Source organism: Nelumbo nucifera, chromosome 7 (assembly GCF_055504915.1).
Source record: "Nelumbo nucifera cultivar China Antique chromosome 7, China Antique-T2T, whole genome shotgun sequence".
Lineage (NCBI taxonomy): Eukaryota > Viridiplantae > Streptophyta > Magnoliopsida > Proteales > Nelumbonaceae > Nelumbo > Nelumbo nucifera.
In genome coordinates, this window is record NC_142655.1 from 13,802,303 (window position 1) to 13,860,246 (window position 57,944).

The following is a 57,944-nucleotide window of genomic DNA, read 5'->3' on the forward strand; positions in this document are numbered from 1 at the left end:
AGATCTTTGTAAGAGCAAATATATATGAAAGGGAAAGCCATATCTTTCCAACAATAAATGAGAAAACATTTCTCTCTGCTATAAATTAGAGAAATAAAACGAGCTAAAAGAGGTGAAGGAAAAAGAAGATAGATTAAAATAAATTATTGAATGAATAAGTTAAAAAAGCATTAGGCATGCTCATGCAAACATGCCTCCAATTTGACACGGCTTGCATGCGTGTAAAAAGCTCCTTAAACCCAACCCAAACTCGTTTTCCAGTTTTGGGTCCAGCTTTATTACATACAATCATGATGGTTCTTCTGTTTGAGACTTTAGATTGTTCAAATTTGTATGCAAAACTGAGTTTCTTTTGCAGAGTGGAGTTTCATGGGCCTGTATGTATGCGGAATTCTAAAGAGTAAGGATTTCTTCTGAAAGGCACGAGGGTTTGCTTTTTGGCATTTTTTGTTTCTCACTTTGCTCCCAGAGATGGAATGAATCATGAGAGAGAGAGAGAGAAATATGGTTTATTCCTCTGCCTTTCCCTTAAGTCTTGATACTTCTCTTTTTTAGGGGTAATTTGAGTTCAGTCCATCTTGATGTTTATAGGCCTGAGAATAAATATATTTAGAGAACTAATTTATAAATCCTTTAATTTGTTAGATTAAAGGGATATTATCTTTTACTCCAAAGTTTAAAATTTTAAAACTCCCATGTATTAGTGTATATGAATGTATTATATGTCGATATTTTAATGCTTAGTAATGGAAAACTGAGACTAAATTGGACAGTTGATTCGATTGCAATACCCCAAATCCAATGGCCTATTCAGGACTCGGTTAAACGGCTTTTTGTGGCTTGAATGGAAGTTTCAAAATCGATGATGCAGTGAGAAATCTGGTCGATTGGTTATAAGTTTTTGTACCTTTCCGGCATCATAGACGAACATTCAAAATATTTAGCTATTGGGCAATATGTATGGCTTTGCTTCTTCAAACCAAAAGCAACTGCCATTTCGCAGTTCAATAGAATAAAGAGATGAATATGTGAGGAAAAAATAGAAGAAAGTAATTAGTATTAATTGCTTCTCAATTTCAAGCTTTTGATAATATAATAAAAATTCTATTAAAATGTTAGAATAATAACAAAATTCAGCACTTAAGGGCCGTTTGATAACACTTTGCACGATAACTCTTCTTCACAATTAGAACAGGACCCACTCATGATTTTTAACTTTAGAACACCCATACGGCCATACCCACACTGTGTCTTTTCAGTGGAACCCATCTATCACCGTTCAAGCTGACACTCTAAGCAGATCAGACGGTCAAGATCACTCCAAATAAATGACTTCATTTCTGCAAGTGTTCCTTATTTTGCAACATTTCTTACAATAAAAAGGAGGGTTTTATTAAAAAAGAAAAAAAAAAAACAGTGTTGGGCACATCCCAATTTTGATAAAGGTAGCCGAGCCTTAATCATTAGTCAAAAGTACATTCGGCTGCAGGGTGAGGGAGGAAAGTGAACTTTAAAAGACCTCATCAATGATGAGTGATGAGTTGATCCCATGAAAGGAAAGCCTAAGCCTATCGTTGTTTTCCATCTTTGCCCTTGAATAACAGCTGAAATGGCTCAGCTTAGTGACTTATTACCTGGTATTTTAGTGGATAAAATAGTCATATAGTAAACCATATCATATCAACATACTATTCAGTCTTCAAGTACTGACTCATATATATTCACTAGAAGAGAAAGTAACAAAGCATGCAGTGACTTTTCTGTTCTCTTTAATAATGGCTGAAGTGGCTGAATTTTATGACTTATTTGCTTTTTGTCTTTAGTGTGTATAGTAATCAAATAAGTTAGTAAATATTTGAAGGTATCAATTAATCCAACTTAACCACTAAGGAACTTACTACCACCTTAACAGCATATTAAAAGACAAAACAAGTTAAGTCATTGAGTTCAGCTATTTCAGCTGTTACCATTACCAAATAGCCTCTTAGCCTTCTTGATGAGAAGATGCTTAATGTGGTGGTGCGAGGATAGAAAAGTTTCTCTGAAGCCCAGCCCATATCATTGAAAAAAGATTTGTTATGGCTCAGTTTGGAGAGTGCAAATATAAAAATGTACAGTATAAAGTCTTTATATTTGTAGTTCAAAATCGGTATTTGCATTGTACATATTTGTATTTGTACTATTTCCCAAACTGAGCTAATGCAAATGCAAGTGCAGTAAACTTAAGCTCAAAAGTATGAATCTGTTTAATAAGAAATGCCCTAGATTCATATAGGAACTAGAGATGATTCATTATACCCTTTTACATAGTCTTTGGCCAAAGCAACTTGGGTAGGACTTGGCGATAGGGGGAGCTGGAGGAGGTAAGGGCTCTGGATTAATTCTATGGGGAGTGTTTGACCACATTGTTGGTTTTGTTTTTGTATGTACTGTGATGAGAGATTTGGAAGGTTGTAAATAATCTATTTCTCAAAAAGAAAGAACCCACTCCATTTGAAATCCTAAGGCTCTGTTTGTTTGCCGTGTAAATCTGAATTGGATAAAAATTTTGTATTCAGCCTTAATTTCACATCAGTTTGTAACTATAATTTTCACTCTTACCCGATACGAAATTTGTAATTTTTGTTTTATTTGCATTTACTGATAGTGAAAATTTTGCATCCCAAGAACTGATGCAAAATTTGTACCACCTTATTCTACCTTAATTTTCTCTCAAAAATGCAAAATTTTGCATCTCAAGAACTGGCGTGAAGTGGGACCACATTAACAATGCATCAAAGTCCATAATTTCACACTTTTAAGCCAAAGTGGGGGATCATGTTATTTTTACTTCCTACCATACTCTCAAACAAAATAACCCTCCCATTTCCGTTATTTTATATATAAAGTGGGGACCACTTCATTTTGCATTCTATTTCACTTGTCAAATAAAGAAGAAAAAAAAAAAAAAAAAAAAACAAGATCAATCTAAAGCAGACAGTAACACTCAGAAACTCACACCAAAAACGAACTGAGCCTAAGGAAAGCTTATGGAAAAATGATGTATTTCATAAAAGTTTGGAGGAAGCTTCAAATCCTCCTCCCATATTCTGGGCTAAATGTGCACAAGTGCATTGTCTCATGTGTTGAGGGCGAGCCCAACATAAATGGCAGATCTAGAATCCATGTAGAATAGGGATGTGATGGCAATTTTCCTACCCAACCTCTCCGATTCAATGGAGTGGGGATTAATAGGGATCCTTACCATTATATTAACTAAATTTAGTTATCAAAAATACTGTTAATTAAGAAATTTCAATAATTTGGGTCCCCGCAGGGGATTTTTCTCTATCAGGGATTGGGAGTGGAAGACAATTTTTATCGCCAATAGGGATTGAGGTTGGGGATAGGGAATATGAATCCTACTCTGAATTCACCCTGTTGCCATTCCTAATGAAGAAGGAACCAAGGTTTTGAATCCATTGAGGTGAAAAACCATTTCCAGGCCTTCTGTTGACTGACATCTAATTCCATAACGTCAAAATACTGGTTTTTAAAACAAAACAAATTTTATAATATAAATATTATATGATTTATAGAACTGATATTAAATAAATAATCATGAAAATATATTTTTAAACCTTAAATTAAGAACATATTTTTTGTTTTAATTTTGGAAAAAAAAAACTGATCAATCAATTCCTATGATGGTGCAGCAAAAGATTTTTTTTGTTGCCACATGTTGGTTGGTCTATATGGTACGTTTTGCCTTTATCATATAACCAAGTATATGTTTGGCATTGATGTTGCAGATACAACACAGAAAACGGTGCTGCTAGTGTGTGGGGTTAGAAGCAAATGGTGTCTTTTTTTTCCTATTTGGAAACGTTGCTGTCAGGTAGGATGTTTCTTGGAGCAACAACAACACTTTCTGTATGGTACCAGTGCTCCATGTCTGTTTTTAGCACAGGTACCCATTATAGGAAGTCTATGTCACTACAACATCACATCCTTGTTGGCATCAACGAGCTATAACCTGAGAAAATGCCAAATTCGACATTGCTCCAAACCACGCCTTCTCGATTTCTAAGGTGTGGCTTGGAACACCGTTTTTTATGAAAAAACGGTTCTAAACAAACAGTCATTTCCTAGAACACCATTCTTTCCGACATGGCGCTGATGTGTCACTGTTTTCTGGAGTAACGACAACAATGCCAAATAGACGCCAAGGTGGTGTTCAACACCGTGTCCATCTTGTGCATGGGATGAACACCTGTTCAGCTAGTTGTGGACAGGATCAGTCCATGCTATATCGTGGACCATTCCTGTCCACACTCCAATTTAGCGTCAACGAGAAAAACTCGTGGATAGGGCCCATCCATAGTCTATTTTTGATCCCTTGCTTCACATTCTCCGTTGCTTACCCACTGAAGCTCTCCACTGTTGCAACTCTCCACCACCGGTCCACCTGTCGATATTAATTATTTTGTCAATAAAATATTAATTATTTTACTTGCTTTTTTAATTTTTATAAATTTTAAATGTTTTTATCAATAAAATAATATTTTTAAATATTTAATTTATTTTAACTTTTAATTGTTTTACTATTGTTTTTATAAAAAATTAATATTTATTGGTTAATATTAATTCATTGATGCATTTTTCAATATATTTATCATATAAAATGCAAAAATTAGATATTTATGATTAACTATGTAGATCATTCATGAAATGTATATCAGATAAATGGAATAAAAAAGTGTGGTATTAATAGGTCCATACCATGCCTACAGAACGCCACTGTGGGTGTAGACTAGTATAGTCCACATAGTTTGTTCAACAGTTATGGACTGTGGTGTGGTGTGGATTGGTCCCTGACACAGGGTGTGGTGTGAATCTGTTCACACCCACCAATTTCTCATCCACAATAAAGAATACCCCCAAGTTTTAGTGAAGAAAGACAAAGGCAAAATCTATGGTCAATTAGTGATAAATGAGATGTTATGTCATAAGTGACAATTTTTAATGTTGTTAAAGAGTTTAATGTGATTGAAAATTTTACCTCGAAAAACATGAACCAATAAAAAGTAATAAACCTCTTGACCTCTTTAATGTGATTAATTAGTTTTTCTTTTCATTTATTGTGGAACAAACTGAAGGAGTATACCAACATTTATTGGGTGCAAGTAGTAATATAGGAACGGGAAAATCTTGTATTTATTTATTTTTGGTAACTGAAAGGAGAATTGCAGATGTTAATTGGCTGGGGTAGCCCTGACCCAAGAGTCATTGCAATTGAAAGAAAATTAGTCTGAAATAGCTGAAATCTCAGTTGTGGCTCTCAATTCTCAAAAGGCCCATAATTTGGTAGCTTCTTCGAAGTGGCTCAATCAATGCAGTTCAATTGACGCTAGTCCTCCCATTCAAATCTAGCTTCATTTGTGATATTCTGGCCATTTTTCTATGACTGTCAAAAATGAAATCCACTGCTACCTTGAAATAAACTTCATTGTTCATTCTCAATAAATTTAGATTTTTACACGTAGGCATATGTTAAAAAATTATGGTTGCAAGGTTTCAAAGTATTAATAAATCCCTCTCCTCTTTTTCTTTCTCTGATACTTACAAGGAAACAAACAAATATTGTACGAAGGATAGGCATTGCCAATCCCCTCAAACCCTTCATAGTTGCCTTGGTCTTAGGGCATCTTTAGGCACATGTTCGAACTGAAACTAGGTAGGCTTTCCCCATTGTGCCAATGGGTCCTGTATGCACCTAATAATTATCATGAACTGCCAATAACCCATTAATTAGACCTAATTCACAGTACTTTGCCCTCGGATCTACCCACAATTATCGACAGGACACACTACAGCCGTACACTGGGTACATCTACCATACTTGTATGTTATCATTCATGCATGAGGAGATGTTTTTAATGTACAGCTGTGTTGTCTTGTGGGTAGGAGATCCAGACTGACCCTTACCCGGGCCAAAGTTTCATGAAAAAACCAACATAAAATTAAGATACACATGGATACAATAGAGAGATTTATACAAATTCCACAAATGTATTACAATAACATCAAATCCGAAGCTCAAATACCATAATGATAAGGTGCCAACTTGTTGGTTGGTAAGATCTCCCACTTGTTGTAGTGGAGACTTGGGATTAAAACCTGCATGCACTACGATGGGGGGAAGGTGTTATGGGTTTGGGGATGGACTACCCCTTCTTGTGTAGGTAGCCCTATGGAGACGGAAAAAAAAGGTCTAAATGGAGTGCATACTATCATATATAGTACAAGGGAAACCTCTTAAAATGGTAGAAGAATTAAGAAATGCACAAATACATATAGAAAACTAATATGAATCTCATTAAGTAAAATATTTTGATCTTTGGAAATGGTGGAAGGACATAGAAACTAGGTCATTCACCTATTCACCTAACAATGGGATTCCCTGCAAGCAAAAACTTTGTATACATTGTGAAATCATAGAATATCTCTCCATAAATTTAACATATATATATATATATATATATATTTGGAAATATTGCCAATGTGTGGTTGGATGCAATGTTTGCAAGAGATCTGAGCTCCTGCAAAACCCTCATCAGTTTCTTCCCTCCATCGATCCCCTCCCTTTAGGGGTGTAAGTTGGTCATGTAAACACTTAAAACTGATGCAAAGCCCATTCCTAGCATGTTGAAAACACAAAATAATTATAAGAGGGAGATGGAGATTTACCTTCCATCACTACCAATTCCCCTATTCTATAAATTGAAATTGAAGAGGGGTCTTCAACTTCTCTCCACTGCTCTCTTGTACTAAGTGATGGGCCCTCTTACTGGTGCAAAACTTGTATGTGGGAGAGTTGGAACCCTTAGCTAGAAGAGCGTTCACATCAAGGACTCCTCTACTCACTAGAACCGGACTCCGGGTTTTTCGCTTTAAGTGGGAGAAGCACTTGAAAATTTTTGAATGGGCCAGGCCCTAGGGCCCAAGCCTAATGTTGTGTAAATTCTTCAAGTTGGATAACCCGAGTTGCACCCCTACTTTTCTAACCCTAATAGATTGTCACCAGGACTGAAATGCCATGGAAAATCACCTGTAAGTTGCAGTTTATTATAAGACCCGTCAGGTTCTATTCTATAAAATACCAGTTTATTACCAGCCATACTATTCTCCACTCTCCAGTGGGATGCAGTTGATTTTCTTCCCTGAAATGAAAGAGAACACACAGAGAGAATCTTTACTCTGGTGTTGTCTTGTACCCATATCTTACACAATGAGTCCCCTCCCCCCTCTTTGGGTTAGGGAAATTGGGGGGGTTCAGGATAAGGATAGCTTGGTCCCCTTCTTTTACGTGACGTTCAGGTGCCACTTAATGACGTGGCGAATAGTGATTGGCTCTGTACCCTAGCTAATTTTCAATTTAATGAACATTAGTACTGGTGAGCCTAGTCCATTTCTCTTTGGTCCCCTTCCATCACGTGAAGGTCAGGTCCAAGTCCTAATAAAAAGCTCAAACAGAAGTAAAATAACAAATAAATAAGATAGTTAAATGAAGAAACGATAATCTCTGCAAGACTGCAATGTTGAATAATAGATCCCTAAATTATCAAACAAATTAATAATTTTTTTTACTAGAGTTGCAGAAAACACTGCATGTGCGACCATGGTTGTACTGGAAACACCATGCCCTACTAGAGAAACTATCTTCAGGCTTGTGAGTTGACAAGACTTGGTGAGAAGATGAACCCAGATGAAACATGACCCATAGAACAATCTTAATTGCCCTTCTGCGTACAACTGTAGCAGATGCCCTAGCTACAGAACTATCTTTGGCCTTCTTGTAATCAAATTGCAAAGAGCAATGATCTTCTGTTCTCACACCTGGTTCTTCAGTTCTTCTCTTAATCATACTGGGTCGAGTCTGCTTTAAGTTGGATCAGGAGGTGATGCCATTTTCAGAAAATTATAGAGCTCTAGTTTCACAATTTGGTTATTGCATTATCTATCTTCCTTCTCACTCTCTCATTTTTCTTTCTTTTTCTAACAAAAGCAAATCAGTAATAAATCACCCCTCCTTAATGGGAATTACATAGCATAAACAACAAAGAACAAAGCCTGACTATCATATAGAATCGTAAACAAGGCTCAGTTCCAGCTTAATTTTGACCAGAAAAGAAGCCCAGAAAGATCACAAGTTCAGAGTTTTCAACAAAAGAAAAAAAAAAAAACAAGACCCGGAAGAAGAAGAAGAAGAAGAAGAAGAAAGTAAGGCGAAACTCGGTCAAAGAGATTGGAACAAGAAGAAACAACAAGCAGAAAGAGTGGAATTAACTACCAAGATCTTCGACTAGGTCGAACGATCAATGGATGATGGCTTCTTCTCTGAAGGCGAAACAGACTGCTGGCTAAGGCAATCTTGTCCGGCGCGAGGGGGATGACTTGTCTTATCAGTGGCACCAACACTAGAACCAGCGGCAACATTAGCAGCGACGACATGACTAGTTGTACCAGCTGCTGCATTGGCTACTAGACCGACGTCCGATTCCCTTGGTGGCTCCTCCAGGGCATCGAACGCCGAGAGGATTGCCTGAGATGCTTGACGCCGGTGACGAGACATGATCTGTGTGTGTGTTGCGAGGTGAAAAGGATTGAAGAGGTAATAAATAAGGTGGTTATCAGGAGATTATGTGTCAAGAGTGAGGGGCCTGAACTATATAGAGTACTGCTCAGAGAGTTATTGTGATTGAGAGAACAAAGACAAAGATTCTAGGAGGCGTGTAAAGCTACGTGCCTCTCATTAAAGGGGAATGCTAGCCCTACCAGAGGGTTTGTGACCGTAGAGTTTACTACCATTTCAAATCATGACACGTGGCAAGAAAGCTGTGGGTTATCTGTTGGGCAGGTTAAATTATAAAGACGCGCGTTGTGAATTGAGTTTTAGATTCCAATTGCTAAACGGGTAACCCGAGTTGCCTGATTCTAGGGTTTAGTTTGGTGGGTCTTAGTGAAATTAAGAGGAGTGTTAAGAGGGAATAGTGTAAGGAGGCGCCACGTGTCTAGGGTTTGCCCATGCTTTAATTGGAGCATTGCTTTCAATTATGTTTGTTACTTGTCAGTGAAGCAGGGGACTGTCTAGTCAAGACCCCTTTTAACTATTTGTTTGACTCATCTCATATTCATTTTCTTTGTGGACAAAAATCTGTACACGTGGTGGAATTTTAGATGATCAAGCAGGTTCCACTCTTTGTTGTTTGGAGAGGGAAATACAACAACGACAAAGGAAACCTTCACCCTGAAGGAGATTGATTTGTGCACGTCGGTCACTTGGAGAAATCAGATACTCCCATTAGAGTAGTGTTGGGCTAAAACGGTTAAATCATGGCCTTTGATGCATTGTTATAGCTCCATCTTTCGTTTTACATAAATACATTCAGAGCTGTGAGAATCGTGATTCATGGTCTTAGGCTACACCAACGGGAGTAACTGATTTTTTATCATCGGTGGCATTTTTTAGTCTAAAAAATTATGAGATATTAATTTTTAATTAATTATATTAAAGATATTTCATGAAGAATTCAATTTAATGTATATAAAAAAATTATGATATATTAAGCTTCGATTAATTATAATGGTATTTGAAAGTGTGGGCATTTTTTGGAACCCATATTCAAGAAAAAATGCTCATACTTTCAAGACCCATTTTTCACAAAAAGACACTTCTGCCATGTGTGCTGTTTGGTAAAATGATTTTCATCACGATTTTTCATGTATGTGCTAACAGGTAAGCACCACATAGGATATACATCAGTCAACTGTTGGGGAAAACATTTCATCGATGCATAAAATGCCAAATTTGATGTTTCATGCATCAACCGGTGGGGTCTTGATTTTTGATACATGCCCGATTTTTTAATAATTGGCTGAACCAAACAATGAGATACATGAACGTTTGTTGAAATGCCTATATGAATCCAACGTGAAAAACGGCCACGTTCCAAACATCCCCTATATTAAAGATATTGCATGATCTATTTACTTTTTATTGACATATATTTCAAATTGTGCTTTTATACTTCACAAGGTATATTTATTTTCAAATATTTTAAGTAGGTTAAAAGATGTCAATTTATCACTGATTTATTCATGTTTAACCATCAAAACAGGAATTAACAGCTAAAATGGTTTATAGTTGTCCGCTTTTCACAATTGTTTGACTTCATGACTTGTTAAAATACCCATCTTAAAAAATATAGTTCAAAAGCTATACATGGGTTTCTTTAATTTGTTCTCTCCTGTGGTTGTTAAGCATAACAAGTTCTTTTCATATCAATAAGATCCACAAGGACCTAAACAACCTAGAAAACACAGTATTAATTCAATTTTAGAAAGAAAATTAAAGCTTGATAAAAAAGGCTTTACAAACAGTCCACCACACTTACAACCCTCTCCTTAAGGTTGGTGATATTAGGATTCGACTGTCTATATTGGAACTAACCAGCTAACATATATACCAACTTAGCCACCCCTCCATTGGTAGATATAAGGTCTTTTGGGGTGGGGCAAGATTGAAAAATACATGGGTTGAAATAAGACAAAATGATCAAAAGACTTATAATTTCACAATCGATATAACACATACTGAACAGAGTGGAATACAGAACAAGATTTACATATTAGGGCCTCCTCCCAAAAAGAAAAACGAATATATCAGTGATTAAATGAAAAATGTCAGTTGGGGTTTTGAAATTAAAACAAAGGCTCATGTACTAATTAGGCATAGTTTATTTGCCATGCAATTTCATTTTCGAAATATATATTTTTCATTGAACACTGATAGTACCAGAAAAAAAAAAAAAAGATATGACACCAGGAACCACCTCCATTTTATTAAATGTTATCCACAACTATATTGATCTTTGACGTTTATTTTCAAGCTTGGCCCTACAAATTAATAGCTCTGCTCTCTCTCTCTCTCATGGGACAGACGAGTATGGTCCTGAAAATGTTTGGAGGCATACCCACAAGACGAGCTTTGTGGGTATTTGGCTGGACTAGGAGGGTAAACCATTCACTCTCAAAATGGTCAACCCTCTTTTTTTACTTTGATTAACAAGGGATGTTATCCGAAGAGAAAAAGAAGAAAAGGAAAGAAACGAAGTTAGAATTGCTATCTTTAACCTTTGGTTCTTGGAATACAACCCCAAGTGTTTGATTCTCTGATTTAAAGAGAGGCTCAAGATAGAGACATTTTGACTCCTCTTCACCACATAACCTAATTTTAGTCCTAGCTATCCAGGATATAGGGAGGATCGATTGAATTAATATAAACTAACTTATGTCTTTTTTTTTAATTCCTTTATTTTTCTTTATTTTTTATTTTTGCATAAAATGTTTGCTTTCAGATTCCAACTAGCATTTTTCATGCTTGTCAGTCCAAAACTATACCCGATACAGGGGCATATCATATCGGTAAGCAAGGGTATGTGGCAAAGGTGGAATGATCAAACATTGATGTCATTCACCCTTATGGTTTGTATTAGAGATGACAATTTTTCCCATCCCCATTAGATATCTAAGCCTCCCTGACCTGATCAGGTTGGGGATGGGGAGTGAAGTCCCTGCCATATTTGGACCTGATGATTTGAATTGTAAATTTTAATTGATGATTTTTTTCTTTTAAGAAAATCTTTTTCCTCAAAGTAAAATTAAACTTTAAATTAAAAAAAAAAAAGGGTATTTGAGTTCCCCATGGAGAAACCATCTCGATCAGGGTCAGGGATGGAGGTTGAGTCTTTTCCCCCAATGAAGGTTGGGGTTTGAGATAAGAAGTCAGTAAAAAATTGGAGCTGGGAAGGGGAATATGGTCCCAGCCCTGAACTTGCCCCATTGCCATTCCTAAATTGTATCAACTCATATTGATTGATATAGATTATAAAATTTGAATTTTAAGTTTAATGCCTCGTAATAATTGTAGTTTCCACCATTCATGCCCTTTTAAGTGAGGCTTTCCAAATTCTGCCATTAATTTCTTTCCTCATTAATCATGTTTTTTGAAATTAATTCAAATTGTAGTTGTTTCACTATTGCTCTTATCACTTCTATTAATTGCCTTTAAAATTCAAACAAAGTAGAATTTAGAAGCCAAGAATCTTTAGGTAAGCTTGCTCCTAAGGATGACAATTTTTACCCTATCTAGTTGGTAACTGCCCCAAGAGGATGGTTTATTTTTTATTGAAAAACAGATTTTGGAGTCAGAATGAGTTTCAGGATTTTACAACCCCTAAAGCTATGTTTGGTTTGAAGGAAAAAGTAGGGAAAGGAAGGGAAAGGCAAAGAAACATTTACAAACTTTGTATAGGTTTTCATACCTTTCCCTTCATTTCCCTACATTTTCCTTCAAACCAAACATAGCCTAAGAGTATGGTATTAGGATAAATTCAACCCTCCCTGACCTGTATATTTATGTATTAGGTGTTGAATTTAATAATATTTTGAATTTTATGTAAATGATAGTTGATAGTTTATATGATTTTTACCCGTTTTAATAAAATAATTGAAAATCTTGATGTTCATGTTATTTTACTTGTTTATTGCTTATATATAACAAATAATTATAGAATGACCATGTACTAGGTTATTATTTTTATTTTTATGTCTAGATTTATTATTTAATTTAAGAGATTAAATCAATTTTTATTTCTAAACAATAACCCACTTTATATATTTTACATCATTTGAAATGAATTTTTGTTTTTTTTTTTATTTTTTTTAGTGGAGGTAAGTACCATTTGAGTAGGTAAACACATGTATAAGGAAGGATATTTTTGTTGGAGAGTGGGAATAACCACTTTTGAGATGTTCTTTTATGAGAAAATAAGATGCCACTCTATAAAAGAAGCTCCCTACCCTAGTTAAGAGAGCTTGATAGGTTGGATTCAAAACCCAACCCACCAACCCGACCCAACCTGCCCCACCCTCAAATATGGGGAGGGTACAATCGAGGAGATTTGCATTTACCATCACTGCTTGGTCATGTAAAGGAAAGGTAGGAAATTAAAAAAAAAAAAAAAAAAACTTACAAACTACCTTTAATCTTTGATTCATATAATACAACCCCAAATGTTTGATTCTTAACCTAAGGAGTATGGATTGATTTGAACTGAGTTAAGTCAAATATTTAGTTATTCGAGCTCGACTCAATGGAAAAGCATGAAGCATGAGCTGAAGGTCAATTTGAGCTAGAGACTGAGCTCAAATTGATCAACCCCACTCAAAAGCTCATATGTTTGAGCTCAGTTTGGCTTGAACTCGACAATGAGCCAAGCTTCATATAAAAAATAAAGAATTGTACATGTAAAAAATTATATATATATATATATATATATGTTATTTAATTACTATTAAACATATACAAATTAAAAATATTATATATATAATATAAGTCAGATTAGACTCGCAAGCTTCATGAGATGAGCTTAACTCGATTAACAAACAAGCCTATATATTCATCTCATACTTGGTTTATCCCGATTCAAAAGTAGAGCTTTTAATGAGCTAAGCTCAAATATCTCGTGAAAAAGCTTGATTTGTGTCCATCCCTACTTAAAGTTCAATTGTTTAACTACTCACCATTAAGCCACTCTAAAGTCATGCTAATGGTTGAAGGAAAATAGCATTTGTTAACTTGATGGCCAACTTTAACTGAAGTAAATAATGTTATATATGAACAGTGTTCCACTAGAAAATTAAAAATAAAGTAGAAATAATCATTAAATAACTTTTTTTTCTAAATATTAATGAAATAAATGATCTATCAAATCCACTATTCTACATTCATATCGGGTAAAAATAATAAAACAGGAATAACTATTTTAGCAATTAAAATTTATGAATTGTATACGATATGTATCTTTGAAATTTTAATGGATTTGATACACTTACTAAATTCAGATTACAATTTTTTTCAAATTATTGATTAATGACATAACTTATAATAGAGAACATAATTTTATTATTTATATGAATAAATGTATTATTTACAAAATTTATTTAATTTACATTAGTAATATTAACAAGTTATATGGCCATTTGTTAGAATAATAAGGACTTAAGATTAAGTTGACTTTTTTTGTTACTTAATATAAAACAATAAAACTAATAAAATATAGAACATTTTTAGAAATTAAAATCTTAAAGTTGCTTATGATTTTTATCTTGGACTCTTGGATTATGGATCTTGAACATTCTCATCAGTCTAATATATATTTTTAGGTTGTTTATATATTAATGTAATTATTAATATCATTAATTAATTAATTAATAATTTAACTTAAATAAATAATAACATATTAATGGCCTTATATGTGATTTATAAAAAGTTATATAGTACATATCTTATATATTTATACCTTAGTGGTAGTTATTTCAACCTTAGGTTTACTGTTATTAATGTAATTGTGAAATTTGCATAATGCCTATCTAAATCGTATATTGATGTGTATACATTTGTAAGTGTAAATTGATATATATTTGAGCCTTGGCAATAGTCTCTTAACACACACTGAAGCATAAAGAACCTAATTTTTGGGAATTCAAGTCACAAAATTCCAACATTAAATGATTCTTAACAATTTGATTCTTGCATTAGTTTTGGAGCTTTGAAAGAGCTCCTAATAATTCTTCTCACCATCCAAATGTATGTATTAATAATAAAGTGGCACGGTATATGGCTGTGTTGCTAATTTTGAGCCCAATCAATCTATGGTAAGTTCCATAATGTATGGGACATGTCAAAAATCAAGGAACCTCAAGGCCAAGCTTTTGCATTAACTTTAGGCTATGTATGGTTTGAAGGAAAAGGTAGAGAAAGGAAAGAAAAGGAAGGAAAATATGTATAAACCTTGTGTAGGTTTTCCTGCCTTTTCCTTCCTTTTTCTACCTTTTCCTTCAAATAAAATACAGCCTTAGGGTTTTTTGGTTTGACCAAAATATTTTTTTTTTTTTGTGGTTTGTAAGATAGCCCCATTTGGGCTATTTCACATACCCATTTGGTTTTTTATAATCCCACTTTTATTTTTCCTTTCTCTGATTCTCTCCTTCCCCTCCTCTTTTCTTCTTCTTTTCCTTTCTGTAATTTCTGTAACCATAATTTTTCCCTTTCCAACGAATCTGTGATATCAAAGCGGTTAATCAAATAACATTGGTTGAGTCAATCAAATTTTTCATCAACGCTGTGTTTGGTTTGAAAGAAGGTAGGATGTATAAGTTTCCCTCCCTACCTTTTCTTTCAAACTAAAATCTCAGTTGTGATGCCAATGGTTCAAACAAAAGAGTTCAAATCAGCCTCCCACAACGTCTCACAGCATATATCCGTCGTGTATTGGGAACATCTTCCAATGATGACATCATCATTTTTGGTATTATCATCAGGAAATGTTTTCAATACACGGATAGGATATGCTATGGAACGTTGTGGGGGGCTGATTTGATCTTCAAACAAAAAAGGCAAGAGAAGAATGATATTGCTTGTTTAATCGTGCTTTGCTTTAATGGAGTTCACCGTCTGGGAAGAAGATGGAGAGACAAAAAAGAAAGAAGAAAAGAGAAAAAAAAAAAAAAAAGATGGGGAGGAGGTGGACTTTTACTAATTAATCTTTAGTGTCAATGCGTTACTGTTAGGGACTATAACAAAATAAGCTATAATGACTAACCTTAGATTGCTACCTAATATTTTAGGGTCCGTTTGGTTTGAAGCCAGAATCGGAATCAGAACCAAAATCCTTCAGAATATGAATTGGAATTGACAGAATGGTCTATTCTTATAGTTTGTTTGGATTAGACAGTAATAAGAATCAGCTAGAATGGGATTTCATTCCAATGCAGGGGGAGGGAATAGCCATTCCCTCAAATGGGAGAATGCCATTCTACCAGGAATAGAAATGAGATTTTCCAATTCTGTCCAAGTAAACAATTCAAATCGGAATGAATCATTCTGATCTCCAATTCCAGTTTCCAGACCCCTTTTGTCTTGAGCCAAACAGGCCCTTAGCCTTTTACTGGTGCTGTTACTGGGGGCTGGTGTGCAGCTATTCAAGCAAACAATGGAGAAGAACCAATCACGAGATCGATGGTCACACCATATGATTTCGGTGGGGGAGAAGTAAGCCCATCTAGGCCATTACAACCAGAATTAGTATATGAAAAGGACACAAAGTAATTACTACTTGCAATTTTTGTGTAATTATGACTATTATGTAGAGGTATAAATCAGGCCATGCCATATCGGTCGGCGGGCTGAGCTAGGCTATACTCGCTACGTATAGGATACTTCAGAGGTCAGGCCTGGCATGGCCCATGGAATGACCCCAGGCAAGCCCAGGCCGGACTGGGCCACAGGTCAGGCCAGACCATGAGAGACATATTTTTATAAAAAGCTTGGAAAAAATTATAAATATGTATATAATTATATATATAGGCCGTATTGGGCCATGCTATAGGCCCATGCCAGCACAGCCCGCCTTGTCTTGCCGTGCCGTGCGAATCCAAGCCTGGCATGGCCTGCGTAGTACAGTGATGGGCCATGCCAGGCCCGGCCCACCTGATTTGCAGCTCTACTACTCTGTCTCAAAGATCACTAATCTCAAATGCCCAAAGAATTCTAGCGCAGATTTGCTCTCCAATCTCAATTATCCCTCCGCTGCCATCTCTGGATTGAACGAAAAGAGAGCAAGAAAGTGAACAAAAGCACGTTTTGAAAATTCAATGAATAGTTAAAGTCAGTTTTGTCCTTTTATTATTTTTTTTTTCTATCAACTTTAGCGTTAAAATACTTTAAGAAAGCATATATTTAAATAGTTTTGGAAATCTCAGGGTATATTCGAATAGTTTATTGAAATCATGGGATAAATTTAAGTAATTAGCCCAACTTTAAAGCCCAAAGAGTCAAAGAGGTTTTCTTTGATAACTCTTTTCTCTTTTCCTTTCTTGTAAAAACCAAAAAAAAAAAAAAATCTCACGATATGAATGTATCAATATTTTGAGCCCATCAGCCCATTATTCAACTGGCTACAAATATGATGATCCAACCTAATCAGTGGATCATGGGTTGCATTGAATCCCTTTTTTAAATTGTAGAAATTTTGTTTATTTTTTAGGAAAATTCATCTGATCACTGAAAACCTGATATCCGATGTTTTAAACCTTACATTTATCTAAGTCCTCTGTTCCTTTTCTCCATATTTTTTTTCCTGTAATTCTTATTTTTCACTCTTTTTACAAATGTGGTGTGAGCCTCATGCGGAATACTGGTGTGTTTGCTCATTATTCTCAAATGAATCCTAAACATTCCGCCCTATTAGAACAAAGAGTTCGACTATAATACCGGAAAAAAACATGTTATCCGAAAAAATTTATAACCAATCATCTATTATCATAAATGTGTTAACCAATCAAGTGAAATTTATCAAAATTCAACGATGAATTTAGATTGGTCAAAATTCTCTCAGTATCATAGATTTTCCTAACAACAAATGCTGTAATCTGTATGGTGGATAAGGTTTTGTTTGTTTTAGGTAACCTACTGTTGAACTGTCCACAGTGATATGGGGTAGTGGTGAAGACTGAAAAGCCAAGGCGATCTTAGGGCATAAGGTACATTGAAGATAATAGACCTCATGTTCACTACATATTTTCTCTTATTGTTTTTGTGAAGAAGATTCTTTTATGGGACCAACTAATCACTAATGAGCTTTTCCCTACCCCATCTGCAATATTTATGTCATGGTTGAGTGGTGATTTGGCCAAATTAGAGCCGCCTACCAAATAGGATTCGACTATGATACCGAAATGGTATCATACCTAAAAAAAGCGATAACTAATCAACCGGTATCATCAATTTGTAACCGATCAATTGATATTCCATTCACGTGGGTCTCTGATTGGTTCAAATTTTTAGGCATTCAGACCTTTCCGGTATCATAGAATTAGGGAAAATCAATGATATGGAAAAGATATGGTATGGAAGGAGTTTTGACCAATCAAAACCCATCCATGAATTTTGATAAATCACACCATATTCTTAACCACGTTTAAGATTTTGTGTTATTCGTCAGTTGTTTTTCAGTTATCATATCTTTTCCATATCATCATAGTCGAACCCGAGAGAGTAATATTATATTTTTGTTCTAAAATGGGTTTATGGGCCTGACATGTGTTTTGAGATCGAATTGATCCATAAATTCAAGACAGCCAGAAGAATTGGACGGGCCATGTTGGGCCCAAACCAAATCTGACCAAGAAGATCCTTTTGTAGTTTTGCTTAAGCCTTCTTTTCTGAACAACCCGACTTTAAGGCCCGAAATGAATTTATTGGCCTATTGGGTAGGTATGTCAGCAGTTTGGGGTTGGTACCGGATCAATCAAAACCCGACCCGTCACGTCAACCCGATCCAACCAATTAGTTGAAATAGGGTTGCCGAAACCAACCCATCCTGTTCCATGAACCGCTCTGTTCTTAAGCCTATACTTAGACATTTTCTTCAATATCATTATGTCAGTGGAGAAAGTTTGGTACGGGTCAACCGCATTTCAATCTCGATCATAACCCGTTTATGGCCGGCCGAACCCGACCCGAATGGTTCGGGTTAAAGATGGAATGTCGCTTAACCCGATCCAGTGACATCCCTATTTATTGGTGTGGCGTGTCACGTGTGCAAAACTATTTGCCCATCAAGTAAACGTAAGCAAACTACTTTATAAATGTCTCGAAATTCGTCAAATTTCTGATCACCAAACATTGCCAAACCCAAGCTTTCAACCATCACCAATGCATTCCTGCAACTGCAATAATCTCCATTTTCTGGTTTGTCAGTTCAACCTCCATCTTCCGTCCTGAATTTCCTCTTTGCTCGATCCCCACTTCAAAGCATCCTCCAGACACCATTTCCTCCCCCCAGATTTTCCTCCTGCAGAGATCAGGCCTCAACAATGGCATCCTGCTTCCAGAAAACAGGCCTCGATGATGACCAGGAGATACTCTACTCAACAACATCCAACTCACCACAAGAATCAACCAGCCCTTCCTCTTCATTCTACAATTCATCATCTTCATCTCATCGATCCTACCCACATTACAAACTGACTGTGAAAAATCTATCCTACACCAAAAGCTTTGCACCCAGTTCATTCTGTTTTCTGACTCGGAGGATTGAGCATATCAACATACTCAGGTCTGTCTCTTTCACAGCTAGGAGCTCAGAAATCCTTGCGGTTGTTGGTCCCAGTGGTGCTGGGAAGTCCACACTTCTGCAGATCATTTCTGGTCGGATTCGACATACAGAATTTGATCCAAAGAGTCTGTCACTTAATGATCAACCCATAACTAGTCCATCTCAGTTAAGGAGAATGTGTGGGTTCGTGGCGCAGGAGGACAATCTGCTTCCTCTCCTCACTGTCAAGGAAACACTGATGTTCAGTGCTAAATTCAGACTTAGAGGGATGAATTCAAAGGAGAAGAAAGAGAGGGTGGAGTGTCTGATGCACGAGCTGGGTCTTCTGCATGTTGCAGATAGCTTTATTGGAGATGAAGAGACAAGAGGAATATCAGGTGGAGAAAGGAAAAGGGTGTCTATAGGCGTTGACATGATCCATGACCCACCAATTTTGCTGCTCGACGAACCAACTTCAGGGCTAGACAGCACATCAGCTCTTCAGGTAATCGAACTGATTTCCTCCATGTCAAAAGAAAAGCAGAGAATGGTAATTCTAACCATCCACCAACCCAGTTACAGAATTTTACAGGCCATCCCTAAATTCTTACTGCTCTCTCGTGGCTCAGTCATTCACAATGGTAGCCTTGAGTTGCTTGAGGTTATCATAACCCATATGGGATATAAAATCCCAGTACAGCTAAATGCTCTAGAGTATGCCATGGAGATTGTCAGGCCATTGGAGGATTCAATTTCAAAAGGATATATATCAGCCAAAGAAGAAAAACAACCATCTTCTTTCTCAATCTGGCCAGGAGAAATTAAAGTCCAACAAACTGTTTACAAGAGACAGACTTGCTGCTGTTATTTCTGGAGACTTTTTGAGATACTGTCTCTTTGTTTGAGATTTTGGAAAGTAATTTACAGGACAAAGCAGTTGTTCTTGGCAAGAACAATGCAAGCAATTGTGGGGGGTTTGGGGTTGGGCAGTGTTTATTTGAGGGTCAAGAAGGATGATAGTGGGGTAGCTGAGAGGTTGGGTCTTTTTGCTTTCAGTCTTAGTTTTCTCCTGTCTTCTACTGTGGAAGCTCTTCCAATTTTCCTGCAAGAACGGCGTGTTCTAATGAAGGAAGCTTCAAGGGGGGCTTACAAGGTTTCCTCCTATATGATTGCCAATACCATTATCTTTGTGCCTTTCTTGTTTGTCGTCGCCATTCTTTTTGCAATCCCTGTTTACTGGCTTGTAGGACTCAATCCTTCGTTCAATGCTTTTGCATTCTTTGTCTTCATAGTTTGGTTGATTGTCTTAATGGCCAGTTCACTGGTCCTCTTTCTAAGTGCAGTCTCTCCTGATTTCATCTCTGGGAATTCTCTGATAAGCACAATCTTGGGGGCCTTCTTTCTCTTCTCTGGTTATTTCATTCCAAAGGAAAACATCCCAAAGTATTGGCTTTTCATGTACTATGTTTCTCTCTACAAGTATCCCCTGGATTCCCTTCTTATCAATGAATACTGGAGTATGAGAGATACCTGTTTCTCATGGAAAATTCCAGATGGTTCAATATGTACAGTCACGGGGAGAGATGTTCTGAAGAGCAGAGGATTAGACCAGGACACAAGGTGGATGAATGTGGGGATCATGATTGGGTTCTTCTTGTTTTATCGTCTGCTCTGTTGGATCATCCTGGCTCGGAGGGCTTCAAAAACGATGCTGTGAAATAGCTTCTTCACTCTTATCAATCACCGTGGACCCATCCATGTTCATCTAGCAGGTTTTGGCAATAAACGTCCAATGGTGCTTAAGATGTAGTTTGACCTGAATCTACAGTTGGGTGCCCTATTCTCTGTGATAGGAACTACTTATTTCCTGTAAATAACGATGATGAACTTAGGGATTGATTTTATTTAGTTTCTTTTTGTGAGATTTAATCTCCCTCTCACCAAATTTCAAGAACTAGCTAATGAGTATCTTGTTTCCTCTTCTTTTGAATTTAATATTATTGCTTTGTATTTTGCGTATCCCTGGGATTAAATCCAAAGCAAAAATCTCTCCTGTTGTCCTTGAATTTATGGACTCAGCGTTAGATGTGTTTTGGCTTTGCTTCTGCAAACAAGCTTATAATATAGCCGAATTTATTTTCGTCACCTCCAACATCCTGAAGTTAAACTCAACTGGCCATGATCAGATCTGAATTCTAGTTCTAGGAGGTAGATTTCGTAGAAAAAAAATTATCAATCAATCACTACTGCATGGAGCATTTACATAATCTAGATGACCATTGATAGGCCATAAACTTGTAAAGGGCTTCTGGAGCTTTTTGAATGGAAGATTAACTCGAGGAACTGTAACTTCCAGTATCTCATCTCCCAGAGAAAAAGAGATTTATGCTCAAGGAACCATAACTCAGGAGTCTTGCTCTGAGAATAACATCATGGCCCAACATTCTGTATATTGATTCTAGGTGATGATACAACTATACAAAGCACAACAGCCAAATAAATTACTTTTAAAAAACAAATTGAAAGGAAATAGGGAAATCTTTGTTCCTTCAATTTCATCACTCATGCTTAACCAGAACCCTTTCATGATCAAGGAGTGGTTTAAAGTTCATACTTGTTCTGATCATTGAGATGTGCCAAACTACAAGCAATCCAGCCAGTTTTGAGATGCAAATACACTATAGTTCAAAGGAAGCAGGCAAGGAATAAAGTTTGGAATTTCGTAACTTGGTTCAGCACCTACTGTTTTAGTCTCAAAGTAAATGCCTGCAATGATAAAAGAACCTGCTTTAACTTCTCTTTTGCCTCAGGGTCTATTAAATTGCCATCGCTATCAAACTTCTTTGGAGGTTCAAATGCCCTTAACATAAATTCTGGCTTGTTTATGAAGTGAAGATCAACATAAACCCCAATTTGGCGAAGATGGTACTGTGCTCGTCCTCCACCCAAACCTCCTCCTGTGCTTATGATAGCGGCTGGCTTATCAGCCCAAACATTTGGAGGTCTAGAAGCCCAATCAATAGCATTCTTCAGAGGGGCTAGAATCAGGGAAGTAAAAGAGTTAGCGAGGAGAAATAGCTTAATATCAGCAATTTATACACCCAGAGAACATTCCAACATGTCAAATTACTACAAATCTTGACCTACATGTGAAATTCAGATAAGTATGATGGCCTAAAGCCCAGTAAAGAGAAAAATAACCGTATAATGGAAATGATATCAATGTTTTAAAACGCGGAGGCGTGACGCGAGGCGTTCCACTACCTAGAGGCGTGAGGCGTAATTCAAAATGTAAGAGGCATTAACCTCCCGAACACAAGGAGGAAGAAGAGGAAGGAGGATCTCATTTTTCTTTATTTTTAACAAAAATCTTTTATATTAAAAAGAATGAAGATGTGAAGCCCCCCAGCCAAGGGGTCCGGGGCAGAGTCCCCAACCCACCTTTTTTTTCTTTTCCTTTCCTCTCCTTTCCTTTTTTCCTTTTTTCTTTTTTTTTTTTTTGTCTTTTTATATGAGGTGTGCATGAGGCGTACGCCTCTAGCACACCTCATGAAAAAAGCGTATGAGCCGTACACCTCTTGCACCTGCAGCGTACATCTCAGTGGTGTCAGCGCTGGCCTATGCCTCAGCGCGTTTTGGGGCACCTCGCCTGTCCAGGCATACACCTCCCACACCTTTTAAAACACTGAATGATATTAACTATAAAGAGACCAAAGAAGTTCTTAAATATGGCAGTCCAAAAAACAACTCCTAGTGACAGTTTTGTTGGATGTGGTCATGTAGTTTAATTTCAAAGTGATCTTGTAATGTGATTTAAAACCTGGGTTGAAGATGTTCTTTCTTTTTTGGTAGGCAAATGAACTACACAACAGGGGCAGACCTAGCCCAGAACACAGTGAAGGTGGGATTCAATCACAGATCTTCACTACTACCACCCAGTGACATTACCAGAAAGATAGCTTCCACCTAAAACGGTTCCTGAATTTCTTTACCCTTGATAAGAAACAGGGTTCCTGCATTTCTAAAATCCATGATCCTAACCAAGCTGAGAGAACTGTAACAATAGTTCCTTTCTCATCCACCACTTCTGCTGAAATAATCCAACCATGATGCCACTAACATTGAGAAACAATGGTTCAATTTAAAATGGAGATTTTAAAACTTTGGATATCTCAATTTCACATATTCATTACCCCTACTTTCTAGTTTCCACAAAATGGAGCAACACCAAAAGCTTAGGCTGTTTTGATGTATAAACCAATGATAATGCCTCTAAAATTTATCCCAAAGAGTTTATGGGTATGTTATTTCTCTCATTTTTGAAGGTTGCATCACATGACAAAACCCACAAAATTCCTTAAGAACTTTCTTTCAACTTTCTGTTTCTCTCTTATTTTCTATCAAACCAAAAATAGCCTTAGAGTTTTTGAAGGATACTTATCAATCTCTTGTGTTATTATTATTTCATTTTACATGTATCTGAGGTGGAGTCAAGGTTAGAGTGAAGTGTGTCAAATATATGATGAACAAAATCAAATCCTTTTCATGGACAATCTATGATAAATATAATTCTCTATACCATTTCCTTTATTTTTTTGTACTAAATAAGAAGCCAATAATAGAAAAGACCAAGTATATTTCAATAGATTTTCTCTACCATGTACACTCTGAAGCCTCTTATATGAATTAGAATTTCGATTCTTCTTTTTTAATTTTTTTATTTTCTTTCGATTTGGATGAAGTACTCATTTTTCAGTTCTAATTCTTTTTCCTTATATTAGGAAAAGATATAAAATCTACAAAACCCAGTTACCAGAATTTGCTTATCAAACAAAGAAAGCAGTGATCAAATTTTAGCAACTCTATATTCAGAAGCTAGAGCTGAAACGAAGAGAAGGGGCAAAAGAAGTTACGAGTGACAGAGTAATTGTATTCGGGAGAAGCAAAGAGAATGCTATCGGCTTCGAGAATCTTTTGACGGAAGGCTTCTACCACCGGAGGATAAGTCCCGTTCACCTCCAGATCAGTGTTGATGAAAGGGAGGGGTTCGATGTCCACATATTCAATCTGCATTCCATTGATGGACTCGCGACATATCTCGATTGCTACACAGAAAATTAAACAAAATCAAGAATCCGACAGAATATGAGAGAGAGAGAGAGAGAGAGAGAGAGAGAGAGAGAGAGGGGTACCGGAGCGGAGTAAGCCACGATTGAAGGAAGCTTTGCGGAGAGAACCACAAAGAGCTGCCACCTTGATAACCGGTTTTGCTGCAACTACGCTCCGTTCCATCTCGCACCCGCTCTCTTCTTCACAACTGTACGGCTGTTTCTGATCGAAATCAAAAGAATGGTTTCGACTTTCAACCTTCTAGCGCTTGTGATGTGGTTGGAATATGAGAATCTACATCTTTAACCGTCTAACCATGATCAGACGAACACCAAAAAGTATCACCGAATGAGTTCCACTGTCCAACTTGCACCAACCACCAAATCCAAATTTGTCTTTTCATGGGCCGGGCTCGGGCTTGGTTTTTTTCAAAATTTTAATGGACCGGCCCGAAGCCCGAACCGGAGATAGTGTAAAATTAGGCCCGAATCCCGGCCCATGAACAGGATTACTTTCAATAGACCTGTTAATGGATTGGGTTTATCGATAGTAGAACTGAACCGACCCAATCGATTTTGTTGTTTATGTTCATGGGCCGGGCTTTGCCTATATGTCAACATAACATACTCAGGCCCGAGCCTGAACCCGGTCCAACCATCGGGCTTAGATCTTAAGCTTGAGACCAGCCAGAAAAAAATTGGGTTTGATGCTTTGGGCCTGAACATGAGTTAATGTGCTTAACTTCATGTCTAAGCTCGATTAAGAATGGATCGGGCTGGATTGGCCCATTCCCAAGAAGAACTCTTGGTATAGATAGGGGTGGATTCAAGTCAAGTTGAGGCGGATATCTGATTATTCAAACTTGATTTAGTAGAAAAATGAGGCTTGAGTTTGGGCTCATGCTCAATGATGCAAACGGATCGAATTGGATTCGAATAAGGGTATATTTGAATGCGATTCGACATTGTTCATGTCGGATCCAATCGGATCTAATAGGACTCGATCTGAATTTGAATCCTATCGGATCTTTGGATTTGATTTGATTATACTGGTTTTCTTTAAAAATTATTAAATTATTAAAAGAAAAAATAAAATATACCAATTTAAATAAAGAAAAACAAAAAATACAAGTATTTTTTTAATTATTTTCATCATATATATATACATGTTTTTTTATAAAAAATAAATAATATAACAAATTTATAGAAATGCAATATAAATAATATGTTTATAAGTAAATAAATAACATATATAAGGTTTTGCGCCCTACATGTTTGTATTTGTAAGGGCTCAATTTGGAAAGAGTATAAAAACAAATATATAGAGTGTATATTCAAGGTTTGGATATGAACTGTCTAAGTGTCCACATCCTAGTTGGACCCTAATTGCACTCTTCCCAAATTGAAGAATGTAACTAGGGCTTTGGCTAATTGTATTTGCACTCTTCCTAAATTGAACCTTAGTTGCTAGGGGTGCAAGTCGGGCAGGTGATGCCAGGTTTATGGTTAGCACGGGCCTAACCCTAAAATTTGGGTTTAATGCACGAGCCTGGACCAAGCCTGAGGTGAAGCCCAATTTTCCCAATCCGAACCTGGCCCGTACTGTAATTTGATACATTTGGGTTGGACCTGGGGTCGAGTTGGTTAATGAACCCACTCTAAAGTTATAGATATATGTATTTATGCAAATATGTTTGTAAATAAGTAAATATGAATATAAATGTATATATATATATAAATATATATGTATGTATGCAAAATGAACATATATATACATATGTGTATAGTTGGACTGAGTTTGGACTACCTAAGGGCTAAAACCAAACCCAACCCAAAAAATAAAAAAGCCCGATTTCTTGGGCGCTAACCCAACTCAAAATTTTATACGGTTCGATTTAGGTTGAACCCGCCCAAGTTGCACCCCCTACTAGGGGCTTTTTTCAATTGCAGCTTAGCTAATAGGTGGCGACTTGATAATTAGAAGAGTAACAGTTGAAGGCAGAATGCTGAGAAGATTCCGAAGTTCATAAGAGCATCATTCCACACTGGAGCAACTCAAAAATCATGATGAAGTGCAGGCCATTGGGATCATTATTTTGAACTTAAATATTTAACCATAATCAACAAACACTACTGAGTTCGAGTCATTTCTAATTTTTGTTTTCACCCAATCCGTTTGACAGTTGAGGAAGATGCCCTAAGCGGAGACCACTGATGATACAGTTATCTTTAGGGAGGAATCTGATTTACTTTGTTTTCGTACGAATCGGATTCACTAAAACTTATCACCTTACGTACGGCGGCCCGTCTAGCTCAGTCGGTAGAGCGCAAGGCTCTTAACCTTGTGGTCGTGGGTTCGAACCCCACGGTGGGCGGTTTTTATTTATTATTATTATTATTATCAAAAATTAAAAGGAACTCCTCTTTTCACATATATATATATATATATATATATATATATATATATATATTTCTTTAATCAATCACTAAGGTGAATCCGGATCTCCTGTCCACGAGATTTCTGTCCACTTCTATCCATATAATATCTCAGCCACATATGAAGAACATCTCATCCTCCTATATATAATATTATATAGGGAGATGTTTTTGTGAGCAGATGCATCCATTATTGAACATTTTGGGCACCAACACCATAGGAAGAGTTTCTATGCATCAGATTTCAGATACTTCTATCAAAAGAAATGAATTTTCGGAACCATCAACCTGGATAATGGTTTTTGACCATTATTTTATTTTATTTTTTTTTTTACTTTTTAAGTCAGAACGGTCCATCCATTTGAACTGGAGGTTGGACCATTTGTCCCGATAACCAGTCTCCAGAATGGTTCTATGTCCAGTTCCGTTTTAAAAACCTTGGGTGTTGCAGATTACCTCAATTTTTTTTTTGCCATGAGGTCATTATTCTCCTGTGGCAAGAATTTTGTAAACAAACAATCTTATGTCATTCGTTCTTGCCCATTCTTGCCTAGAAAGAGTTGAATTGAAGGAATGAGGATCATAACAGCAAACTAAACATGGTTTTTGGGTCAGTTTTTATTTTTATTATTTTTATTATTCAAAATGTCATGGACTCATCCGTTTAGACCGAACACTCAAATTGCTGACCCAGAAACCGATGGCCAAAGAGGTTCATTTTCAGGTTGGTTTTTAAAACCTTGCTTTATTAGTGTTGGACCAGCCTGTACAATCAACCAGTGACAGTGATCTATTGAGCTTCAGATTGCTTTACAGGCAAGCTATATGGTTGAACTGCTCAACCCCAGTCCCGCACAGACTTGCAATTCAAATTTCCAGTTTATTTTTTAAAACATTATACCTGAAGCTCGGGGTTCATTTACTCCAATTACATGAGAAAGATAGGTCTAGATGTGCATGCGCATGGAGAAATTAGAAATACAGAGCTTGAATTCAATCAGAAGTGAAACAGAAAGACTTTACTAAATAAAGTAGAACGTTAAATCAGTTCTACCTTGGATAAAAGATGACAAAGCGATGAAGAGATAGGTAAACCAACAACAACTTTCACAACATTGGCAAGGTCTGAGTAATACAAATTCATCTAATACATGTTACGATTAAGTCTCAATGTGAGTGTCTGCAATGATAAAAGTACTTCCTTCAACTTCTCTTTGGCCTCTGGGTCAATTAAGTTCCCATCACTATCAAACTTTCTAGGAGGGTCAAATGTATTCAAAGCAAATTCTGGTTTATTTATGAAGTGAAGATCATAAATCCCAATTTGGCGTAGATGAAGCTGTGCCGACCTGCCTCCCAAAGCTCCTGTGCTTATAATAGCAACTGATTTATCTGCCAAAACGCTCGGAGGTCTAGTTGCCCAGTCAATGGCATTCTTTAAAAGAGCTAGAATCAAGATGAAAGAGGATGAGTTAGAAACAAATAGAAACTGGAGAAGTATAGTATGCTAGCAATAGTATATGCATCTACTAAGCATTCCAATTTGATAAATGACCTGGAATCTTAACTCATGTATTGTAGCTACATGTGAGATCCTTTCAATAAGATGATTCAAAAGTTCATTAAGATTGTAATCTCTTTTCTCAAAAAAAAAAAAAAAAAGTTTATTAAGATTGTTTCTTCATTGTAAAATAGGTGGGATTCTTTTTCTTTATGTAGAATCTCAGTTGCATCTGTATGTTTTGCAGTCAATACTTTGTTTCTGCCTCTTAGATTGAAACATAAGCAGCCTACAGAGAAATGCTGAACATTTAACAAACTAACGTTATCAATAAAGAGATACGACATTTTAAAATATTGCACTTCAGAAAACAACTTGCAGTGATAGTTTTTGTGAACATAAGGGGGTGTTTTGAGAACATGGTTTTGTTTTTGAAAACAAAAGCAACTGCCACATCAGCAAAATTATATTGTTTTTGCCGACATGGTAGTTTTTTGTTTTCAAAAACAAAACCAACCTTGTTGTCAAACACCCCCTAAATTACTACTTTAAGACAAATCAAATGGCAAGTTTATTTTAACCACAGCAAAACAATAAACACACCACACTCAGATGTAACCAAAATCCTTTATAATCCAATTCACTTCCTCCTATTCTTCACTGCAGCAACAGGAAAACTTATTACATCTATATTACCCAGATACGGAAAGGACAGACTGGATGCACTGTTGTAAACTTGCACTAAAAATTGAAGTTTCCAATGCAACAAGACATCCTTGTAAAGGTATCAGGGTATCAGAGGAGTAAATTGCTTTAGCAACCTTCCTCCATCTCTTCCTCTAGTTGACATGTTCCATCCCTAGTTTGACAACCCTCACTATTGCTTTTATTTTGTTGCAGCCTGCATTCACAATTCAAGACAAACTCTTTTCTCTACCCTGTATTGCCCTTTCAAACTCCCTTCCCTTCTCTCGAAGTCTTCTGGTTCAATCTGTGCAAATTGGCATCCCCTCCCATAAAGATTCTTTTACATCATTTTCTGATTTCTGCACCAATCTGTACCTAACAATAGCTTCTCTTGACTCCAGGGCCTTTCCTCCCAAGGTGATAGCCCAGACTAGCTAAACAGCAATCTGCTGATCCAACCCTACAACACCCTCCTCACCAGACAGAAGTTACACTGTCAAAGAACCAGGGACTCTCCTCCCAAGGTGATATCCTATCCCCGTTTGGCCATCAATCTACTGATTCAACCCCACAACCCCCTCGTCACCAGACAGAAGTCACATTGTCAAAGAAACAATACCACTAGCTCCTTTGGTTTATCCATGATAAGTCCCTTCCTTCCCAAGTAGCCAATTCACCCAAGACTCCCACATCCAACCTCCTTATTCTCAGCCATGCACCTTCCCTGACTCCATCAGTTTCATTGGAGAAGTTGTTGGCATTTTCAATCATTAACAGAAGTATGCTTACAGCTTTAGCCAGATTAGCTAACTGAACTGAGGAAGAGCCAATGGACCATCAGTGTCCAAGCATCCTTTCACAAGCTCTCTGACACCAGGTTGGTTGCCATCTAGAATCATGCAACAATAACCAAGCAATGACACCTCCAAAAACTTGTACTATTAAAAAGGGCCAGATCATTCCCAATACAGTTTGTTGTGGGGATTGGCAAAAAATAAACAAAAGAATCTTTGATGGAAAGAAGCGGAACAGAAAGTGGCCATATGCTAGTGTCATAAACCCTATCTTGGACTATATGATGGCTCACCAAGAACTTTAAGACATGGTACATGGAAAGATCCTTTTTGAATCAAGCTTTTGGTCTATCCATGATATTTCCAGTGGTGATGCCTAGATCTCTTTTCCTTTTCGAGCAGACTTTTCATGTTAGATAAAAAGATGGATTTAAAAAGGATGGTTGATAAAGAAGTTCAAGTTAAGTTTTTTTTTTTTATCAATAGAAGTTCAAGTTAAGTTAGTAACAGTTGGTTTGTTCTTTCTAGGTGACGAAGGCTTTGCTAGACAAGTGGTTTTGAAAATGGAAGGGATAGAATTAAAGAGTTAGAAATTTTCATACAAGGATTCAAGCATCTTGGATAGGACATTGTACTGAAATCCAGAATGATAGACATGGAACTTTCTGGAATTAATGAGGGTTGTTGGCATAGTTATCAAGGTGTCAAGGAGCCTTTGGTGGGGCACTTAACCTAAATGACATGACTTTGATTAAAAAGGTAGTAAGGCACCATTCTACTATTCTAGGTGATAAGGCATGTGCCTAGTGCCTAGGTGACAAAACAAAAATCACAAAGTAGGTGTCTTATTGTAATATTATTACCATGGTGCATCTTATTGGTATATGTGTTATACATCTATAATACATTTTGTATTACTTATGCTTTGTTCTTGTTTTCAAAAGCAAAAAAAAAAAAAAAGATACTTATGGTTTAAAAATCAGGATTCTAAGAAGAGGGAAAAAAAGAAATCTCCCTCCCTCCCTCCATCTTTATCATTGAAAATGAAATATATCATCACAATCACTTAAGTTAAATAAACAAAGCATTAGTAACCATCTAGAATCTTGTCTTTCCAAGGAAGAGCATCAGAAAGGTACAAAGATACAAGAAGAGGCCACAAAAATGCTAAGAGTGAAGACCTTCAGGAAACAATAGTTGGAATTCCCCAAAGAGTTCAAAGATTACTAGACTCTGTCTGAAACAGGTGACATAATTTTGATGTCCATCATTAGGTGTCTAAAAGGTGAAAAGGTGAGCCTTGTCTGGCATGCCTAGTCATGACATGCCAAAGATACCATTACTCTTCTAATTTCTAGGTGGAAGACAATTCATGACAATCTAGGAACAGCTTGCAAAAGGACAAAGAAAAGTTCTGCATCGTGGCCATACGATTGGACCTGAACACAAGCTATTGTTTATATTGCCTGTCAACACAGCTGCAGAACATTCAAACACCCAGTGAGCAAGCTGCTACACCCAGAAATCCTGTCCCCGATGTTAATTTGTGAAGTCATGCCTTGCACCAGTGACAGCCAGTCTTAGCCTATATAAGGAGTGAATGAAATGCAAGAAGAGGATCTTGTTCTCATGAGTCATGACCCAGGATCACTAAGCCATGTCACGTCCAACACTATTATCTGACCTGTAATTTCATGTCCAGTTCCGTTCCCATTACTTGCAGTACCAGTAACAAAATAGCTAGTTAGCCATTTCAGGGGATCATCTGGATCTACCTTTCCTAACTTAGGACTCAAAAGAATCAAAGAGATAATAGTGCAACTCATATGTTGTCATCAATAACAGTGTTATGATCTTGCAATTCTCCACCTACATTTATCATATGGCATTTTGTTAGAGCTTACATAATGTAAATATACTAAATAATGTTACTTTGCCTAAAAGAAAAGAGACAATTTTATGGCATATGGTGATATTCTTAGCAGTATATGTTCTGTGGACTTACGAAACATAAGCGGTATCTAGTTCTCCCATTAGTGTACATGTTTATGTTAATATTTAGGAATCTAAGATACTGACAAGTTGAAAGCATAAAACAAAGGCTTTTGACAATTGAAAAAAAAAATGATACAGAAGGATTTTGAAAAAAAAAAAACATTTTTTATAGGTAGTAAATGGAAAATACAGTAGAAAGAAATTAGGAAGGGGTACAGTGTTCTCTCAATTTTAAGATATAAGAAAATAATGCCTACAAAGAAGAAGCTACTTCTTTAACCAGTAAATCTGCCCCTTTTCAGAACTTTCAGAAATGTGTTTGTGGAAAATGACCAATTAAACTCCATTCGTTTGAAGTGCATTTTTATTTGCACGTACAAATGCATGAGAGTGCAAATGAGAAAAATGCAAATTCTGGTTCACTTCGGATTTGGGTTTCACTTTACTTTGCTTCAGATTTTATTTCACCTCATTTGCAATGCAAGCAAATAAAATAAGTCAAAAGCTGAAACAAAAAAGAAATCAGAATATGCACTCAAAGCATTTGCACTCCCATACTATTGCACCAGAGCAAATGAAATTGCACTGCAAACAAACCAAGCCTTATGTACAAGGTCTTTAGGAAGAATGCTACTGCAAGACAATTATCAAAAAAAAAAAAAAGGAATGCTACTGCAAGAAGCTTCCATGGCCTGAAGCTTTACCAATAGACAAACTGAGACAACGAAAGAATGTTTCATAACTTGGCAGAATGAAATTCTTGAAATGATTTCAACCCTTTCACAAGAGGTTATGCATTTTTAATATGCTTAATCCTAGACAAAATATTCATATTAAGGTTATGTTTGATATCATTGCTGCTTCTACTAAAAACGTTTGGGGTTTATCAATACAAGCATTTGATAAAATATGCCACTGTTTACATAAAAAATTCCATTTTTAGTATTAAATGCAGGTACCATCGCCACTTCTTCAAGAAACGCCAAATTTGGTATATGTTTGGCATCGATGCTGCAGATACAGCTGATGTGTGGGTTGGAAGCACCGTTTTCTGATAAAACGGTAACTTTCTTTTTGTTTGGAAACGTTGCTGCCAGGTAGGACGCTTCCTGGAGCAACAACAACGTTTTCTGTTTGGTACCAATGCTCCAGGAAACATTTTCAGCACTGGTACCTATTATCCACTGCCACGTCATGTCCCTGTTGGCAGCGATGAGCTGCAGCTCTAAGAAACGTCAAATTCGGCGTTGCTCCAAGCCACGCCTTCCCTATTTCTAAGGCGTGGCTTGGAGCACCGTTTTTTATGGAAAAACAGTTCCAAACAAACAGGCGTTCACTGTAGCACTGTTTTTTCGACGTGGCACTGATGTGTCGCAATTTTCTGGAGCAACGGCATCAAAGCCAAACAGACGCTTGATGTTTCTATTATAAATGTCAACACCAATCCAATGGAAGTGGTTTTCTGCTGTGATGTGACGAGACAATTTTTGAAACCCCAAAAGTTTATAGTAGAAATAGCAATAATACCAAACACAACCTAAATTATGGTTCGGTGTAGCCACACTGCAATAATCCTTGTTATGATCAACTAGGCATACTACTGACATTCAGTGACAAAACATACAAAAGCAACGTGGCTCAGACCACTGTTTTATTAGTTTATTTCCTTCAACAGAACTTGGGCAAACGAAAACCCATAGGCTGTTGTGATGCACTACGTTAGTTCAATAGAGTTTATATATGTGCTGTTATCTTCAATTTCCAGGTTAATTCATGCAAACCCTTTTGAGTTTTGAGAGAGATCCACTGAACTTCTATCTACCATGTAGAGTCCGAACCCCTTGCTAAAAATTAAAACTAGTATTCTTCTTTTCAGTTTAACACTGTAATTTCTTTTCTTATCCCATTTTTTGGGTTTAGACAGGAACCCAGTAACAAAATTCAGGAACCCAGTATTCAGAAATCAAAGAAAGAAATAACAAAGAAAGAAGAAGTGAGACAAGGGCATAAAGCATACGAGTGACAGAGCAGTTGTACTCAGGAGAAGCGAAGAGAATGCTATCGGCTTCGAGGATCTTTTGACGGAACGCCTCGACCACCGGAGGAAAAGTCCCGCCGGCCTCAAGGTCGGGGTTCATGAAAGGAAGGGGCTCGATGTCCACGTATTCGATGTACATCCCTTTGATAGACTCTCGGCATAGCTGGATTGCTGGAAAAAGAAAATATCAAATTAAAGCACAGAGACGCAGAAAGAGGGAGATAGTAACAGAGTAGAAGAAGAAGAAGCAGAAAACCAGTACCAGAGGTGATGAGGCCACGATGGAAGGAAGCCTTGCGCGGGGACCCACAAAGCGCAGCGACCTTGATGACCGGTTCTGATGCAGCTACGCACGCCTCCATCCCTCTCCCTTGAAACGCCGATTAAACTGTACAACCGTTCGATTATTAATGTCGGAAACGAACATGGTGACCGTAAAGTATACTACCAAAACGAGAATGTAATTTTGTGCAACAGAAACATGGGCCGAGTTACTGGCTGGGCCAAAGACAAATCGGCCCAGATACTTTCTTGGTCTTCTGACTATGGGGCGGAAGCCCACTGGACGAATAGTTGTCAATGTTGGGCAGTTGGCCCACGCTCCGCATATGCTTGTTACCTATTAGCGAGATCCGTTTGTGGAACACCGAACACCTTTATGTCTTTATATTTGAAGGTAGGGGTGCAACTTTTGTGGGTTAGGGTTGGGGTTTTGTCAAAATTTTAATGGGTCCAATCCGAAGTCTAAGCCCGAAATAGTATAAACTGTTAATTCGAGCTAACTTAACCCCTACTCGAAGGTGTTTGTATTGGGAGTTACTGATTTTAGGGGCACATTCATTTTCCGGTAAATGGGGGCAGGTAAATTGATGGGCCTCATGAAAACAAAAGAAATTCATGAGTTCCATGAAAAATAATGACTCTCAAGCGGTTTATTTACCTAGATAAATAATATTTTCCTGAGACTTAGATCAATCATTTTCTTATCCACACGAAAATTTGTTAATACATAATAGGATAATATTGTCCCTTTAATAATACAAATTTTATGTATGAATAAAATAATTATTGTATAATTTTATCTAAGAAATAAAGAACACTTATCTGGACGAATGTTTTTCAAAAAACATTTATCTAAATAAATGACATGCTGTTTAACAAACAAGGCCAATAAAAACAAGTGGTTTGTATTTATATGCTTGAAGCTGCATTCCTATTCCTATTAGAGATCCACCAATGGATGCTGCTGATGGATAACCAGCAAATCCCAACACATTGGCCCATGAATGGGAGTCCGAATCCATTACTCACAAGATAGTGAAGATACCACCCCATGACCCCATCAATGATAACATACGAATATGACACAAGTCTAAGATGCGTGGCTGTAACGTCTTATGAGAGCAGTGCCAGACCTCGATCACCATTAATTGTTGGAGATTGGATTAGGTGAACATAATGGCTATGTAATGGGCTGTGGAGCCAATGATAATACTCCATCTCATCTCATTTAGTTAATCCAAATTTTAATTATTAACTATTTTAAAGGTGGACAAATTTCTTATTCATTTTGTTACCCGCACCTTACTACATCTCATAATACAAAATGGCGACACAGAGAAATCCGGCTTGATTTAAAAGGTATTAATTCATCTAAAATAAAAGCATTGTAATTTATAACTTGTGACCCATTTTTCAATTCTAAGTGAATTGACGGTTCAAGGTTCAACCACTCCAATGACTGGGTCTGTAATCAAATAGACTGTTCTTCGAGTAGAGGCGCTTTAGGGATGAATATAAACTGATATCATGACCACTGACCAGGTGATGGGTTGAATCTTAAATGGTCCGATCGACCGGGTCAACAACAGTTTGGAATCACTGCACTAAGATGCTTTAATTCTGATTACGTTGAAATTCCTAAATTCTCCACTACCACAAGACACTATAGCTGTGTATTGGAAATATCTTTGATCTTCCTATGAAATAGTAACATGTAAATACCGAAGATGTTTCAATATACAGCACGTTATGTGGGTATAACTTAGGTGCGCGTAGCATCCATGTGGGTAGAGATTTGAACTCCCCACTCCCCACCATCCACCAAATGAATTCCATGAATATTATTAGAGTAAATCAAACACCCACCACTAACCAAACCCAAACATCAATTGGTCCAAAAACTTTGACAGGAATATTTCTGATTTCATTTTGGGCATCTTACATTGAAATTTGAAATCCTCTTGGGAAACCCCATGTGAAGGAGGAACCAGAGATTTAACTTGGGCATTAATTCTTACTATAAAAATGGCTTATAATAGACATGATGGGACACACCTACTTCCAAACAGTGTAGGTTATGTGCAGGAGTGTTGACTTTTGAGCGCTCAGCCATCCCTGCTCTTGTATTCCTTGTGATCCTTATCTTTGTTGAGACGAAACAAAGGAGGGGATAGAATGAACAAGAAGATTTTTAACTCAAACTCTTTTGATTGGTTCTATAAAAGTCTCTAGCTGGTTGAGCCTTGAGGGGATTAGGGGTGGGCTGCCCCTATCATTTAGCCCATTTGTCTACCAAGAAAATTCTTAACATTGAGACGGTCATTCGGCATCCCTCCAACAAATTAAATGAGACTATAGGCTCTCTGTGGTAAGGTCAATAGATCCTCAGTTCTGTCCCCTCCCCTGATTCCCCCTCCTAATGTGTAAACAAAAAAACAATATTTGCATGAGCCAAACATTATTGAACAACAGTTGCAAGCAGCAATTAAAGTTGTTGAATGGATACATTTGCAGATTGGCATTACATGGCTGAGAGTAACAGATTCAACCAAGGGTCAAGTTTCAACTATTCTAGAATAGAGAAGAAATACCAGGATCCAAATTGTAATTATTTCTAGTTTATTTCCAATTTATATTTCTATATTAAAAAAAAAATTAAGAATTTTTGAAGGAGAGGGCACTGGAAAGATGCAAGAGATAATGACACTAAGACACCTCTAGTGTCTAGCCTAGTTTTAATTGAATGGTTTATTCCTTTGAATGTTTCTATCGAGTGATGTTGGCTGATGGAAAATGTTGAACTAATGAAGGATGTTGAGTTCTCTCCATCCAAATTCCTTGATTCAGAAGCAAAGCATGAAGTCCATTGAAAGTGATGGGTCCAGGTGTTTGGACATCACCCTGACTCACATATTGTATATGAAGACCTCCAAGGACTTATAGAGCAAGGGTTTAAAAATCAGACCGGATACGGAACCGGTTCCTAGGTTAAATGGTCCAATTGTCTAATTCAAATGGATAGTTCGTTCTGATTTAAAAAAAAATGGTCAAAACTGTTGTCTGTATCAACAGATCGACAGTTTGACCGTTTGGATCAGTGGGTCACTAATCAAATTAACTGTTTTTGGCCTAAAAGCGATTTTATGGTAAAACAAAACCAATTGCCTGACTGGGTCAACCAGTCCGACTGTCCGGTTTTCAAAACCATGTATAAGAGGTCAGAACCAGTGAGCAGCGACAAGCCATAAAACAGCTGCCAGTTGTTCAATGTTCATCACTCCAGATCTGCAACACTTGATGACGGATCGCAAAACCCAATCAGGAGTAAATACGTCAGTGATCTTTACAGTTATCTTCAAAGCAAAGTGGGGTATCGTCATTATCATCATCTAAACTTTGTGGGGTTTCTACATGAATCCTGTTTCGCCATTTCGTTCTATTTAGTGCAATACTCGTCATTATATCATACATGCTAACTTCATTATTCATTTCTATCTAAAAGATGTGGCGGAACCCTTGCCTACTTAATACACCACAATCAAGCAAAAGGTGAAAGTGTTAAATTAAATCCCAACTTGACTTAAAAAAAGTAATTCTTGTCGGGTCTGCTACATGAATCCTATTTCGCCATTGTAATGCTATATTCATCATTAAGTTATGGAAACAAACTTCTTTATCCATTCCTGTCTAAAAGATGCAGAGAAACCCTTTGCCTATTTAACACACCACAACCAGACAAAAGGTGGAAGTGTTGAATAAAAATCCCAACTTGACTTAAGAAATTGCTTATGTAAGATTCTTTATTGAATGAGTGAGATCCATAATAGAGAATGACAATAAAGCCATTAATTATTTCTGTTGTTTTGTGGTTTTAAGCATCTTTATGTGTTATGTGGACCATAGGCATTTTCATTCTTCATGACTATACGAGGAGGGAGGCATTAGGGTTTCCTTATGGGCTAAAGACATCATATTAGACGTGCCCAAGTAGCTAAGCAAAATCAACTATGTGGTTGTTTGTGGTTATCATTTTTCTTTCTCTCACTCTGTCTTTACCTTTTCTCTTTCCTGTTCATTCTTTTCTCTCAAGCATTGTTCTCACTCACTCACTTTAATTACTTGACTTTTTTTGTTTCTTTTATATTTAGTATTTCCTTGGCAACAGAAATGAAAGAAAACAAAGGATTTTTCCACTCAAAGACGAGAACGGATTAGCTGAAGACAAAAACATACACACCCGGCTGAATTACCTACCACTATTAAATACGTGTTCAATACCACTAAATCCCAGATGGGTTCCACAGTGAATACTGAAGTGTTTAACCGTGATAGATAATTCAGCCGGGTGATCCGGATTGCTCACAAAGACTACCAAATTTTGGTTGTTTGAGAGCTTCCTTCACTTGACGCGTTATCCCATTCGTCTTTTTGCCTTAAATGAATATTAATTGCAAATATTCCTTTACTCTACCCCCATAGTATTGTGTCATTCACAGGAAATTAATGAGAACATTTTGACACAACACACTGCACAATAGTTTATGATAGTTTCAAACATGTAGGCGTTAATAGGCACCATATAGACGACTGAAGGTGGGAGCCACCTCCATTTTTGGTGTGAGATCAAATCCTCCATAACTACAGGCTTTCCATGGTAGAGTCAATGGGCCTGTGAAGTGCATTATGCATCCCTCCAAAAATAAATACAAGGATTCGATATGTCTCAAACACCCCTATGCAGTACTTATAATGCATGGTTTTGAAAACCAGACCAAAATACACAGGAACCGATTTCGTTTCACCCTAAATTAAAACTGTTTTTGGCCAAAAACCGTTGGTTTGTCAGCAATCCGTTGATTCAGGCGGTCGAACTGTTGATTCGGATAATAGTTTTTGACCATTTTTCATTATTTTTTTATTTTTAAAATTAGAATAAGCTGTCTGTTCAAACCAAACAATTGGACTGTTTGACCTAGAAACCAGTCCCCATAACAGTTTCATGTCTGGTCTAGTTTTTGAAACCTTGCTTATATAGTTACATTACATGGAACAAAAGAGGAAAGTAGCACCACAATTCCAAAAGACTCCAGGTCTGCAACCCACAAGACATTACAGCCTATGTGCATCAAGAATATCTTCCATACTTGTATATTGTCATTCACGGGGAGATGTTCATGGCCCACGACTGCGATGTCTTGTGAGTAGAATTTTCCAAAAGACCACCCAAGTCATATCGCCTTTCCTATTCCACCCTCGTTTGGTTGTGCCTCTCTAGTCCGCCTTCTAGAAATGCCCCATTTCTCTCTCCTCCTTAAATCCATCAAAATAGAATCTCAGAGTTTATTATATGTATATGTTTATATGCACAAGCACAACTAAGAAAAATGGACACTAATGCAATATATCCAAAAAAAACAATGCCCATAATCCTTGAACGACCTGAACCCTTGGACACCCCTTTGAGACAATCTCTCAAAATGTGAGATCTTTATTTACAAAATCCTTCAATCACTTATTATAAGGTTGACATACAATTACACCTGATTTTCTGCTTAGGTGACAGGTTAATGGTTCGACGTTTGGGTAAAGGGGTCAATCCGTTAATAGTTATAACCCTTATATAAGTGTTAAATACTGTGGCATGAACTTAGGATCAAAATATTAGGTTTAGGTTAGGTTTGTCATATATGGATAAAGAAGAAGAAAGAGAATGATGATGATAATAACACTTGCCATTGTTGTTGATGCCACCATTGCTCCTGCCACATTGCCACCTAATTCTCTCCCTCTGGTCAATTCGTTAAATTAAAGAGAGCAAATCAGCCCTCCACAATGTCCCACAGCACATTCTTGTTCTGTATTATGAATATCTCCCGATGATATCATCATTCGGGAGATATTCACAATACACAGAAAAGATGTGCTGTGGGATGTTGTGAGGGGCAATCTGGTGGGGATTGATTTGAACTCTAAATTAAATAGTTATAGCCCTTAGATTTAAAATACTGTGGCACTTGGATTAAAATATTAGGTTGTTACATGCCCCATTAGTGGGCCAGCATATTATACGGAAGTCAATTGTTAATTGGTTTGGTTAGTATTGTGTTGGGCCATGTATGAAATAGGGTGCCACGTGGATTCACATGAAAATGTTGTTATTAGTTTGTTTTTTTGGTTATGAATAAAGTTCAAAATTTTGATACATATCCGATGCATATGGTGAAGATGTTTTAAAGATAAAACAATGGAAATCAGCTCCAAAGATGATGTTGAACAAATATATATACATTCAAATATCAAAAAAAAATCATAATTTCCATCTCTCCAACTTGCAAACTTTGATCCTACCGGAATTCAGTTTCTCAGATGAGTCATCACTCAACTCTAAGCCTCCAAGGAGATGAGAAACGGATTGAAAACGAGCACTTGGCCGAATGGTGACCTTCTCTATTTATAGATGTTCTTGAGGCAATCAAATGGTCCACCCATCAATAACCTTAAACGTTTCAACTCTCTAACAGCTTAATAAATGCAACATAGTGACCAACCTACGTGAGAATGTGCTTAATCTAACATATGGACCTACCACAATCAATATTATTAATATTCATAACATGCAATACCAAAGTAATTTCCATTTCATTTTATTAATATTGTTAATATTTAATATTATGGTATTAGCTTAATTTATTAACTACATATTATGAGAATCCAATCCAAGTCTAATTCGAATCTGATGGATAAGATTTGATTCCAAACTCGATATGGACCAAAGTTGGGTTTTCTAGCCTTAAAAGTTCACGTTTTTAGTTTGTTTGGAACTCACCTGTTCATTTGAATTCCATGGTATTGATTTGAGGGTGAAATTCAATTCCATTTCCACTCTACAATCAAATGGAATGAATGATAAAGGAAATAATGTAGGAATAGGTATCTCATTATTATTATACTCGGTGTCCCATGTTCTAGTTCTTGAGTACATCCTCTTATTTCTTAGATATCTAATTTTTTATTGCATATAATAATTATATTTTACACCCTAGCTAGGAGCCAAGGTAACAATTAAACCCTCATTGTTTCTTAATTATTCTGTTGTTCATTCTCATCCATTGACGATGAAGCACTGTTTGGTAATGCTCTGGACTATGATAAGGTCAACATAAAGTTAATAAGCATGAATGCTAGAAAAAAAAAATGGAATCACATTCACATTAGCTGATTGGTAGTCACCACCATTGACATGATCCAAACAATTTTGCATGATTTTCTATCAAAAAATTATGTAAAAAACTAATATGATTAGGTGATTTTTTCACCATTATTATTATTATTATTATTATTATTATTTTGAAATTAGGTAGTCCCAATGGAGATGCGGATTTAAGTCTTGCTACCCGTTACTACCTACTTTGGAGAGTTATTAGTGTGTTGCGTTAAAATACCGATATTTTTTTCTTTTCCTCCATAGTTCCTTCTCTAATGTGAAACCCTTCTCACTGGTGGATCCAATATCAAAACCATTCATTAAACTAGCTTCAGTTTTCCAACTTTATTTTATCCATCCTCCCTACCCATAAATCCCTCCAATCTTGGTGGCAATGGGATTTGATCTAGGATTATAACTTGGATTGGCTCAAATTAACATTTTATATTGCTTTGAGCTTGACTCCATTCAACTCTAATGGCAATGGGATTTGATCTAGGGGTACAATTCGGATTAACCTGACTTAACATTTTACATTGTTTTGGTCTCGGGCTTCTTCAATCTAATGGCAATGGGATTTGATTTATGGGTACAATTTGGGTTAACCCGAGTTAACATTTTACATGCATGATTTTGGCTTGGGCCCCTCCAATCTAATGGCAATGGAATTTGATTTAGGGGTGCAATTTGGGTTAATCCAAGCTAACATTTTACATTGTTTCATGCTGGTAAGTTTCAAACTGGATCCATTCAAAATTTGACAAAAACTAATCATGAGACCCTCCCAAGTTACACACCTCAATTGAATTCCAAGTCTACACTAAATCAGGTGGAGAATTCGGATTAACTGAACACGTCGGCTCGGCTGTTCAGTTGGCTGTGGAACCAATGTTCCATGCAGTAATAAATTAATGAGCCTCATTATAAAAAGGTGCAGACTCTACTGGAATGGAACCCTTGGAACCTTATCATTGATTCCACAACCCGCTAAACAATCAAAGAGTTCAGCTAAAGCTTGCTCCCTGGTGGAGACTCAACCAGATCTTGGTTCCTACTCTCCACAATGATTTTCAGCATTTATATTCAACCCAAGAGCCTAATTGATTTTTCTCTTAAACAGAAGCGAAAGCTAAGACCCGAATCCATATATTTCTGGTTCTCTACGTCCACTAAACAAGATACCGCAAATATGACCCGAATTAAGATCAGAACTGTAAATGAATCGAATCTAGTTCTGGGCATGGTGGATCAGTCCTTGGTGGATTATTAATCAATAAAATAGACTCAGAACTGAACCAAGGAGAATCAATTCTGACCCAATTATACTTGACATCCATATAAATTTATCCTATATAAATGCTTTTAACTAATATTATTTTATATAAATTTATCCTTCTACACATAAAATATAACAAAATTTACAAGAAAATTAAGGAACCTTTATAAATTATTAACTACATAACCGGCTCGGGTCTTAATCAATTTAGAACAGCAAGAGCCGGTCCAGATCCAAATCCACAATCACCATATCGGTAGAACCGACCCATCAACAGCTCTAAGTTAAAGAGAAGGGTTTACAAAGGATGGATCTCGAATCTGACCCGCTCCAAGTGGTATTTGCAAGTTAGCATATGTCAAAGTCAACTAGTCTCATTACAATATCAGAAAAGAGGAAGGGGTTTTAAGCAAATATCCGAAAACACGGGAATCTATAAATTCTATTTATTAAAAATTTCTGAAAAGGACGTAAAGAATGAAAGAAGTTTTGAGAAAGCCCAAGTCCTCTCCTGCTTCACTTCAGACTTTTCAAATCTCTTTGCTTCGGATCCAAACAAGCGTTGAAACCTGTGGAAGCTCTCTCTCTCTCTCTCTCTGCGTTTATTTAGGTTACACGCTTTTCTGATTCTCTTCCTCCAGAAATATGTTCTCATTCCTAAATTTCTCTGCTGCAGCATTTATTAATTCCTTCATTTCTGTTCAGCAATACGGTACATTTAATTCATCTACATTTAAATGCTAATGTGATTTTTCTTAAGTTACTTAATGACTCTCTTTCCCTCTGTTTCTGTTATTGTGATTTACATGCCCGTTTGGCTTCAATGGTAGAATTTCAGATCTGGGTTGCAGATTTTTGGAAAAATAAGTTCTGGTTCTTTGTCGATGAATGGCTGTTCTTTCTTTTTATCTTCTTTGTGATGATTTTACGGGATTGCTTCCGAGTCTCTTGTTCTGTAAATTTCTGGAGAAATTAACGGTTTTTTTTTTTGTTTATATCATCTGAAGAAATGCAAATTTTCTGACTATTCTGTTCACTTCAAGACTGTTTCACGTATGCGTTAATATCAACTGCATGACCTTGATCTCTTGTTATTGGATTGTAATTTCGTTGCAGTTTGCTCGCTAGAGCTTGTAGACGTGTGAATTCTGTCAAATTGTCTGGAATTCGCATAGAAGCATTTGCCTTTCAGTCGTCTAAGTTGTGCATTACGGTGGTGAATGCAAGGAATTTCAAAGCGGATTAATGGGTACTTCTCAGATAGCTTCTGCGGATAGGAAATTCCTTCTGGGTTAACTCGGAAGAATTTGGGATTCATCGACAAAGTAAGATGATTGGAAGGAAGAGCATGGGGCGGGCCTCTCTGTTTCTGGTTCTTTTGGCGTTGGGATTTTTCTTCGCAACATACAATTTGATAACAATGATAATCCAAAACAGAGCCATAAGTTTAGGTAAATTAGATGGTTCATCTTTCTCAACGTCATCTGATCCTATCACCCAGATGCCTGAGAATGTTAAGAGACCAGAGAATGCTAGGAGGCCTTTCCATGTTGCCCTTACGGCAACTGATGCTCCTTACAGCAAATGGCAATGTCGCATTATGTACTATTGGTATAAGAAGGCAAAAGAAATGCCTGGGTCAGAGCTGGGGGGATTCACTAGAGTGCTGCATTCAGGAAATCCTGACAATCTAATGGATGAGATTCCAACTTTTGTGGTTAATCCTCTCCCAGAGGGTCTCGATCGGGTGAGAGTTTTTCCACTTGCTGGTTTCTTATAGTATTTTCATATAGCCCAGCCTCTTCTTTTTCTATCTTCCAATTGTTTTTCCTCCTATTTTCAAGTGATGACAATCTTGCTTGTTAATGGGTTGCTTATGTCACGCCATTACAGAAATCACTTTTTGGTTGGAAAAGATGTAACTGGATGTGCTTCCCACTTGTTTTTTTCCTAATTTAATATTTGCATCAGTCAGTTTTGTTTATTAAGGTACCTGTTTTTTACATTGTTTTTAAATGTTGCATTCAGGGTTACATTGTCTTAAATAGACCATGGGCCTTTGTGCAATGGCTAGAAAAAGCAACGATTGATGAGGAGTAAGTATACTTATATTTTATTAACGAATTTGGATACTTTATTTCTCCTGTAATTTGAGTGACTGCATTCCATGAGTGATACAGGTATGTTCTGATGGCTGAACCTGATCACATCTTAGTAAATCCTCTGCCAAACTTGGCACATGGAGAATATCCAGCAGCATTCCCATTTTTCTACATTAAACCTGACCAGAATGAGAAAATAATAAGGAAGTTCTATCCAGAAGAGAAGGGACCAGTGACAGATATTGACCCTATTGGCAATTCTCCTGTAATTATCAAGAAGGTGTCTTTCTTGCCTTTGTGTTTCAACAGAAGTGGTCTGATCTTGATTCTGAATATACCCATTATCCCTCTCTCTGTATGAATGTTGGTCACTATTGAAAGAAAAGGATTAAGGTTGTGGCGTCATTATTGGTTTAAACTCCTATAGGTGCTAAGTCTTGAAGTTTATAATTTCTATTCTTGCTGTCTTTGTCATCTTTACCTGCATTCAGTTTGTTGATCATCTATGTATTGTGTGATCATATCACATGCTTACTAAATTTCCCTTTTCAGACTTTGCTGGAAAAAATTGCGCCAACATGGATGAATGTTTCTTTGAAAATGAAAGATGACCCAGAAGCTGACAAAACTTTTGGATGGGTTCTAGAAATGTGAGAACTTCTAAAAGATTTCATAACTTACCATTTTTACATTTTTGCAAGGTAGTTGGTCCTGGTGTTATTAACACAAATTTGATGTTTCTATTGTTTCTATGTGGACTAAGGTATGCATATGCTGTTGCATCTGCAATGCATGGTGTGAAGCACATTCTTCGGAAAGATTTTATGATACAGGTTTTCTGTTTACCTGATTAACTTTTCTGTATTTCATTATAATTTTTCATAAGTTTCTTTGGTATACAGATATTTCATTAATATATTGAAAAGTACTTGAAATGGCTATTTTCAGCCCCCTTGGGATTTGGAGGTTGGGAAAACGTTCATCATCCATTACACCTATGGATGTGACTATTCTTTAAAGGTATAATATTACATTATGTTGTAGTGAAGTCCCAAACCATGTACTAATTTACTCTTTGCTCTATTTTACACTCCTTTATGAGTTTATGATGCTGAAGTTTCATTTTTTTTTTCCAGCACATGATCCTTGACTGTAATTATATTAGTTATATGTTCTTTAGTTATTTATGTGAGGATGTTTGTTCAGGGTGAGCTAACATATGGAAAAATTGGGGAGTGGCGCTTCGACAAAAGATCATATCTTCATGGTCCTCCACCAAGAAATCTTCCTTTGCCTCCTCCAGGAGTCCCAGAAAGTGTGGTATGCCAATGATTATCTTATTGCAACCAAGAAAAAATTGCATGTTTCAGGTTTGAAGGTGATACTTAAATTGTATGTACTTCTAATTGTTTTCATCAAGCCTAGGCATTTTGTTAATATACACTTGTGTTTCATTATAATGGAAAATCCTTAATTTGAACTGAAGTAGGATTTTTAAGCATTTTATTCCTCATATTTATTTTGATAAGTAAGAAGTGTATTAAATTAATGCCAAAAAGTATGCAAGGAAAGCCATCCCTCCTTCCTATGCTATTAAAGACAACATTGAAGCGCATATACAACATCCACATTTAGGATCCCATTTTATTCCTTGTAATTTTTCTGTTCCACATGACTAGCTCTGTATTATGTTTTTACTGACTATCTAGCAGGGCTCTGTATCTTGGTGTTTACATTTTGTTTAGCTTTCTATTATTTTTTCCTATTTACTTTGTTCTTTTGAGAAAGAAAAGAAAAGAAGAAAAGATAAATTTTATTGGTTGCATTCTTCATCTCAGAAACCATTAATTGTGTTTTGACTTGGGCATAATGAAGAATGATTTTATGGTTGTTCTTATCTAAGACCAATATGCTATGTAGATTTCTGATATGCTTTGTTCCAGCACTTCTGGCATTATGTTGTCCATGCCATATCAAAACATCTTTTCATGATTTGTTCTGCTTCTTATAAATCTTTTGAAACCCTGTCTTGGTACTTGAAGCAGCTTTTCCTTATGTGCATTGCTCAGTGATTTCCAGTGTCGTGTATTTTATGTGGGTACATAATAGTACCCACTTGCATGTCAATTTACTAACACCTTTTAGAAATGGTGCATTGACATGAATTAGCAGTTATAAAAATATCTCAGGACTTGGTTATCAAAATAAAAATAAAAAAAAAATCTCAGGACTTCACAGTGGAGATGCTCTTTAAACAGTTAGCTTCGTGGTGTTTAATTTATATCAGTGAATCATTGAATCCATTTGCTGAGATATCCAAGTGAATTTTCCTACATTTTTCTCCATACGTCTAACATTATCAGCTTAAACATCATAAGTCTAGGCAAAAAAGAAAAATTTGGGAAGTGATATTACATAATTCTTCCACCACTATTTATTGAGAAGTTTTTGTACATTTTCTATACCATTATGGAAATACGTACCTCTTTTTGTAAAATATGACCAATAGCTTAGGTAATTTCCTACATATCAACATTTTTATAGGTGATCTTATATTCATCTTGTTTTTTTGCAACTAGTACTTCTATGCATTTGCTCACTCTTTGTATGACATGATCACCTATGGTGCTCTTACATCTCCCATTCACTTGCATGCAGAATAGTTTGATAAAATTAAATTTTCTTAACAATAAGGATAGGTTCTTAGAGTAGCAAATTCTCCAAGATCAGTTAGGATAGTAGTTGATGCAGGGGTCTGCTAAGAACCAATTCCTGTGGTGGTGCCACCATTTTCCAGTCACTTTAACATTGCTTCATCCAATAGAATGTCATTTATCTGATCATCCAACCTGTTAGTGTGTCCTCTATCTTGCAAGTACCTTTTTTTTTGAGAAAATTTAACCAGAATTCAATAAGAAAAAGAGAGGGAACATGGGGAGATATACAAAGCAGGGGAAGAACCCCTACAAGTTACAAAGGAGGAAGCTTGTCGCTATACAAATGCTCCAAGTACACACCAAATTTAGCTAGGCCATCTGCAGTATGATTGTGTTCCCTAGGAATCCAAACTAAGTTAACATTCAAACAATCCAAGTATCTTACCAAAATGAAGTTTTAATTCCATTTCCAATCACATGTAGAAGGAACATTCGTGAATCATATAGCTTTGAAAATTTTCCACTACATAACAAATCATTTTTTGAAAGCTCCACATGCCAAATGTACTTGCTTCTCATATTATCCATATTATTTTAGTAACTGCAACTTGTGGAAATGAAAATCCCTTTACATCTTGCCTTGAATAGGCAAAATTTTGTTAAGGTAAACCCTGTTGTGCTAGGATTAAAACAGAATATATGCTATGTAAATTTAATAATAACAGGAGTGCAGATCAGTGTACACTTAGGATTGGAGACTAAGAGATAACTCAATGTTACCTTTTCCAGTACCTTGGTTTGATAATTCATAACAAGGGAAGGATTGAAGAGGATGTCACCCATAGAATTAGAGCAGGATGAGCCAAATGGAAGGGTGCATCCGGCATCTTATGTGATAGAAAAATACCCTTTAGATTGAAAGAAAAATTCTATAAAACAGTTGTAAGGCCAGCTATGCTGAAATGCGTATGCTGAGATGGATGAGTGGAGAAACTGGAAAAGATAGGGTGAGAAATGAAGTCATTCAAAGGAAGTTAAGAGTAGCTCCAATAGGTGATAAAATAAGAGAAAATAGACTAAGATGGTATAGTCAAGTGCACAGAAGACAACCCACAGAACCCATAAGAAGAAGGGATCTGTTACAGGCTGAAGGGTCTGGAAGGGCTGGGGGCTGACTAAAAAGGAACTGGTCAATGTAGTAAGAAATTATTTAAGTTCTCATAATTTAACAATCAAATAAAACGGAACGACAGGATTCATGTAGCTAACCCCATATAGTTGGGATAAGGCTTAGACAATGATGAAATCATTCTTTTAATATCAGGATCAGATCAAAGGAAGCTCAAAAGAATAAGTTTTGTGGGGTTAATTATCTTTCTTAACAAAGAAAATGATCATTCTAATGAAGAGGATGATAATCTACTGCAGAATTCATGGGATTTGATATTAATTCATATGATAAAACTGCTTCTCCATTTAGCAACAGTATGTTTTATCTATCACTGGCTAGTACTATATAGTATATTCTAAAAGCTTAGATGCAACTTGTGGAAACCCAAGGTCAAACTTGTGAAGATCAAGCCAGCAGCCTTAACATATCAACTCACAGGCTGCAGATGCTATTTCTTTGAATATCTCTTAGAGAAAATCTTGGAGATATAGAAGGTTATCTGTATAGTTCAGCATCCCCACCCAAGGGTTTGAATTGTTTTGGAATTTTAGAAAACCTTTGTTTATTAATTTGGTCTTTCTTAGGCAGCAAGTTTTTGAATGCCACATAGCAAATGATTTTGGGCAGTTCACGGAGGGTGTGTCTATTACTTTTCTCTATGTATATCACTGTATATCTGATGAGAATAAGTGGAAATAAATAAAAAAAAAAAAACTTTGAAGTTCTTGGTTTTAATATCTGCTGCTTCTAATTCTGTTTCCTTTACTGTTGACTCTTTGTGTTCTTTGGTGCCAACCCCAATAAGTCTTCCTTTATGGTTTCTTTCATGATCTTAGATCAATATCAGAATCGAGACTTTGAACTTAAACCTCTTTGTTAGAATTATTTTTAGCTCAGTTCCTTGATTATACTGTGGTTGATTCTTGTTTATTGTGTGTGTGTGTGTGTGTGTGTGTGTGTGTGTGCGTGTATGCCGGACTTGGTAAGGTTATCCAGATGGAAAGTGTGATATACTAGAGTACAGAGTATGGTCCTTTATGGATTTCCCATTGATGAATGGATACTTCTTAGCTATCATGAAATTTTCATGAAGCTTTTGATTTGGTTATTGATTTAAAAAAATGTCATTGGCCACACTCCAGCCAAGAGGATCTTTCAATATGTAGTATGTTATATTTCTGGAAACCAGGGGTCCAGGGTGGATATTCCACCTGAGATTCTTTTTCTGCCAAGGGGCCATTACTTGGTGTAATAGTAAAATCTTGGGCTGTCAAGCACAATGTTTTAAAACGTGGAAGCGTGAGGTGTAGTTCAGAACACAAGAGGCGTAAGATGCATAAAGGGGGGATCTCATTTTTTCTTTATTTTTAATAAAAATCTTTTATATTAAGAAGAATAAAGATGCATAACATAAAGATGCACGCCTCATGAAAAAAGCGCATGAGGCATATGCCTCAGAGGTGTCAGCGCCTCTGGCATACGCCTCAGGGCGTTTTGGGAGCGCCTCCAGGCGTATGCCTCCCATGCCTTTTAAAACACTGGTGAAGCATTAGAAGATGGGTTCAAGTCTCAGAGTGGCCACTTTGTTTAAAAAGTGCCAAAGATTAGGACCTTATCCAGTCCCCAACCCTCCCAAGAACCTAGATAGGATGTAACATTAAACTGAGATGCATTCTCAGTTTAATGTCCTGGACATGTAATTGAAGTATGTACTTGATGTTGGTGTGTCATCTTGACAACCAATGTGATAGGAATATAGGATGTAACCTTTTCTTTTAATATATTTTCCTTCTTCTTGATTCTGCCAAAAAAAGAACCTAGATAACTGGGGCCAACATTGGTGTTAGCCTTTTTTAATTCCTTTTGTGGTGAAGATCCCGATTGAGTGATTTGTCCTTCACATATCAGTGGTTGAACAAAAATGTACTATTTCCATTTCTCAACTTCAGAAATTGCTTTTCTGGCACAAGGTTTTCTTAGAAGCCCCAGTGTTTTGCAGGTTAAGTTGAAAAGTGTCTCTTGCATGGTTTAATGGTTAAACATTTTGTCACCTATGAAATCTGGATATCTGTATATGAGTGTTATGTCATGTTTGGATATTCTGATTTTTTGTGTAAATTGTGTATGCAACTTGTCCATCCATTCCTCTACCGTACTTTTGTCATATCTTTACAACTCGATATACACTGGTTAACCCTTATTTGTTACTTTCCACACTTGACTTGAGTCTAGATAAAGATGTTTGTACCTCTTAAAGTTTCACTAAGTTGGGATGAAAGGAAATTGGAATATGCATTGGCTCATTTCCCTTACTACTTTTTCGGTAGGGGAGCTTGCACTTTACTATTTCTTTCTCTGTAAAATTCTCTTGGTGATTGACAAAAAGTAGCTTTGCTCCATATTTTTACTTACCATTACACATTTATATTTCTCAGTTGTACTTTTGAGTTTGTTCATTTCTCATTTAACATCCCTGTAGATTTACAGGAACTTCAAGAAATACAATTTTTGTGTCCTATATGATTTTGTATTTGTAAAATCTTAAATTCCAATAATTTACTGCAACCTTTCCCACCTCTAGGGACTCTGTTTGGTCTAAGTTTCATCTTCAGCGTGCACACCATTCCTCCCTTTGGTTCACCAATCATCAAGTTCCTATTAACACTACCTTTTAATGTTGGTGTGTACATATGTATGATGCTGTGAATCTTCACACACACAGACATATTTATGTAATGATTTCAAATGTTTCACTAGCATCCTATACAAGTATACTGGGAAGCTTAAGCTCTGAAAAGAATGGAGTCAAGATTAAACAATCTATCATGCAGAATTGCAAGCTTGCCTTGTAGAATCAGAGACCAGAAAACATCTTTTTTGTTGAAAAATCTGATACTGTGAACCATTTCTCCGTAAGAATAGTTCAGCAGTATCTCTTAAGGTCTGGTGTTTTTCTTGCTTATTTTCAGTTGATATTAATGAGAACACCGTAACCACTACTTGTGTAAAATATTTCTCACCTTTGTCCAAGTTGACATTGAGAACACTTATCTGAAACAAATAGTTTTAATGAAATTCAAATATAAGCAGTTTTTTTCCCTACTGATAAGAGAGAGAAGGTCCAAGTTTCTGTAGTCAATGGTTTTTGCCTCTCATCATAAGCAAGCAGATTAATGTGTACCAGAATATGCGAAGGGCCATTAAGTGGTAGAGAATGGTGCAATTGTTAATGGACCATGACTACTAGTAAGAACCATGGATGTCTACCCAAGAAAGCACCAACAAGTAAATAGGACTATTTTGTTCACTCCTAATTATTGAACAGTCTGGACTAGTGACTGCACTAATCTCTTCTCTATAAGAAAATTATTTTTCTATCAATATTTTTGTCTATGTCCTGCTATATTGTCAAAGTTCTCTCTCTCTCTCTCACACACACATCGATATGTAAAATAGGAATACAACTATCTATTTTCTAAAATCCTGGACATGTATATGGGTATGGGTATCTTACATAATATGTCTATAACATGCTTCTATATCAAGCTTTTGAAGCTAAATGTCATTTCTCAGTACTTTGAAAATTTTAATTAAAATTCTAACATATACAAGACTTTTATGGTATGATTTGTTGAAATTTACCATTTTACATATTCTAAAAGTATTAATGCTATAAAATATACCAAGTGTCCACAACATGAATTTTCTAGTGTTGTATTGGGTACATGTCATATCCAACATCAGTATGCAAGGCATGTACAGATATCCAGGCCTCGTGGGTGTATACATGTACAAGGGGGATGGAGCATGAGGGGTTACTGTCTCATGTCTCATTCTTGGTGTATGATCCCTAGTTTAGTGACCTCGTAGCATTTGCCAGCAGTGAACAGCTGCACTCTAAACCGTCCCAAAATAATTTATAGTTTATGAATCTGAAAATTGCTACCTTTTAGGCTTTTACTTAACAATAAGTGCCTTCATTATTGTACTGTAGATAGAAAAGAAGAATTTCACATCATTTTGTAGTTCCTATTTATCTGAGATAGAATAGTTGTGAAGGCGATTTATATGAATGTTGAGAGTATTGTATTTGGTCTTTTACTTAACTCTTTGTTGTTTTCCTTTACATATAATACTCATTTATTATTATGTTTCAGGTTACTCTTGTAAAGATGGTGAATGAAGCTACTGCCAACATTCCTGGGTGGGACACGGAATAATACTGATTGAGGTGGAAGAAGAAAAGTCATTTTTTGAGAAGTTCTGTTTACATTAGAGAGATCCCTGTATACAAACCACAGATTAGATGTTCTTAATGTGAGGAAAGAATGATACACCATGGTAAAGAAAGCCCTTTACCATCACCAGTATGAAATCATACATCTATTTGATCACCAAATTCTTCTCCATATAATTTGTTGTTTCTTTGAGTTCTGTAAGAATACTCCCAAAAAGCCTTGTATTTTGGTTGGTGGGTTTGAATGTTTGATAGTTGTTTTTTTTTTTTCTTTTTCATTTTTGATATTTTATGTGGTACCTTTCCAAATTGATCTTGATTGTCTGGATTTTTGGACCATTGGATGACTATACCGGTATACCCTTGAATATTTTACTATTTTCAGTTAACTTATCCAGTAAAGGAGCAAAGCAATAAGTCATTCAATTCAACCACTTCAGCCATTTTCAGACACCCCTCATTAATTTATAAAGATGATATTATGATTCATGAACTGGGTATTTTTTCCCCTATTTGAGATTTCATCTATTTCTTAAGGTATGGGTATGAGGGGGTTACTCAGATCACCTTACTAACCTGGATACTAGGATACTTTGGACAACAATCCTAAAGAGAGAAAGGAACAACCTATAACAAGAATGAAAGACAAAACCAATAGATGGGGTTTTCTCTTGTATTTTTCTCATCCATGAAGATGGATCTTTTAGATTACTTGTTCATCCTTGACATCCAAGCTCACTGTGAATACTATGTAGAAAAGAAACCCCAAAAAACAGTAAAATGATGAGATTAAAGGGTAGATGCATGGAAGAAAAGCAAGAGAAGGGTCTTGCTACAAAGATTGATCTAGACATGGATAAAAAGAATGCAAATGTAGAGAAAGGCTCGATAGATTTTGTCAGGGAATAATCCTCAAAGTTCTTCCTTGGATAAACTTAGAGTAGAGATGATGTAACCCTTATGCTTAGAGCAATCTAAATGTATGAAAAGACGGATGCTTGGATGGGGCAGATAGGAGATAGAATAATGAAGGGGGTGTTGACAATGTGAATGGTTTTGTTTTCTAAAACAAAAAATCTGTCATGTAAGAAAAACAATTCATTTTTTGCTGATGTGGCAATTGTTTTTGTTTTAGAAAAAAAAAAAACCATTCGCATTGTCTAACACCTCTAAGTTGGGGTTGAAGGTGGTTAATGTTGTTGCAAACTAATGTTATAAAATTGGCATTATTGTGGGTTGATTGGTTGCCAGTTTTTTTAGATATCATGCCTTTTCAATATCATAGTTGCACTCCTTAAAAATCATACCAGTGATAGAACAATTGTTTACCAATTTGTTGAATCATGATCGCCAATGATCCAGTAGTTTGGATGGTCAATCAGCCTTTCTCTAATAGAGTGGCGCAGGATCAAACCTGTGTATGCACAGTCTCTCCGAGGCAAGGTCACGTTCACCCTGTTAGGATTCCAACTCCAACCCTAACCCTCCCGAGTTGCACAAAAATCCTGATCTCACAAAAAGCCTTAGGGCTGATTCTGTTCAAAAAAAAAAAAAAATCAATTCGTACCCATACAGGGTCAAAAGTGTTTTAAAGATATTTAATAGGAAATAAAGAGATTTAATGAGGGGACGGGAAATGCTACAAACACTGGTTATTGAAAAAGGGAAGGGGAGGGGGGGGGGCAGAATTAAGAATAAGTTTATTAGAGAAGAATAACGGTAGATTTTAATAGAGAAAATTAAGACATAAGAGGGTTTGTGCAACTAGGGTTGGCCCAAATTGGCATTCAAGCCTTTGGGCCAGGCTCATTCAAATTTTGACAAAAACCCAACCCAAGCCTGCCCTAGTTGCACCTTTAACCTCAGCCCTAATCAAAGCCAACTTTAGATTATATAACCTTAATCCAACCCATCTAAAAACGAGTCTGGATGAGCTGGAGACAAAATCATACACACCAGGCTGGGCTACCTTTTGGCTGAACATGCCAGTGTGCAGTACAGATGGGGCCCACAGTGAGCATTGACATGTTCACTCATGATAGGTAGCCCAGTCCAGTGTGTATGATTTTGTCTCCAGCTAATCCTCTCCCTAAATAAGTTATATAAACCCCAACTTTACTAAGACAATTTTTCTAAGCCCCAGGGGGAAATTGTAGGGCTGCAAATGGTATCCACTTTTTCAAATGGTATCTGTTTATAATTTGATCTAATGTGGATCCTCCCCGATCCAATCTCTTGAAATGCAATTCGGAATCAATTTAAATATATACATGCTCATGTATAGTTAAAATTGATCTTGTATCTTTTAATAAAATTAGTTTGAACATTGCATTTTTACTAAATTTTCTCAGATTCTACTTTCATATAAGTTATTCTCATTTCTTTTTGTTCATGAAATACAATATCAAAGTCATTTTTAATTCATTTTGTTAATAATATATGATATTTTTTTATTATTTTTAGTTTGATTTATTGATACTATTCATTATCTCATTTAAATCTGAATTCCACTGAAATCTGATGAATAAGATCCAAGTTGCACCACCTGATGAATAATTCCATTTGGCTGAGCGATCATTAATTATCTGCTCAATAAATCTTCATTTAGGCTCTAGCCAATATGAAGATCTACTTGCCTTCAATCCATGAAGATGGAAGGCATGTTATGTATTCCTTCATGGTTTGTACATTTCTTGTTAATCAGATATCTGGTTTTTTTATTTAATTATATCTTATTTCCCCTTCTTCTGGGAAAAAAAAAGGTTTTTGGGCAAAACACTTTCACCCAAGAATTTTTTTGGTTTTGGTGGAGGAACATGATCATGTGTAGGAGCAGAATACAAAGCTATTGATGAAAACCTTTCTCCATTTCTTGGTCATCACCAAATACTGATACTTTCTAACCAGACATGAACTTGTCAATAAGCCTAAAAAAGATGCATGAAAATACATGCCCTCATACCTTCTTAAATTTGGTTTTGGCAGGTGTTCAACAATCAAAGGGAGGAGAAATAGTCTGAACTCCTGCACTAACATTCCCAAATGGCTTTCATATTCAAGTCAGAGAAGAAATGAAGGCAATCCGTCCAAGAACATAAAACTACTTTGAAGGAAGAATTATCTGAGGCATCTGTTTGGGTTTGTATATTTATGGATTATAATGGAAAATACAAGCTAGCTGCAGCTATATGCAAATAAAGTACAACAAATGTGAAAGGGTTTTGTGGCTAATTTGGAATAAATTCCAAGGAGATGTAAAATAGTTGAAAGAAACCAATAATCGTAGTTTGTCTAGTTTGTATTTGACAACTTCTTCCTTTGTTGTTTTGCCATCTTTTTCATGATGATAAGATTGGAATATTTGTCTTATCAGGATTTTGGTAATCAGAAGCTTCCCATTCTTCTTCCCTCAATTAGGGCTGCAATTTGGGCAGGTTAGAAACTTAGAATTGGTCATTTGTTAGAATTAGAATGGGCTGCTGGCCTACTGCAGTGTAAATTCTTGAAGTTGGGTACCAACTTGCATGTCTATGCTCGAGGTGTGTTTCGGAGGTCTGAAGCTTCGGTTGAATTGCTTTGGGTATTAAAAGAAGCTTCAATGGAAAGCCCTTTCCTTTTCTTCTTTTGGCTAAAAGCTGAAAGATAGCAAATTTAGGCTTTGTAGAATTTTCACCAACAATTGCTTATAGGCTCTTTGGGTTAGTTCCATTTTACCAGCTTAACATATTATTATATATAAGGATAGCTGCTTGTTGCTTTTGCATGCTCTATTAATAGTGGATAGTTGTTCAAATTTTACGACCAAAACAAATAATGCATTAATATGACAGAAAAAAAAAACAAAATAATAATGCATTTATCAAGCAATGAATTGAAATTCCGGTCTGACCATCTGGTCCGGTCCGGTTATAAAAACCATGATATATATGTACACTACAAAGGCTTGTTTGGAAGGAGTACAAATACACATATATAGTGCAAAAGTCTTTGCATTTTGTATTATTTTGTATGTATTTTACTCCTTCCAAACTGAGCCTTACATATTTGTATTTGCACTATTCTCAAACAGAGCCTAACTTTTCTTAAACCTTTTGTTTTCTCTTATTTTCTATTAAAACAAACACAGCTTTAGTGCAAGGCTCTAAAATAGCAAGGGAATACTCAATACCACTGAAATCATGGTTTAAAATGGTAAAAAAAATGATTTAAAAAGTTACAATTTGGCAGAAAAACAAGATGCTTGATAGAGTACAATGGTAAGATAGGATTGTATAGAATAATTGGGATTAGACTGAGTTTTGTTGAGATGTTGCAATTAGCATATAAACCTCATTTTAAAGTGTTGAGGGGTCATTACTTGGAACTAGTCAACCCATCCAAAGACTGTAGATAGCTGGGACCAACATTGAGTAATGGATGGAGGTGTTGTAGGTTTATAACCTCTGTTTCTATTATAATTAGTGTCCAATTAATGCGGGCAAACTACCCTTGTCATGTCATAAAAAGGAAATGACAAAATACACTTTAATGTGCCAAACACACCTTCCTTGTCATTGCCTCATGAAAGGCACAACCAGCCAAAACAACAAAAATTACTTTAAGCCAAGGTAACTCCACCCAACCTCAGAACTAGGGCTGTCAATGTTCTGGGTCGACCCAGCATATCCAGAACTGATCCAGACCTTATTATTAACAGAGTCTGGGTTTAACCTCTATATATATAGATATCGAGAGTATTATTAATTAGTCGGTCTATTGCCAAAAGTAAAGGCCCGTCAAATGTAATTGGATGTGGGTCTTATCAGGTCAGACCCAACAAACCAAAACGGTAGTAAAGGGAGTCCGAATTTCCTATACATCCCAATCTGCACATTTTCCTGTACATCCTATTATAATGTGCCAGTTCAGCATCACACAATTAAATTTCTATATGTGAGAAGAGGATCCGTTTGTATTGTTTTCTTACTTTTAAATATTAAAATACATTGAAAAATTAGAAAGCCCTCTTCTTCTTCAAGGGGTTTATCGCCATTTCTTTTTAAGAAGCCAAATCTATGTAAAAATTTTTAGCCCATATTCTCTGTTTTTGTTATGAGAAGGCTTTTGCAAAGAGAACTGGTTGAAAGCGATAAAAACAGAATGAGAAGAATGAGATGCCTACAGTCTACTCAAGAGACAACAACGATGATTTAGACAAGTTTGGGAGCTCATCTTCTCTATCCTTAGCACTGCAAGCACTTTGAAAGATAGCCTT

The 57,944-nt window shown here is 36.4% G+C and overlaps 4 protein-coding genes and 1 non-coding gene across 6 annotated transcripts; 3 read left to right on the forward strand and 2 right to left on the reverse strand.

Annotated features, from left to right (window-relative positions):
* Nucleotides 1-18,788: 18,788 nt before the first annotated feature.
* On the forward strand, nt 18,789-21,194 carry ABCG23 (ABC-2 type transporter family protein). Its single transcript, XM_010278350.3, has one exon. The coding sequence runs from the start codon at nt 18,982-18,984 to the stop codon at nt 20,917-20,919; it is 1,938 nt and encodes a 645-aa protein (XP_010276652.1). The 5' UTR covers nt 18,789-18,981; the 3' UTR covers nt 20,920-21,194.
* Nucleotides 21,195-21,615: 421 nt separating this feature from the next.
* LOC104611338 (NADPH:quinone oxidoreductase-like) lies at nt 21,616-24,583 on the reverse strand. Its single transcript, XM_010278351.3, has 3 exons — nt 24,395-24,583; nt 24,116-24,307; nt 21,616-22,240 (listed from the first exon to the last, which is right to left on the reverse strand). The coding sequence occupies exons 1-3, from the start codon at nt 24,492-24,494 to the stop codon at nt 21,942-21,944; spliced, it is 591 nt and encodes a 196-aa protein (XP_010276653.1). The 5' UTR covers nt 24,495-24,583; the 3' UTR covers nt 21,616-21,941.
* Nucleotides 24,584-26,612: 2,029 nt separating this feature from the next.
* On the forward strand, nt 26,613-26,685 carry TRNAK-CUU (transfer RNA lysine (anticodon CUU)). The gene has a single exon. It is a non-coding gene; the product is annotated as a tRNA-Lys (tRNA).
* A 1,141-nt stretch (nt 26,686-27,826) lies between these two features.
* Nucleotides 27,827-34,206, reverse strand: LOC104611339 (NADPH:quinone oxidoreductase-like). The gene is made up of 3 exons (XM_010278352.3): nt 34,024-34,206; nt 33,741-33,932; nt 27,827-28,192 (listed from the first exon to the last, which is right to left on the reverse strand). Exons 1-3 carry the CDS (start codon nt 34,121-34,123, stop codon nt 27,891-27,893), a joined length of 594 nt encoding a protein of 197 aa, XP_010276654.1. The 5' UTR covers nt 34,124-34,206; the 3' UTR covers nt 27,827-27,890.
* An 8,796-nt stretch (nt 34,207-43,002) lies between these two features.
* Nucleotides 43,003-52,999, forward strand: LOC104611340 (hydroxyproline O-arabinosyltransferase NOD3-like). Of its 2 annotated transcripts, none has more exons than XM_010278355.3 (9): nt 43,003-43,133; nt 43,640-44,270; nt 44,552-44,619; nt 44,704-44,905; nt 45,178-45,275; nt 45,389-45,458; nt 45,574-45,645; nt 45,832-45,945; nt 52,611-52,999. In XM_010278355.3, exons 2-9 carry the CDS (start codon nt 43,854-43,856, stop codon nt 52,671-52,673), a joined length of 1,104 nt encoding a protein of 367 aa, XP_010276657.1. In that variant the 5' UTR covers nt 43,003-43,133; nt 43,640-43,853; the 3' UTR covers nt 52,674-52,999. The 2 variants fall into 2 exon arrangements, with proteins under 2 accessions (XP_010276657.1, XP_010276656.1); XM_010278354.3 differs by having other exon boundaries at nt 43,068-43,235.
* Nucleotides 53,000-57,944: the final 4,945 nt, after the last annotated feature.

Bases quoted from the DNA above. Each gene is read 5' to 3' on its own strand.
- LOC104611339 (XM_010278352.3), bottom strand. From the start codon at position 34,123: ATGGAGGCGTGCGTAGCTGCATCAGAACCGGTCATCAAGGTCGCTGCG. The intron at 33,933-34,023 runs GTACTGGTTTTC...TTCTTTTTCCAG, and splicing joins TCGTGGCCTCATCACCTCTG to CAATCCAGCTATGCCGAGAG. The intron at 28,193-33,740 runs GTATGCTTTATG...TCTTGATTCTAG, and splicing joins GTACAACTGCTCTGTCACTC to CTCTTTTAAAGAATGCCATT.
- LOC104611340 (XM_010278355.3), top strand. From the start codon at position 43,854: ATGATTGGAAGGAAGAGCATGGGGCGGGCCTCTCTGTTTCTGGTTCTT. The intron at 44,620-44,703 runs GTAAGTATACTT...TGAGTGATACAG, and splicing joins AAAGCAACGATTGATGAGGA to GTATGTTCTGATGGCTGAAC. The intron at 44,906-45,177 runs GTGTCTTTCTTG...TTCCCTTTTCAG, and splicing joins CTCCTGTAATTATCAAGAAG to ACTTTGCTGGAAAAAATTGC.
- LOC104611338 (XM_010278351.3), bottom strand. From the start codon at position 24,494: ATGGAACGGAGCGTAGTTGCAGCAAAACCGGTTATCAAGGTGGCAGCT. The intron at 24,308-24,394 runs GTACCCCTCTCT...TTTTCTGTGTAG, and splicing joins TCGTGGCTTACTCCGCTCCG to CAATCGAGATATGTCGCGAG. The intron at 22,241-24,115 runs GTAACTTCTTTT...CCCTGATTCTAG, and splicing joins ATACAATTACTCTGTCACTC to CCCCTCTGAAGAATGCTATT.
- ABCG23 (XM_010278350.3), top strand. From the start codon at position 18,982: ATGGCATCCTGCTTCCAGAAAACAGGCCTCGATGATGACCAGGAGATA.